We start from the raw sequence: 72,089 nt of genomic DNA, 5'->3' as shown, positions 1-72,089 counted from the left end.
CAATGGTTTATGCAGATCAATAGCTTTGGGCCCAGTAACTGAAACCACGCCATCATCTGCCAATTGCCTTAGTGTACATGGGGTTACTAGACAGCTGTCAATGTCATTCACGTAAAAATTATAGAGGAGCGGACTGAGGCATGAGCCTTGCGGGAGACCCATGTAGCTAATTCTGAATGTTGCCAAATCGCCATGTGAAAAATACATGCACTTCTCTGACAAAAGGTTGTGCAAATAATTATTTATAACCGCTGGAAGTCCATGTTGGTGGAGCTTGTCTGAAAGAACATCAATGGAAACTGAATCAAATGCTCCTTTAATGTCTAAAAATACAGATGCCATTTGTTGCTTTTGAGCGAAGGCAATTTGGATGTCAGACGAAAGTAATGCAAGGCAATCATTCGTCCCTTTATTTCTACGGAAGCCAAACTGAGTATCTGACAACAAACCGTTCGTCTCGACCCAAGTGTCGAGACGTCGTAGAATAATTTTTTCGAACAATTTTCTGATGCAGGACAACATCGCAATGGGTCTATATGAGTTGTGATTGGAAGCTGGTTTCCCCGGCTTTTGAATGGCGATAACTTTCACTTGTCTCCAGTCAGGCGGAACAATATTTTGCTCAAGAAACTTGTTGAACAATTCCAACAAACGTCTTTTTGCGAGGTCGGGCAGATTCTTCACCAAGTTGAATTTAATTCTGTCCAACCCAGGGGCGTTATTGTTACAAGACAAGAGTGCTATAGAAAATTCCATCATTGAAAATGGGTTATTAATAAAACCATTATTTGGAGGAGATTCCCGTATAATGCTTTGCGTAGGAACAGAATCTGGGCAAACTTTCCTAGCAAAGTCAAATATCCATCGGTTCGAGTATTCATCACTCTCATTGCCCACGTCTCGATTCCTCATTCGTCTGGCCGTATTCCAAAGAGTGCTCATTGAGGTTTCTCTTGACAAACCTTCGACAAAATTTCTCCAATAGCTACATTTTTTGGCTCGAAGTATGCTCTTGTACTTGGTTTCTAAAACCATAAGTTTTTCAAAATTCTGAGGAGTTCCTCCTCCCCGTTTTAGAAACGTCTTGCAAGCATTTTGTTTTGCGAGTTTAGCCTCTGAGCACTCTTCGTCCCACCAGGGGTTGGGAGGCCTTCTGTTAGTCGTTGGCCCAGGAAAGCGTTTAGTTTGGGATTGTTCTGCTGCCTCCAGAATCGAACAAATGAGGAAGTCATATTCTTCAAGTGGAGGGAGCTCTTCCATTGAATTCAAAATACTAGAGATTCTACTTTGGTATTTAATCCAGTCGATATTTTTTGTCAAATCATATGGAATACTAGCTGAATTAGCAATACATTTGTTACAGCTAATTGAGATGATGATTGGTAAATGATCGCTACCGTGTAAATCAGGCAATATTTTCCAGGTGCAATCTAGTCGAATTGATGTTGAGCAAAGAGATAGATCTAATGCACTTGGGCGTGCAGGAGGTCTTGGGAATCGTTTCTGTTTGATTTTTTATATTTTTGGTGGTTATTCGAAGTGATAACTACAATTTTTCATGAAAAAAAACCGCCATTTTGTTGCTGTTAAACCTCCCCAAAGTAACAAAAAACGAAAAGGAAAACGTTGGGGTCAGGTTTTTTTATATGTAGAAAGTGTGTGCCAAATTTGAAAAAAATGGTGCAGTAGTTTTTGAATGACGATGGACACGGACTTTCAAAACCTGTTTTCGAGGAAAACGCGTTTAAAGGTTTTTGTCTATAAAATCAGTGGAAACAATTTATTACTTCAGGGAGCCTGTAGGGTCTAACATTTTCAAAAAATCATATGTTTTCTTTTATAAATTATTATAACGAAACATTTCAAGAATGTTTTGTCAAGTTTTGAAGTCAATCGAAGTAGAAATCTTGTGCCTGTGCGCCGAGCTCTTGCTTCTTCGTAGAATGAGATAGCCATAGATAAAGGTTCATAACTTCCAGAGTTTCGTTTCAATAGGCTTGAAAATTTCACAGGAAATTCTTCAAATGTTTTACTATAAGAATATATAAAGAAAATAATAACTGATTTTTCAAAAGTGTTGTACCCTACCCACCTCTTAAGGTAAAAACCTCTTTATTAGAAACAAAACAAAATAGAATTGATATCGGTTGGAGACAGCTTCTTAAGTCTATATTAAATTTTTAAATATAATTTCCTAGCTGAAAAAATGACTAAATTTCGAGTTTCGTAAAACTCTAGACAGACGGCTGTCGAGAGTGATATCATTCACTTATACATTTATTAGTTTTTGCGTTCTGTATTTTTAGAAGACAACCATAACTGGCTAATCATAACCAGATCGATCTTTCAATCGCACAATTACGCTTTCCACGATTTCAAATAACAAAAAAAATCATAGAACAATATTTGGATATACTTCGCAATCACACGGAAAAGCCAGCGAGTGCAAAACAACTAGTTGTTTTTCTGAATTTGATTGGTTAAAATTTGGGACAACTAATCGATTGTTGTTTTAACTAAACTATCATTTTTCATTTATCGTGCTGGCAGTTTAGTAAAGACACGCACCACAAACGAGTAATGAAACGTTACAGTAGAGCAATGACATACACCCTAATACCGCTGACAGACATGTGATTTCCGTACAATGATTTCTGTACAACGTTGTACGCGTACAACGATGAGGTGACAGACATGTTTTGCGCACAGAATAAATGTACAGTGAAACGAAAAAACTCAAAATTTAGCTTAATTTCCCAGCTCCGAAAATAAAAATTTTTGTGGTTTGAAGATTATTACTAGCAACTAATTTATGACAGATATAATTTTGTCTCTCTGTCATAGCTATTAAACTATTTGTGTGTGAGTGTTCATTGGACGACAGTATAACTCATATCATTGTTTAAATGTAATTAGCATTAGAGAAATTTAGATGTTCATAATTTTGATGTTCTACCGTAACATTCACTGATAAAAAAAAAATGTAAATATAGAATGGAGGAAATATGAAAGGCTTTTAGAACTAATTTTCGGAACACGAGCACTATTTTTTTGCAACGACGCTGATTTCTACCAAAATGGTGATGAATCACTAAATTTTGTTTGTAAATCTTACCGACTTTTGCCAAATCCGCATAATTCCTTTTTCACCCGCATATTCACGATAAAAATAAGAGCGCATAAGCTATTAAGATTGAGTCTCAAAATAGTAAATAAATCTAAGATATTATTAGTATGTAACCATCAGAAACGGCATGGCACACAAATATTTCAGAAAAATTCTGTCAACGTAACAGTTTATTCATCACGAAATTTTCATAAAACTGAATTTAAAACCTTCTTGAATTTTTAATCATTCCGAAATAGATTGGACATAGGTTTGATGCTATTATATAATAGCAAAGTGCTTCAGAAATCTTATGAAAAACGGTCTACTACACTGGAACATAATCTGATAAGGGTTTTATTAGGATTTTGAGAAGTTTAAATTTTTTATGCTATATTTATGAAGTAACACTGAAAACTATTACAAGTATTTCTTAAATTGAATATGTAACTTGGTACGTGTTTTGCTTCAATTTATCACACTGAAAGACATGATTCGCTGTTCTCTCTATTCATACCCAAAATAAGACTCTTTCTAAACAATTTAAAAACAAGTTTTCTTTCCATCGAACGGCATTCAACCCGATGACACAAGACGAAGTAATAAGAAGATTTAGAGTTTCCAGAAGTGAATATAGGGGACCAACGTTATAAATGGAAGTTTTATAGGTCATCAATAAACAGGATGATTACACTATTGGTTTATTCATGTATTGGATATTTCTCGTTTATTATTACCACATGTGCATTCAAAATATGAATCATTATGTTTTTAAATCCATTTCAACAATAATCTTACTTGTTATTGAATAGAAAAAAATTACTCAATAATGCTGATTTTTTGTACAAAAATGAATAAATTGTTTTCCTTATTTGTATTTCAAAACTTCACCAAATTAATGAATATTTCTTGGTTTGACTGCTTTTTGAAAATATGCTACAAGGTATAAAAATTTTATGCTGCTTGTTAGCATTTTACCGAGATTTTTTTCAAAATATGCCGATGGTTGTTTATTATTTGATGCTCAGAAGAAGGAAATATTGTTTCATGAGTTCACCATCGCTCGCCAATGGCGCTGGTAGCAGTAAACAGTGATGTGATTTTGCACAGTACAACCATGAATGACCGTAGTACGGAAATCACCGTTGTATCATGATGCTCGCGTGATACCATCGTGATTTAGGGTGACAGACATGTGATTTCATGGTGTACAGTGATACCGATATCACATGTCTGTCATAAGCATAAGCGGAAAATGAAACGTTGCAAAGAGGTGTCACTCGTGCAACTGACCAAAGACACAATTCCAGCAAAGTTACCTGTATGCATGAAAGCATAAAGTTGTTTTATCCAATTATTCAGTTATTTGAACTAAGACGCCCGTTGCTTTTTTGGTTCCGTTTTCATGAATATGCTAATAAGCCTAATGCTTCAGATGCACTTTAAAGAAAACACAATTAATACCACTTCATTTTAGCAGCAAATTTTTAGGCGTTAAGCGTTTTAAATTACAACTGTCCGAAAACACATTACTCGCAGATGAAATTAAAACATTTATACTGTAGGAATATTCATTTAATACATAGAAAACTTGTTTTACACTTAACTCTTATGATCAATTCCAGAAATGCTTAGCAGATCATCAGACTCGACCTTCTATACATGTACACGTAATAATTGTAGATATAGCAAGCAAATAAACAATTCATGGAAATATAAAAATGATGTTATAATTAAATATCCGAGTATCTCAAGAACAGCTACTTTTAGAAGGAAGGATATCATGAACAAATTTATTGCCTTTAACCTGTAGAATAATATTCTATTGTTTAAAAGATTATCTTTCAACGAGAACTTGAAATTTCGAATATATCTGTAAATTGTTTTAGCTGTAACTTCTTCATTTTTCAAAAGGCACGGATGGGATAATTTTTTTTAAATTTATTTTTTTGGTTTATTTTGAAATTATCGAGAAAAAATAAATTTTTTTGTTCAGTGTATATTATTTTTTAGAGTGCCCTTTTGATTCCCTACAACTTCTTCCTGGATGCCATTAAGTACGATGAACGGTTTCCGAACCACTCATCAATCGAAACTGAAAAACACGTTTTCGAACGGTTTCGGCGACACTTCGTAAGTTTCCAGCTGATCAAAAGGCTGCTTATGTCAATTTTATCCAATCACGAGCCGGCTGGAAATTTCATTCGCAGTGATGAACAGAAAATGTTTGGCACTGTGTCCTATAGCTTTCCACAGAGGTTTTTTGTCGCTTCCGATCAAACATTTGCACACGAATTCTGAATACTACGCAATTGGAATATCGTCACATGCTTCCTTATTCTATTATCGGAAATATGTGGAACTACGTGCCGTCATTAGTCAATTAGTGTGAATTCAGTTGAAGTTGAATTTCCAGAAATTATATTTTCTGCTTCGGTGTGACGAAAGAAAACTTGGAGCAAATTCAGTTGCTGGAAGCCCCAGCAGTGTTTCACTCGTGCTTCAAATATCGAAAAAAATAGAATGGAGAATCTTCCAGCTGCTGAATTTGCTCTAAAGCGCTGCGGAGGCTGCTAGTTTCTTTTGTAATAATTTTAAATTGAAATTTTAAAACTGACATAAATTATGCACCTATGTTTTTCAGAATCTCAGCTAATTACAACGAGTCCCGTAAACTGTTTTTGCTGTAACTTATTCATTTTTTAAAAGGCACGGATTGGATAGCCATCAATCTGAAGGTTTTAATAACAGCTTTAAAATAAAAATTATCAAAAAAAAAATAAAACCATGCTTTTTTTTGTTTAACTTTTTCGGATTATTTTGTTATTATTGAGAAAAAATCAAAATTTTTTTCAGTGTATATATTTTTTAGAGTGTTCAATCGATTTCCTACCACTTCTTTCTGAACGCCATTTTTGCACAATTAACGGTTTCCGAGTTACAACGATTTGAAAAAGGCAATTTTTGTGAAATACAAAAATACATACGCCCTTTTTAAAAATCAGTCGTGAGTCAGATTGACCTCTCAATCGGTTCAAAACTTATGGTTTGCCATACTGAAGCCATGTGCAAAGTTTCATCCAAATCGGAGAAGGTCGATTCTGATTTTGTCACTTTTTCGTCTACTTATTCTTGGAATTGCTCTTATATTCTTCTGCATACTTTCACTTACTCGACGAAACAGCCACTACGTAACCGACATAAATTACGTTCATTTTCCCATTTTCAATTTGAATCTTTTCTGGTAAAATGAAAAGGATTTTTGTTCTGCGTTTTGCTGTCTTCGTTTATCGCCAGGTGACAGCAATTGAATACAGGAGGACAAGGGCAGGGCCGGTGAAACTTGTTAAGCCCAGGTGGGTAAATTTTCGTACCCGGGGGAACGACCCACTATTTTCAAGTATACCTTAATTCTAATGAAAATGTTATTTATCCCTTAAAAGAGCAAGATCGATTTTTTTAATATTTTGTTTCGGTATAACTTTGCATGATACGCGTAAATTCGATGTTTTAAACGTTTTCGATTTTTTGTTTCAAAACAAAATTGCGCATTTAAGCGTTAAATACGACATAAAACTTCTATGGGTTGTTCGAATGGTTGACGTAGGACCACTCAACTAGTGGCCAAATGAAGCAGTCATCCCGAAAAAATTAATCACGTTTTGGCAATCCTAGTTAGTTCCTAAACTTTTTGAACGTTGTGTTTTTGTACGGCAGTATCGAACCGCACAGAGTGCAAGTTGATTCGATACTGACTCTTGTTTTGTATGAGTGGTTTTCTTAAATGCGAACGCACTCATTCAAGAGCAGAAATTTTATAGAAACCGCGAGCTTATGTATATAAAACTGTCGTATCTGTTGGAGGAAATCATGATAATGGTTTGAGAAACTGGTAAAATTAGAAACACTTAGTTATTAATTGAAGATTAGATCATCATTTATCTGTGTTATCGAATATCAGTTAAATATGTAGATGTTCAAAACGGATCAGGGTCATATCGTTGAAAGCCGTTTCGCCGAAAGCCATTTCGCCGAAAGGGTTATTTCGCCGAATGACATTTCGCCAAAAGGGTCATTCCGCCGAATCCTGAAAACGTCTTGAAATCGTAATTAGAATTGATTTAACTTAAAGACAAACGAAAGATGATAGCGTTAACGCCCGTTTTGTTGAACTACCATTGTAGTTCTCAAGAAAACTTGGTGACTATTAGCTACTAAGCATCAAAGCAATTGCATAGGTGTATCTACCAGGCAAATGTAGGTGGTATTTTCCGTTTGTTAAGTGAAAATGAAAAAATATACCGGGCAAACGAGGCGGTTACAGGTTTGTATGCAAGAGGCCGCCGCTTCCGACGGCGGGTCGGCGGCCGACTCAGCTGGCGTCGGCTCGGCGGCTTAGTGCTGCCGAGCCATCTTGGCTTCGGTTATGTGGCTGCGCCACATCAGTTGTACAGAAAACATAACATGCATGAGATATGACACTTTCGGCGAAATGACCCTTTCGGCGAAACGACATTCGGCGAAATGGTATTCGGCGAAACGACTTTCGGCGAAATGGCTTTCGGCGATATGACCCGCTCCCGTTCAAAACATGACCGCTGTTTGTACGGTCTTATTTTCTGTATTTTGAATTTGCTCCCAGTATAGAAAACAAAAATGTAATCCTACGTTAAAATTTTTTTTATTTATGTAAAGATATAGAACGGAAAGGTGAGATGTGAAGGTTCATTTGAGCAAACAGAAATCACGTCTCACCTTTCTGTTGCATATCTTCACATTTTTCCTTTATTATTCTGAGTTACAAATATTCTAATTATGAATCATACTAATATTACCATTGTTTGTCCGTCGAAATTTCAGGTGGGTAATTACCCACTTTTGGAACTTTCGGATGGGTAGTACTACCTACCATATCCACCTCTTTCACCGGCCCTGGTCAAGGGAGTGGTCAAAAGGGGTGATTCAATGTGGGTGGGGATTCAAGGGAGGGAGGGGGTTCAAAAGGTGCAAAACTTTGAAAGAAAGTTAAGTTACGTGGACTTTTACATAAAAAGTACTCTATTGTTCATGGAACTTACTGTTGAAAAATCTTAACCCCCCTGGGCCTGATTACATGCAGAGATGGTATTTCACTAGAGTGATACACCAGGGCGTAGGTTTCAATTATACACTGCGGATACATTTGCTTCGCTCCACACAAAGAGGAAAGCGCACTTCTTCTCAGTGTCCAGACAGACAGACTTTGAGTGCGTGCTTGTGTTGAAAGAAGCTGGTGCGAGAGAATAACATTCTCTTCGCACGAATCACTCTCACGTGCTCTCGCCTAAATACACCGATGTGATCAATGGCGCGTGATGGTGAGCGAACACTTCTGTGAACTTTAATTAATAGAGAGTAGATCTGGCCTTGTTATGAAAAATTTGCAATGAAAACCGAAAATTTAACGATAAATTGTTTTATTTTGCTGATTTTGCGTGCCCACGCTTCTTCTACGCAAACCATACACCAGAGTGCTCAACGGCGTGTACACCTATGTCAAAGTATCTGCATCCACCTCAGAGAATTCATTAGCTAATGCTCTAGCACTTTGGTGCGATTCAGTGGAGGAGGTAAAAGGAAATAAACAAACGCACTCATGATGCGTGCACACTTTATACAACAGTGCTGTATATATGTGAAAGAGAAGAGCTCTCGTTGAAGTTGTCAGTGCGAGGAGAGAAATTTTGCTTGCCCTTCGTCACACAGAGGAGATGAACATCTCTGATTACATGTCAACCAAAGTTGAGCTAATGTTATCGGCTATGCCCATGTCGACTCAATCCTGCTGATACCTTGATATCAAGAAAAAACGTGGTTCAATTTATCTATGATCTTATTTGTGTAATGACACAACTAAGTTTACTGTTTAAATGAACCGTGTTAGTTTTATTTCATATAAACCAGAGCATTTTTGTCTCTCGCGGATAAAGTTTGTACGCGTTTCATAAGTCAAATTTAATTTCCTAGGAGTTTTCAACAATTCAAGTGTACGTGTTTATAATTAACAATATTTTAGAAATTTGCATAACATTACGTAACACATTTACTCTTTACAAAAAATATTTGATGCAGGATCTGATGGAGCACTGAATGCTATAAGAATTAAAAAAAAAACATTGCTGGACTGTGGTATGTAAATAATTCGGTCGTCTAGCAACGGCAATGACAAAACGGTTAAATGTCTAAAAAAACAAAATTAAAAATAATTGTTTGTAGGAATATAAATTGAAATAAAAGTAGTATATAACAAAAATAGAAAAGTATACCTTCTAAAATAGTTTGAAAGAAATCATTTTATTCTTAAAAACAAACAAGAGCGTTTAGTGAGCAAAAAACGCTGAACTCCATTATCGGAAAGAGGAGCAAAAAAAGGTCCCACGGATTGGTTTGCCACCCCCCTAAAAACGTTTTGCCCAGGGCGAGTGCCTCCTTCACCCATCTCCCTTCCCTCTAGATACGCCATTGGTTGGAATAGCTAACTTCTAGGTAATTTATTTCAACTAAAATGTGAATTTAACGCGCAACAATTCTTAACTTTTTTCATCTAAAGTTCGTTCATTTATAACAAATTGAATTGAATTCGCTGTGAAATTGTTTTGTCAAGGAATTGACAGGAACGCACAAATGAAATATTTGTTGTTTTTACCAAAATATCGTTTGAAACAAACTAACCCCCTGAATAAAATTGATTTTCATGTTTTTCAGTTTCAAGCAGAAATGTTTTCTATATTAAACCAGATTTTCTTTTGTCACTATTTCAACAAATAAAATGAAATGTTGCGTTGGTTATATTTACTAGTTTGTTCTCTGTGTGTATAGAAACAAACTTTTTTCTTACTGATTGGTTGATTAAGAAGATGTTAACATTTTTTTATCAGACATATGGAACATTGTGTATTGTTGTTAAACAAGCAGGGCATAATTGCAGCTATAGATTTATTTGAAAAATGTTTTGTGATTATCAGTGATTGTTAAATAACTAGTTGTAAAAATAATAATCGCTCGTTAACTGCATCACAGCTCGGTTCTGACTGGCTGAAAACAGACCGCGCTAAAGTGCGAATGTAAAAGGCAGTGCTTATTCGTACTTCCGACGGCGTACTTTAAATAACTGTGTACAAAAGAACTATAACGCAAGACCAAACAACAGCGTAAACATGAAAGGAACGAAACCTGACTCGCCGCCGCCGCCGCATCCGCAAGCCGCCGCCAGACTCCAGACAGCTGTCGGCAATTATGCTGGCTACCGGAATTCAAGCTCACGATCCAGACGACGCGTTCAGCGTGGCGCAGCCTTTCGGTGTAGGCAAAAAGCCAGCAGCAAACCAAACGGGGCAGTGATAACTTGACTGCAAAGAATCACTTGACTGCCGTCTCTGCTCGGCAGGAATCAATCGTTCGTAACATAAAAGGGCAAGTGAGCGCGAGCTGTTTTCCGTTTCCCATGTGCGATGAAAGCGCCGCGGTGCAGTGCGTCATTTGATTAAACCCCCTTGAGATAACAGATTGCTAATTTCGTTATTATTGCCAGTTTCATTTTTTTTCTGCTTGCAGAATAAATGTGCAGTGTCAGCTGCAGTCAATATGTTATGCCCTGCTCATTAGCACTTGTTGCACTGATTTTGTCGGCATTTTCTTCTGGCTGGAAGTTATTTTTTTCATTTGTTATGAAAAACCATTTAGTCCAAACAGGTCGTGTTGGTTTGTGAAATGTTGTCAGTCTTCGGCATAGTGGTCGCTAGTTTTATTTCATGTCCTCGCAATTTATTTTCACGAAAACGACGATCGAAATCCCACTGACATAAGTGTTTGGAAACATTTTGTTTGTATAATTCGTAGTTGATAACGTTTTTGACGTGTTTCGGCGTCGATACCAGTTTCGGGCACTTTTGTTTAGTTGCTTGCTGCGCTGACATAAACAGAACGAGGTTTGGGTGAAAGTTGTTCTTCTAATATTTGATAATTTAGAGTTCTGTATACGTCGGCAGTTGACGTTCTGTTTCGTACACAGAAACCGTTTGCTTAGAATAAGCAAGTCTAGCTTGGTTTGTGTTACTTTTCTGTTTTGCTTCTCTGATGGCTCAAAGACAAAATATTAAACTGTTTTTATTTCATAACCCAAGTCAACTTTTGATGATAGTTTCGGTTAACGACCAGGTTCATGAAGTACTCAACGTACATGCCTTCAAAATCTTTTGTGTTGCTTTTGGTAGTAACAATGGTGTTAACATGTTTCCTCTTGATTAGTCAAAAAGCCCACTTGTTATATATGTTTACCTTTTTATAAATATAAAAAATAGGTATAGAATTCGCTCAAACTTTAGAAAAATTTTCCGAGGTCCGGAGCTCGATTCAGTTCGACGAACTGAGCAAATGTCCGTGTGTGTATATGTGTTGTCAACAAAGAGGTCGAGATCTCAGAGATGGCTGGAGCAATTTTGATCAAACAAGTCGCAAATAAAAGGTAGTTGAAGTTTTACGCGTTTGATGAAAAATCGCTGTTTCGGAGCCAAATGATACATACAATTACATAAGTACAAAAAAGACTGTGTACAGCATCTCTTTTCACGGCATTTTGCCTCGGACCGATTTTAGCACGGTTCGTTTTTGGCAACATAATCGTTCGAGTATGACATGTAAACTAGATGATGGCAGCATTTTCAAGTTGAAATTAATTCCATAATTATTTTGATTTAAACTACTTACAGTAATAAATGCTGGAAGAACATAACTCCCACATACCATTCGACTCAGATCGTCGAGATCAGCAAATGCGTGTGTGACAAATAATTTTTACTTAATTTTTCGGAGATGGCTAAATCGTTTTCTACAAACTCAGATTCATATGAAAAGCCGTATACTCCCAAACAAGGTTCCTGCATTACGTTAGGATTTGGACTTTTGATTGTGTTGGCGCGTTTTTCGGGGCCAAGGAGGTGAGCTTTTCCAACGGTAAATGACGATAATAATTTTCTCGATCAACAACCCAGTGCCATCGTCATAGCAACGAAAACAGAAAAACTCTTGCTGAATCTTGCTATTTATTATGTTAACGCTTCGAGGTCTATTTTAATACTAAAGTTTTTACATGCTATGAAGGCTGTTTTTATAGGACGGATCGCTGTTTATGTTGATACTATGGTTACTGATTATAATTAATTTCCAGAGCGAACGATTTCTTCGCGAACAGATTGCGGAACCACAGGATGATATGTGAAACGAAATTAAAATAATGCCACTCATTTTTCTCGTAGATAGCTGAACCGATCTAAGATTCAAATGAAATCGAAGAACCATTATGAATCGAATGAGATCCTATAAAATTTCTTACTTTTTAGTTAGATCCGGTTTAAGAGATACAGGTTACCAAATAAATTTATTTCAGTTTTAGCGGTGTTCAGTTTTCGATTCTGAAAGTACCCAAAAATTTATTTCGCACTACAATTTTTCAAAGGTGTCTACACACTCCTCAGCTTTTAGCCTCGTGTCACAACATTTGAAAGAGAAACTAAACTTGCTTATTAGGTGGTTTTTATTTGCTCTAACCTCTCCGTTTCCTTTATAACAATGTTTTATATTTATTTAATGATATGTAGTAACGATTTTTGTGCCCCTCAAAATTTCATGGAACTTACCGAGCCTGAAGCAGACTCTTCCGTAGCTATTGACAGGATCCAAGCTAAGCGATTTGCTTTAGGCGAACTATGCGAAAAATTAATCTTGTTTGTTACCTGATATTATTCATATTTGTTTACATTTTCTCTATTTACGACCCGTTCTAGAGTTATAGCCTGTTCGCACTATACCGGGACTATCCGGGACGTTTTTTCCTCATCGGCGATGACTGAGCTGCAGCGTGATTATGTATTGCAAGCCCGGATCCGGGATAAAATCCATGGGGTTGGTCCCGTCCCGGTCGTCCCGGTATAGTGCGAACAGGCTATTATCCATCAAATTAGTTTTACGGATGTCGGTAAAGTTTTACTGACTTTCAAACAGCTGTACATACAGTAATCAGTTCAGGAGAAATTTCATTTGCTAAATAATCGATAGAGTTGCACTGAACTTCAATCTGTCATAATTCTACTGACTTGTTCAACACGCAATTCTGCTAAATTCACAAAAACGAACCTGATTAGTAGAAAGAAGTTTTTGCATACAATGAAAAAGTTTTCCAGCTCATTCATATTCCATGGAAACTACTACAATAACTGGTAACTTTGGAACGGGTTTAAAAAGTATATTCCGGAAAATGATGTTTGAGGTATTTTGAAAATCCAAGATGTCGACTTCCGACTTTAGTGATATTCATTTAAAACCCTTATAATACGAATATTTTCGGAACGAGTTCGATGAGTAGATGTCGGAATACGATGTTTGAAGTGGTTCTAAAATCCAAGATGGCGACTTCCGGTTCATTTATATTCCTTGAATACTATTGCAATATGATAATTATATACCGGAAAATTATGTTTAGGCGTGTTTCAAATCGGTGTATCGATATACCTTGAAGACCATTACGATATGATTATATGCCATTTGAAAAGTAGATGTGTTTCAGAAAACAGTTTTCACAACTGAATTTTTACGCTAGGTGGAGACCACCAATTCATCGATATTATTTGAATATTGTACTATAGGAATAATTTCGAGACAACCATAACAAGTAGACGTCTCAAAAGCTTGCTCGAGTGCCTTGCATTACAATTTTATTTCATAGTCGTATTGTATGTTTTCAATATTTTATTTAACAACTGAAAGTCTTAATCTAATATTTAAAGCAACCTCAAACATAAATCTTTTGCTTCAAGTCAATATGTGTCAAGTGTTCTTAAAATATTTTTATTTTCAGTGTTATACAAATCACAGTTTTTTAGTGTACGTGATAGAATCTAAAAAGTATTGTTACTCTCATCACGACATATTTGTTATCGCTTCAAGATTTTCTTTATCTATTCATCAAATCCGTTTCGAAAATACCCATTCTGTAAGGGTTTTTAAGGAATATCAATAAACCAGAAGTCGCCATCTCAGATTTTGAAATGACCCTAAACATCATTTTCTTGTACCCACTTAGGACATCCGTTCTGAAAATGGGCATATAATTGGGGGTTTCCACATTAATTACACAAAACTTTTTTTGCGAATCAAAGCCCAAGTAACGTAAACTTTTTTTTACGAGCTACCTCCATGTACGAACCCCCGTTTAGTTCGTAAATGGGGGTTTCGGTGTATTTGCTCCCAATCAATTAATTTATTTACGCGTTATGAATGATGGTTTACACTTACTCTCCAAAAATAATTCATACAAATCTAATGACCTTTCAGTTGTCATCTTTTGCGTACCAATTTCAGTAGAATGTAGGATATATGAATCATTTTATTAGAAATATATATTATCACTTATTGTGAATCACAAACTGTAATTTCCTTCTTATATAACCCCGGCGATAGACTTTAAGTTATTAAAACCGAGGCTAAATAAAAAGATGTAGCTTTTAATAAGCTATATTTGCATTAGAGTGCTGAAATTAAAAATCTGTAGAGGGCTTTTTGAAAATATTCATTCAAAGAAAACTTACCGTCAGGAATCAGTATTAGGGAAGACCGGAAATTATTTCGATCGATTGGCTTTGTAAACGCACTTTCATGTGACAAACAGACATCAGTTAGCTAGATGACGCTGAGTGAATTCAGTTTGGCGTTAATGGTGTTCGTGTTAAAAGCTGTATGTATTTTCACTTTTTTTTTTAAGTTTGTATTTTTTTTTTGGATATATATGATTTTATTATTAAATGCTTTCGATTATGTTGAAAAAAATGTTATTGTGTCTCGAAAATGAATTGCGCACAGACAACTTAATCCGGACAGAAAAAGTGGGGCTCAATCAAACTCATAATTTTTTACTTGAAATTCTTCACGGATTGTTGGAACATATCTGAATATTGATATCTATATTTCAATTCCACTTCTTATCACTTATTAAAACTAGATTTACCATAAATCAAGTGAAAACGTTCATTATAAGTAGCGAAACAATCAAATAGGCTTCAAGAAAGACTCCAAAGTCAGTTTCAACATCAATAATTTGGTACTTCAGGGCGTGAAGTTTGGAGACAATATCTATATTCTTAGCGAGCAGGATTATGTCTCACGAAAGGTTGAAACCAACATACAATCCATTCATTCAATCATTTCATTTCTTTTTGCGTTCATTAAGTTATCCTTAATTTTGGCGTCCTATCGTATTCGTTTTTAATTTTTGCGTGAAACTTTAAAGTCCGGTTTAGCCCCTAACTAATGCTTGTTTTTCCGAGGCACAAATTGGAAATTGTAGCTAAAAGTTGAAGTCACACAACTGTATAGATAAATGGGTAAAAATTTAAGTTTAAAAAGTGTTTTTTTTTAAATTTCCTATAAATGTTCAGTTTCGCCCCATAGAGTGGGTCTAACTCGGTAGCTTTTAAATTTTTTAACTTAAGGTAGGTCATCGCTACTTTGCGCGAAAACTAGTGCGAAATTGTCCATAGCACAAATTGGGAATTGTAACAGAAGTTTGATGCTAAACAACGATTGGGTGAAAACTTAGTTGTATTGTGTGATTTTTTCAAATTTCCAAAAAGCGTCCGGCTTAACCTTGGTCTGCCCTATTTATTTGTTACTCAGTAATCAATTTGCACAACAATATTTGATTTTTTTTATTGATCTGTATTTCTACTTAATGTATAGCGATGGTCACAAAAAAAATGAAAATAGCCACGGGTCCTGCGGTCCTGCTGGTCTTACAAACCAGTTGTCGTATGTTCAAGCCCCGATCTGGAAGGATTCTTAGTGTCAGTAGAGTCGTAGCACCAGCCATGCACTGGTTCAGTACACTCTGAATCGACTGCGAAGTCTGTTGAAACAGAAGGTCAAATTCCACTACAGGAATGTAATACCAAGGCTTTTGGTTACTGAAATTCCTAATTATTTCTGAATGAATAATAATTAAGTGAAAATTAGTAAAACTTTTACTAGCTTGACAAAAAATGACATTTTAGAGTTTACAGATTGTGTCAGTAAATGCTTCGTAACTATTCAATAGAACTTGGGGTAAATTCAGTAAAATAAGATTTTACAGATCGTAACCGCAAAAAAGCCTCTTTTTAATCCACCTAGTAGTGTGATAATGCCTTTCTCTTGCCATTTAAACAGTCTTATTAAAACATAGTTGTTTCGTTTGGAATTTCTTACACGAATTCGGGCTGATTTTTAACATAAATTCATTCATATTATTCCGGCTAGTTCAGCGTGACTCAACGCTTACACCGCATACTTGATAACATTCTTGAAACCAAAAGTATCAACATAAACACATTTGAACTTGATCAATGGTTACCTTCTGTTTTACCTACAAATATGTGTTTGGTCGGTTACATCACTTAACCGGAAATGACAACCAAACCATCTTCAAATTTATTTCGCAACTCAATAGTAGCTTTCAAACGCACCTAAGTTTGTTAAAATCGTTTAAGCCATATCCAAGATAAATGAGCCGAGAGAAAAAAGTGTGTTTTGTCGGTTGAGTCACTTATACCATTATATCTGCGAAACCGGAAGCGACAGTCAATTAATCTTCGCACTTAAATCACAACTCAAAACCAAAGCTGGTTAAAATCGGTTCAGTCATCTCCGTGAAAATTGTGCGGAGAGAAAAGTTTTTAAAAATGTGCACACACATACACTCACACAGACTTTATCCGATCTCATCTTGTTGAGTCGAAAGATAGATCAAAAGTCGGTTTCTCTAGCAATTCTATTACATTCTAATAAAGAAAAGCAAAATATGAAGTTTTAACGACTTCGAAAATTACCCCTGAAAGGGGTGGGACATGAAGCACTATTTAAGCGAATTCTTTGTAGAAATATCGTTCAAAAAAATAAATTCAAATGTGTTGCATAATAAAAGGCATCATTCGAACAACTTTTTGTAAATAAATAGTTACGAAACATTTACTGACACAATCGGTAAACTCTAAAATGCCATTTTTTGTCAAGCTAGTAAAAGTTTTACTAATTTTCACTTAATTATTATTCATTCAGAAATAATTAGGAATATTGAAAAATAAGTCAGTGTAGGAGTATTTTTGAGCACTTTTTTTTCGAAAACCATGATTTGCGGTGTTCATTGTTTCTCAGCGCAGACTTATTAGGAGTCAAAAAAACCAGCATAGTTATAGTAGATGTTTTTTCTAGTCCCTGTTGATTTTTTTTTTAATTTTTGGTGGTTGTTTGATGTCAGAACTACGATTTTTTACGAAAAAATTCACCTTTTTCGTAGCTATAAAACCTCCACAAAGTAACAATAAATGATAAGTAGTGTAGTGACTAAAGTAGTTCAAATAGAATTGTCTTTTTGCATAGCAGTTCTATTTAATCCGCTAACCAGACACGAAGTTGACAGTATTTATCTACTTTTGAATTGTTTTTTTGCACCTTTTACCTTTTTTATATATATATAAAAAATAGGTATAGAATTCGCTCAAACTTTCGAAAAATTTTCCGAGGCCCGGAGGGCCGAATGTCATATACCAATTGACTCAGCTCGACGAACTGAGCAAATGTCCGTGTGTGTGTGTGTGTGTGTGTGTGTGTGTGTGTGTGTGTGTGTGTGTGTGTGTGTGTGTGTGTGTGTGTGTGTGTGTGTGTGTGTGTGTGTGTGTGTGTGTGTGTGTGTGTGTGTGTGTGTGTGTGTGTGTGTGTGTGTGTGTGTGTGTGTGTGTGTGTGTGTGTGTGTGTGTGTGTGTGTGTGTGTGTGTGTGTGTGTGTGTGTATGTGTGTGTGTCTGTATGTGTGTTGTCAACTAAGAGGTCGAGATCTCAGAGATGGCTGGACCGATTTTGATCAAACTAGTCGCAAATGAAAGGTCTCCCCGTCACCCAGAACGCTATTGAATGGTTTTGAGATCGGATGTTTGCTTTTTGAGTTATACGAAGTTTTATGTCAAAATTTTTGACAGTATCTGTCACAATTGACCTTGAAAACAGAATATGTTTCCAGACTTAGATTCCGCACGGTAATACCTATCCAACAAGCCATAGATTGTTAAAATCCGTCCATTTTTAACGGAGATATCGACATTTTTGTGTAAGGAACTTTTTCCCCTATTCCAGCAGTAGAAGTTCTGAGCGCTGTATGGCAAAGAAAGGCTTGGGAGCAACGTAAAACACGATTTTTTGTACTGTTACATACAATTGTTTCTAAGTACCAAAAAGACTGTCTACAGCATTCTTTTTCATGACATTTTGCCTCGGACCGATTTTAGCACGGTTCGTTTTTGGCAACATAAACGTGCGAGTATAACATGTAAACTAGATGATGGCAGCATTTTCAAGTTGAAAGTAACTCTATAATTATTTTGATTTAAACTACTTACAGTAATAAATGCTGGAAGAACATAACTCCCGTATACCATTCGACTCAGTTCATCGAGATCAGCAAATGCGTGTATGACAAAAAATTTCACTCAATTTTTTACCTTTTTTCGAAGATGACTCAACCGTTTTCTACAAACTCAGATTCATATGAAAATTCGTATGCTCCTAAACAAGGTTCCTGAATTATGTTTGGATCCGACTTCTGGTTCCGGAACTACAGGATGATATGTGAAACGAAATTAAAATTGTGTAACTCATTTTCCTCGTAGATGGCTGAGCCGATCTAAGATTCAAATGAAATCTAAGAATCATCTAAGATTTGCTGATTAGAATAGTCGTCAACCAAATAAACGTATTTCAGTTTTAGTGGTATTCAGTTTTCGATTCGGAAGGCACCCAACAATTTAACTCGTACTACGATTTCTCAAAGATGTCTACACTAATTTTTAAACATTTTGAAGCAAATGTAAACTACTCAGGTGAATTTTTCTGACTTCGGCTACACCGCTTTTCGAATTCCGGCTCCAGTATCGAATCGTTTCTCAAAGCTCAATCGTTTTCTCAAATAAAGTAAAATCGAATTTCAAAAACGAAAATTCAAATTAAAATAAACTTATAGTCCCACACAAAATTAATTAATTTTATCCAATGCTGACTTCCGATTCTGGAATTACAGGAGGATGAATTTTTAAAATTCAAACCGATATAGAAGATGATAATCCCGAAAAGCTTGAAAATTGGACTCAAAACTATTGCAATTTATTCGTCATATGGCCATTCGAATCGGTTTGGGTTATGCTGGTTCCTGTACCTTAAATTACCGTAAACTCTAAAGTGAAACTTACTTCGATATATCATGGAATGTTTAATCGATTGCCCCACTTTTAGATAGAGTAATAAGTGATTAAAATGTCAAATTGCAGCTTAAAACGACGGTCATTAAAATAAAGTCATGAAAACTGAAATACCGAAGAATATTCATGCAAAAAACATATGCGAATTGATAAAAAAAGGTATCATCTCACTGCTAGGTGAATTAAGCACGTTTTTTTCTTAAAGCTTGCATCTGCGAATAATTCAAGTATCTAGAATAAATGTCTTTTCTCAAGCAGCATAAATGTTTCGTTCTTTTTTGTGTGTTTTTGGCATCTTGCCATTATGGAAAAAAAAAAGATTGTGGAGTAGTATGCTTCGAACATTGGTTCACTGAATATCGAATTTCTTTTTTTTTTTAGGTGAAATCGGTTATTGTCGAGCTTTGCTATAAGCCACCCAAAATTAAGTAGGAAAAAATGTAAGTGCTGCCCAAATTGTAGGTAAATAACCGTAGTAGTAACTGAATCATTATCTACTCAAACTTTGGCTTGATCGTGAAAAATAGGTAGTGAGCATTGCCAAAGTTGCCATGACAACAATTTGGGTAATCTTTCATTTACCTAAATATTGAGGTCATAGCTCGTTAGTCTGGTTTTTGGAATACGCCTAAATACCTAAAAATGCGAAGATGTACTTTAGTTGATTCTGGCCCAAGTAGCAAACATTGTTCTAACATTGTTTTTCTTCACTCTTCTCGCAACGATTGTGCGATTGAAAAAGCGCAGTTTGCTTGTATGATGTGCAACAAGTTTCTTGTTTGATATGTTTCATATCAGTCATATTTGTTAAGCAAAAACCGAAAATGAAACTGCTCAAATAAACTTGTTATAGAATCAGTTAAATAAACCGATGTGGAACTTAATCCGTTTAGATTTTTGACTTGGTTTCACAAGCAGTAATATGAATGATTTTCACATTTGTTACTAAAACATGTAAAATCATTTGTCAAACATATCTGACATGAATAACCGTTCTGTAGCAATTGTGAAACATGCCAATTTTAACAAGTTTTAATTGTTATTTGGGGGGTAGGGTTCTACCTAAAATAAGGTAGCGGCCATAGCTTTACTCTATGCAAAAATAATTAATTATCTTCAAGTTGTCAATAAGATGCAGTGCAAGGCTAACGATCGTTCTGCCGAGCGGAAAGTGATTATTCACTAAAGAAGCATGAGTATAAGTGAACAAGTTTTCTTCATTTTGGGTGATTTGAATTTTAAAAGGTATCATGATTTATTTTAAATGGAATGTATGGTCGATCTATACCCATTCGTGTTTGACTAATTTTTGATCGCTACTCCCTTTATTTTCGCCTGTTTCCGGCATAGAATATGCTTTTCAACAAGTTTGCGCTACCGTATCTCAGATCTAAATTTTTTTAATCCGGGTTTTGCAAGCTGAAATACTTGAAAGGATTTTCAAAATTAATTGTTCTCTTTCAATTAAGGTATTTCATAGTCCAATTGTTATTGTGCTTTTGCAGATTAAAATAGGATGAATTGTAACGAATCAAAATTTTGCGCTGAAATCTGTTTTATTTTCAGTTCAGATTCTCGTTATTTTCCCATCTTTGTATCACGCATTTGCTAGATTCACTTGAAAGTAGTGTAACAATTAATTTGAAATTACATGCACTTAGTTTTATAGTCAACTCAGTAAAATTTAAACTTTCAAATTTAAGTTTCAATTTCAAATAGACACAATATTTTGTATTACAAACTAAATCGTGTTATTCATTGAAAAAAAACACAATTTTATTTTTTCTATTTGTGTCAGGTCTATTTTCCCAACTGCAATGGAATCCCGCTCCACCGGCTACAGTTTCGAACATTTTCAAGATCATTTAAAATTACTGAAAAATAATCAGCTTCCCCGGCGAGTGGATGGATCCCAACTTTCGAGTTTGCTTTTCACGTACGTATGCTGAAAATAGGGAAATAATCGTCCCGGAAATAATCATACTCCATTTCGGTGCAATAATTATGCTTTGATTTCACGAACAGGAAAGGCAATACTCTTTTTTTTTTTTTTTTTTTTTTTTTTTTTTAAATAACTATTTATTGGAATATGAGTTAAAATTAAATTATTAAGATTTAAATTGGGTGTTCAGCCTCAAGTGGTGACTTTTCAGCCCTGTTATATATATATATGATTTGGTTATTACCATGAAGACATCATTTGCTTCCGCAATTCTGAGATTTTTGTGTAGGGAAAATTCTAAACCTACTTGTATTGTGTAATGGGGAAAAGGAACTTATATACTAACTTACTAACTAATACAGAGAGCGAATCGATTCAATTGAAGATTGCATCGATTTTTGTCGGAATTTGCTTATAATATTATGTGACATTACATCTAATGGTTCTATATTTGTGAGTCTGTGTAACTCATTTGTACTAAACCAGGGAGGACGCTTCAGAATCATTTTCAGAATTTTATTCTGAATCCTTTGAAGCGTTTTCTTCCTGGTGGAACAACAGCTTGACCAAATTGGTACCGCATAAAGCATGGCTGGTCTGAAAATTTGTTTATAAATTAACAATTTGTTTTTTAGACAGAGCTTAGAATTTCTGTTTATAAGAGGATATAAACATTTAATATATTTATTACACTTTGCCTGGATTCCTTCAATGTGATCCTTGAAAGTGAGTTTTTTGTCATACGTTAAACCTAAGTATTTAGCTTGATCAGACCATGTCAATTCCAAGCCATTCAATTTGAGAATGTGATTATTGTTTGGTTTAAGAAAAGAAGCTCTTGGCTTGTGAGGAAAGATAATTAATTGCGTTTTTGCTGCATTTGGTTTAATTTTCCATTTTGACAGATAATCACTGAAAATATTTAAACTTCTTTGTAGGCGACTGCAGATCACTCTTAGATTTCTACCTGTGGCTAACAGACTTGTGTCGTCACAGAATAGCGATTTCTGACAACCAACGGGTAGATTTGGAAGATCAGAAATGAAAATATTATACAAGATTGGAGCTACACTCGAACCCTGCGGAACACCGGCTCGTACGGGTAGCAATTCAGATTTACAATTCTGATAGCTAACCTGAAGAGTACGATCAGTTAAATAATTTTGAATCATTTTGATCAAATAAATAGGAAACTGGAAATCAGACATTTTTGCTATTAAACCTTTGTGCCAAACACTGTCGAATGCTTTTTCTATGTCTAGAAGAGCAACTCCAGTGGATAACCCAGAAGATTTATTTGCTTTTATCATGTTCGTTACTCTGACAAGTTGATGAGTAGTTGAATGTTCATGACGAAATCCAAACTGCTCTGGTAAAAAAATTGAATTCTCATTTATATGAGTCATCATTCTTAACAAGATAATTTTTTCAAAAAGTTTACTGATAGAAGAAAGTAAGCTAATTGGGCGATAACTTGATGTTTCTGCTGGGTTTTTATCAGGTTTTAGGATAGGAATTACTTTAGCGTTTTTCCATCTTTTTGGGAAGTAAGCTAATGAAAAACACTTGTTGAAAATTTTAACCAGGAGTCTCAAGGCAACATCGGGAAGATTTTTAATAAGAATATTAAAAATTCCATCATTACCAGGAGCCTTCATGTTTTTAAGTTTTCTAATAATTGATTTAATTTCATCAAAATTCGTCTCAATAATGTCATCGTGTGATAACACTTGAGTTGAAATATGATCATATTTCAGTGAGACTTCATTTTCAATAGGACTCACAACGTTCAAATTAAAATTGTGGACACTCTCGAACTGCTGAGCAAGTTTTTGAGCTTTTTCGCCATTTGTAAGAAGTATTTGATTTCCTTCCTTGAGAGCAGGAATAGGTTTCTGAGGTTTCTTAAGAACCTTAGAAAGTTTCCAGAAAGGTTTAGAATATGGTTTAATTTGTTCAACTTCTTTAGCGAAATTTTCATTTCGCAAAAGAGTAAATCTATGTTTAATTTCTTTTTGTAAATCCTTAACTATGTTTTTCATAGCAGGATCACGAGAACGTTGATATTGTCGTCGACGAACATTCTTCAACCGAATGAGCAGTTGAAGATTGTCATCGATGATAGGAGAATTTAATTTAGTTTGAGCTTTGGGAACTGAAAGATTTCTAGCTTCGATAATATAATGATTCAAATTATCAATTGCTGTGTCGATGTCCGCAGAATTTTCTAAAATAGTTTCATGATCCACATGATTTTCAATGTGAGATCTGTAATTCAACCAATTAGCTCTATGATAGTTGAAAATAGAACTAATTGGATTAATTATAGCTTCGTTGGAAAGTCTGAATGTTACTGGAAGATGATCTGAGTCAAAATCAGCATGAGTAATCGGTTCACTACAAATGTGACTTTGATCTGTTAGAACCAGATCAATTGTAGACGGGTTTTTCACGGAAGAGAAACAAGTAGGATTACTGGGATGAATAACTGTAAAGTAACCAGCTGAGAGTTGATTATGAAGTATTTTACCATTACTGTTATTTTGCCTACAATTCCACTGGACATGCTTAGCATTTAAGTCCCCTATTACGAAAAATTTCGATCGATATCTTGTAAGTTTTTGCAAATCGCCTTTAAAGAAATTTAATTGTTCGCCGGTGCATTGGAATGGCAAATATGCTCCAGCGATGAAATAAATTCCATGAATGGTTTCAACTTCGATTCCCAAGCTTTCAATAACTTTAGTATTGAAAGAAGGTAAAATTCGATGTTTAATTTGCCGTTGGACAAAAATGGCAACTCCACCACCAATTCCAGTAAACCTGTCAAATCGATGAACCACATAATGTGGATTACTTTTCAATTTTACATTTGGTTTAAGAAAAGTTTCTGTCACAATGGCAATATGAATTTTGTGAACTTTGAGAAAATTATAAAATTCATCTTCACTCGATTTCAAAGATCGAGCATTCCAATTTAAAATATTCAAATAATTATTTAACATCACTGTTAAATTTTAAATTCATTATAATATTATTTGCAAATTTCCATCCGATTTGAAATGCTTCAAAAAGTGATGAAGTCGAATTCATTTGGATGATCATTTGAAAAAGTTGATCTTGTAGGTAGATCATTTTATTTTCAGTTATATCGCCTAAATCGACTTCATTTAAAGAAGCGAATGGCATTGAAGGAATATTTGTAGGTAGACTGCCATTAGAAGAAGATGATTTGGCCGGTCTACCTATTAATAAATTGTTTTCGTTAGAAGAAGAACTGCAAGGCGGTCCTGTGTTTTGATTATTTACATTAGAAGAAATAGGAGATAGATTTCTACCTAATATACCAGCATAAGTGAAATTAGAAGAAGATGATGACGAGGTCGATCTACCTGTCAATAAATTGTTTTCGTTAGAAGACGAATTGGCAGGTGCCTTAGAAGAATTTTCAGGTATGTTCTGTAAATTTAAGGTCGTTGATTTGACTTGTTGTCTAAGCGAACGAGCGTTTAAAATTTTTTCCCTGACAGGACATTTCAAATAATTGGATTTATGATTTCCATTGCAATTTGAACATGAAAATTTATCAGTGGTTTCATTCATTGGACAAGCGTCTTTCGAATGCGATTTACCACAATTCAAACACCGTATATCCATATGACAATTTTTGGTTCCATGACCGAAGCCTTGGCAACGACGACATTGCGTTAAGTTTGCAATACGATTATGCCGTTTATAATGTTCCCAATGAATTTTAATGTGGGAAATGAAACGTACTTTTTCTAAAGTTTTCAAATTGTTTACATCACTTCGATTGAAGTGTATTAGGTAAAGTTCATGGGAAATTCCAGAGCGTGGTTTAGAAGTACCATTCGCTCTTTTTTTCATAAGTATTACTTGGGAAGGGGCAAAACCAAGCAATTCTTTTAGTTCATTTTTAATTTCATCAATACTTTGATCATTTGATAATCCTTTCAAGACAGCCTTGAAGGGTCTGTCTGATTTTATATCATATGAATAAAATTTATGAAGTTTTTCGGACAAATATCGAATAAGACGTTCGTAATCTTCCAATCCATCCACCAAGACTCGACATTCTCCTCTTCGTCCGATTTGAAATGAGACTTTTACTTCCGGGAGAAAAGTAGAAAGCTCAGTACGGAATGCTTTGAAGTCGGAAATCATCACCGTCACTGGTGGCATAGATTGATGTTTCTTCCCAGAACGACAAGCGTCCATTTTGGGAATTTTTGAAGAATTTTCTTCTATGTCGCTACAATCGGATTCAGGAAGAATCTCGTAAATATTGTTAGACGGCATAGGATCAACGGTAGGGAAATCCGTCCGTTGTCTTTTATTTTTACATTCAGATTCTATAAGATCGTGAATGTTATTAGAAAAATGTTGAATAACGGATTGTGATTTATTCCGTATTGAATTATTTTTAGCCTTAGGCTTGTTGCCTTTCCGGTTGGACGCAGGCATTTTTGAAATTAATGAAATTTTAAATTAAATTAACTAGGCTAAATTAGTCTTCGATTAGACTCCTAGCTAGCCTTAAAAAAGGCTGATTAATTTCTTAGTCACTCTAATATCACTCTTTGTATCACTTAGTCACTCTAATATCACTCTTTGTATCACTTAGTCACTTAGTTAGTGATTCAGGTAGCCTTGAAAAAGACTGAAGCCTTGAATCAATGAAACTCTAGGTAGCCAGAAAAAAAAATTCCAGGAGCCAAGAGCTATACGCGTGCGGTGCGAACGACTGTTCAACACCGACTGGAAAAGGCAATACTCGTTTCACTCAACTGTAAGGGAATGGGTTAAAGCAACGATTCTGCTTTTGTATAAATTTTAAATGCTTAGAATTGTCTGTTCTTGTTCTCCGCGCCGTGGTTTCTCATGGAGAAAATCGATTATCGGCCGTATCGACTGCTTAATTCTGCTGCTATCGAACAAAATTGTTGCTATCCTCGAAATTCAAATGCTGCACGTTGTAATGCTGATGTAGACAAACTTTGAAGACCTCCGACATACAAAACAGTGGCAGTTAGTGTGTCGCATCCTCAGTCCGGATTCCGTTGAATGAATAACGACCCGGTGGAAACTAATCAAAAATGCAAAACGCGCACGGTATCGACTTTCGAAAGCTTTCGGTATGGCGGGACCAAGCTGCATCATACTGTCCAACGGTAGAAAAACGCACCCGTTGGCGTTGTAGCGACGACATTGTTCCCCGGAGCGCGGTTTGGACATTAGTATTCTGATTACAATGCACTCACGAATGGTGAAGTTTCGAATTTCATTTTCAACTGTTGACGACTGAGCTACGGCCGTATGTTTGACAAAAATGTGTGCTGTTGAGTCCGAACATCGATTGTTGTGGCCACAATTCAATGGCTCGTTAGGAATAGAAATTATTAACTGGCTCAGGTGGAATGACTAATGAATTACACGGGCGTTGCGTTGGTTGGAATGTGTTTGAGTTTTCAGTTGGAGGAGCTTTATTTTCTGGAAAACATAAATCCAGTCATGTTTGACGAACGATTGGTGCGGAATACTTTTTACGGGTTTTTTGCGATTCAGAAATGATGTTCAGGTAATAAAAAGAAACCACCAATAGTGGCTTCAGAACTTATCATCAAAACAATATCACTTCTTTCTCATCCTGATATTGTATTATGCATTGTGTTCACATGTTTTAACCACAAACCGTCAATCGATTTGAACACATTTTACTGATAAAGTAAAGCTAGTAGTTTGATTCTCCAAGATAGACGACAGTTCGAGCTTGTCACTCAAGCAGCAATCCGCAACTAGTTCTGATACGACTAAGTCCATACTATGTTGCAACAATTGCACAAGCCAGTTTTGTTTCTTATTTAGCCAGTGTAACAAACAAAACTAGCTCGTGCTATTGCAATCTGGTGGCAATGTTTCTTCATATCATAATTAGTTAAGTTATTTAGGTTTCCAAACACAAAATCTTTTTATCATATTGAACTAATTATCATTCATAAGTTAAGTTACCGTAACTTATTTCAAACATATGATTAATTACAGTAATAGTAATAGTAATAGTAAAAGTAAAAGTAATAGTAACAGTAATAGTAATAGTAATAGTAATAGTAATAGTAATAGTAATAGTAATAGTAATAGTAATAGTAATAGTAATAGTAATAGTAATAGTAATAGTAATAGTAATAGTAATAGTAATAGTAATAGTAATAGTAATAGTAATAGTAATAGTAATAGTAATAGTAATAGTAATAGTAATAGTAATAGTAATAGTAATAGTAATAGTAATAGTAATAGTAATAGTAATAGTAATAGTAATAGTAATAGTAATAGTAATAGTAATAGTAATAGTAATAGTAATAGTAATAGTAATAGTAATAGTAATAGTAATAGTAATAGTAATAGTAATAGTAATAGTAATAGTAATAGTAATAGTAATAGTAATAGTAATAGTAATAGTAATAGTAATAGTAATAGTAATAGTAATAGTAATAGTAATAGTAATAGTAATAGTAATAGTAATAGTAATAGTAATAGTAATAGTAATAGTAATAGTAATAGTAATAGTAATAGTAATAGTAATAGTAATAGTAATAGTAATAGTAATAGTAATAGTAATAGTAATAGTAATAGTAATAGTAATAGTAATAGTAATAGTAATAGTAATAGTAATAGTAATAGTAATAGTAATAGTAATAGTAATAGTAATAGTAATAGTAATAGTAATAGTAATAGTAATAGTAATAGTAATAGTAATAGTAATAGTAATAGTAATAGTAATAGTAATAGTAATAGTAATAGTAATAGTAATAGTAATAGTAATAGTAATAGTAATAGTAATAGTAATAGTAATAGTAATAGTAATAGTAATAGTAATAGTAATAGTAATAGTAATAGTAATAGTAATAGTAATAGTAATAGTAATAGTAATAGTAATAGTAATAGAAATAGTAATAGTAATAGTAATAGTAATAGTAATAGTAATAGTAATAGTAATAGTAATAGTAATAGTAATAGTAATAGTAATAGTAATAGTAATAGTAATAGTAATAGTAATAGTAATAGTAATAGTAATAGTAATAGTAATAGTAATAGTAATAGTAATAGTAATAGTAATAGTAATAGTAATAGTAATAGTAATAGTAATAGTAATAGTAATAGTAATAGTAATAGTAATAGTAATAGTAATAGTAATAGTAATAGTAATAGTAATAGTAATAGTAATAGTAATAGTAATAGTAATAGTAATAGTAATAGTAATAGTAATAGTAATAGTAATAGTAATAGTAATAGTAATAGTAATAGTAATAGTAATAGTAATAGTAATAGTAATAGTAATAGTAATAGTAATAGTAATAGTAATAGTAATAGTAACAGTAATAGTAATAGTAATAGTAATAGTAATAGTAACAAAGCCCACTGCGTTAAGTATAACACATGGATCAATAAGTCCCGAGACTAAAGCAGAGATAGCGCTCGTAGTAAACCAGTAACCACGTCTTTCTAGAGTACTAACCTTTGCTTGAAACGGGTCAAAATTTTAAGTCGATCCGACCAGAAACAGCTGAGTTATCGAGGTTGGAGTAAAGTCGTTTTGTAGTTTGTTTAAAAAATGGAAAAAACCGAGTTTCGTGTTTTGATAAAACATTGTTTTTTAATGGGTAAAAACACAGTGCAAGCGAAACAATGGATTGAAAAATGTTATCCGGACTCTTGTCCATCAAAAGCAACGATTTTCGGTGGTTCGCCGAGTTTAAACGTGGTCGTACCGACACAAATGACGCGGAACGCTCGGGCAGACCTGTGGAAGCCGTTACACCGGAAAATGTGAGTGAAGTGACAAAAATTATAATGAAAGATCGTAAAGCGAAGCTCCGTGAGATTGCTGAGATGACACAGATATCATATGGAAGTGTATTTACTATCCTTCATGAAAAATTGAGCATGAACAAGGTTTTTTCCAAGTGGGTGCCGCGATTGCTTTCGATGGAACAAAAACAGCAAAGAGTCGATGATTCAGAAAGCAGTTTAAATTGAACGAATTGGGCTTTGATCTGCTTCCCCACCCCTTATACTCCCCAGATTTAGCCCCCAGTGACTACTGGCTCTTTGCTGATCTTAAAAAAATCCTCCAGGGAAAAAGATTTGGCTCAAATGAGGAGGTCATCGCTGAAACTGAAGCTTATTTTGAAGCGAAATATAAATTTTTTTATAAACATGGTATTCAAAAATTGGAAAAACGTTGGAACCATTGTATCACCCTAAAAGGTGATTATGTTGATGAATAAAAAAAAATTTGCAAAAAAAATGTTGTTTCCATTGTTAGTCTCGGGACTTATTTATCCATGTATTAGTTATGACTTTCCCCCGAGATTCTACGATAGCTCTATTCAAAAACATGTGGAGCAGTACGCTTTCTTCTTGAAGAGCCTCTTTTACAGCTCAACGATCAACATTTATTGTGTCAATGTTGACGGAAAAACGAAGCAGCATGTAAAACGTATTCATGACAGCTCTGCTTCTCGGTGCACCGGATTCTTGTATTACATTATATTAAACAACAAATTTGAGAGCGCATCATCCTGCTTCAATCCATCCGGCATCCAACTTTCTGCGTCATTTTGCCTTTCTCATGTAGAATTGCCATGCCTGAGAGTCGAATGTCATATACCATTCGACTCAGCTCGACGAGCTGAGAGAATGTCTGTGTGTCTGTATGTGTGTATGTAACAAAAATGTGCGCTCGAATTTCTCGGAGGTGGTCTGACTGATTTTCACAAACTTAGGTTCAAATGAAAAGTCTCTTGGTCCCATAGGTTACTATTGAATTTTACCAGGATCGGACTTCCGGTTCGGGAGTAACGGGACAAAATGTGCAATAAAATGAAGAAAAGGTGCACTCGATTTTCTCAGAGATCGCTCAACCGATTTTCTTCAACTTAGATTCAAATTAGAGGCCTTGTAGCCTTGTAAAAGTTTCTTTTAAATTTCATCTGGATCCAACTTCCGGTTCGAGAGTTGCGGAGTACAATGAACTAAAAACGTGCATTCGATTTTCTCAGAGATTGTTCATCAAATTTTCACAAGCTTACACACATAAAATTTCTTGCTGAATCTCGGCAAAAAATGCCGAGATTTGCACAGTCGAGTGCTCGGTAATCGTCTCGGCAAAATGTATAATTACTGAGAATCTCGGCAATCCAAAATTTGTCAACTGTCAATTATTTTCGAACTTTTCAGCAGACATTTTGCTGTCAGCTCGGCAAAAGTTATCACGATGGAATCATGAATTGCTGAGTCATCAGTAATCGAAAAAAGGAGATATTTTTTTTTATTTTTGTATGAAATTAATATCACAAAAGCTAATGTTGGTGAAAGGAGTATTTTATTGATGTTCATTTCAATTCAGTAAACCAAAAAAAGCGCAAACACCAAAAGAAAACTTCACGGCAAAATACAATTGTTTCTAACAGTTCGGCTGAAAAGTTCGTATCGTTTAATAGAAACACACATTTTTTTGCCAAAATTCGTTTTTATTATTCATAATTGCCATCAGAGGCGATACAGCGATTATAGCGATCTTCCAACTTTTCGATACCATTTTTGTAGTACGATTTGTCCTTTGCCTCAAAATAGGCCTCAGTTTCAGCGATTACCTCTTCATTGCTTCTAAATCGTTTTACCAGCGAGCGTTCTCTTGAGGTCTGAGAACAGGAAAAAGTCACTGGGGGCCAAATCTGGAGAATACGGTGGATGAGGGAGCAATTCAAAGCCCAATTCGTTCAATTTCAGCATGGTTTTTCGTTGTTGTTTTTGATCGATTGTGAGCTCACGCGGCACCCATTTTGCACAAAGCTTTCTCATATCCAAATATTCGTGAATAATATGTCCAACACGTTCCTTTGATATCTTTAGGGTGTCAGCTATCTCGATCAACTTCACTTTACGGTCATTGAAAATCATTTTGTGGATTTTTTTCACGTTTTCATCGGTAACAGCCTCTTTTGGACGTCCACTGCGTTCATCGTCTACGGTGCTCATATTACCAGTACGAAATTTTGCAAACCACTTACGAATTGTTGCTTCGCCCGATGCAGAGTCTGGATAACACTCATCAAGCCATTTTTTGGTATCGGCGGCACTTTTTTTCATTAAAAAGTAGTGTTTCATCAACACACGAAATTCCTTTTTGCCTTTCTCATATAGAAAGGTTATGCAATCACTGTGAAAACCGACTTTTGAACCGAGGCCCGGAGGGCCGAGTGTCATATACCATTCGACTCAGTTCGTCGAGTACGCAAAATGTCTGTGTGTGTATGTGCGTATGTGTGTATGTAACGTTTTTTGCACTAACTTTATGGGGTAAAATGTGCAAAAAAATGAAAATATGTGTTTTAACTTTTCTCATAGATGGCGCGACCGATTTTCACAAACTTAGGTTCAAATGAAAGGTCCTGTGGTCCCATACGTAATTCCTGAATTTCATCCGGATCCGACTTCCGGATCCGGAAATATAGGGTAAAAAGCGTTAAAAATTTTATACCATCACTGAAAAGAGCGAAAAACCGTAAAAAGTTTTCTAAATCGACCTCAAATCTTTTCCAATTGATAGTTTTTATCAGTAGATGGTCAAACAAATGTATTTCGATTACTCTTTTAAGAATCGAAGAAAAATAATTTTGAAGAATACCGCAGTATTATATATGATAGTTTGATTGATATGAGAAAGGCATCATTACACCACTAGGTGGATTAAAACAGGTTTTTCCATTTTTTTCACAATAACAAAAGTAGCTTTTCTCAAAATGCAATATCTCACAAACTAATAATCAGACAGCTTTCAAATTTATACACGTATCTTTTGAAGGTTGGTACTAACTGAAAATGGTATGGATTTAATTCTAGTGGCGCCCTCTCATAGCAACGATACGAACTTTTCAGCCGATCTGTTAGTGTTCCTCACGCCTTTACCTGTAAATAAGCGGATATAAATATATATGCAAATTAGATAGTTTTCGATTTTACTTATCTTTAAACAAAATATAAAAATCTTCTTCCTTCATCCAATTTAGATGTTTTCCAGTTCCACGAGCAATGGCGACGTGATGCTTGGAAAATCGAAAGGAAACATTAGATGACAACTGTCTCACCGAGTTTCAGTAAAAGCTAAGTCGCTGTTCGAAATCTCGGCAAACGGTTTTGCTGATCTCGGCATATTTGTTGTTTACTGACACGTTCAGTATAACATTTTGCCAAACTTCAGCAAAAGAACTCGCTTTACCGAGATATCAGCATAGAACTTTAACGATTTTCGGAAATTAGCATATTAATTACTGAATAGTCAATAAAATTAAGTGTTGCCGATATAATTCGGCGTTTCATTATACCGAGCTCGAGAATCGGTTTTAAGTGTGTAGGTCTAATAATGCAAGGTCTTACAATCCCACATAACAGCACCATATTTTATCCGGATTCGACTTCCGGTTCCGGAATTACAGGCTGATAAGTATAGAAATTCCATTTTCAGGAGCGTGTTTTTATACATGATACGAGAAAAACAAGCCAAATACATTCAAATAGCCGTATAATTCTTCAATTAGATAGGTATGATTGGTTTACGACCAAATACGTTGACTTCGAGTATACCGGATCATCGTTCCTGTTTCCGGAGTTACCGGAAAAATGCTCGTGTGCTCCAAACCGGAAATCACTCCAATTTCTCAGACGCGGCTAAACTGATCTTCGCAAATTCAGATTCAAATGAGAAGTATTATGATTCCATAAGCTAATGTAGAACTTGATCTATATCCGGCTTCCGGTTCCGGAAATACAGGGTTTAGTGTGTATGATATTGCAACCGGTCATATAGAGCAATAAGACAAAACACGTAAAAACCCTTCTAATTGTGATTCAAAACTATTTCAATTTATAGGTTATGCTTAACGCTCGTATCCGTACTGTATTTTATAGTATTGTACTGCATTTTCGACCCAAATATTGCGTACTGTTTTTCACCCTCAGATATACTGTATTTTAATTTGTACTGTATTTTTACACTGAAATGTACTGTAAAATACACACTAAAAATTAATAAAAAATTTGAAATCTTCAATGCATCGAATTTCGATTTGTGGCAGTACAAAACGTCAGAAAGAAAGGTGACAACACGTAGCGAATGTGAATGTGAATGTGAATACATGCAAACCAAAATTTCTCATGAATCATTCTTGTTTAAATCGCGTCACAACAATTTAGCGAAACTTTGATGAATAAAAAATAAAAAATATGTCTCAACCAAAAAGAAAATATACATTAACTCAAAATCATCATAAAAAAATTTCCGCTTCTCAAAAAAATGATGAATAATTCGTGCATTTTTTTAGTTTTTGTCGAACTTGAAAATGCCTCAAAAAGAATATTATGAATGAATAAATATAAATAAATAAATATTATGAAAATAAATCATTTGATAATTATTTGCTTTTAACGATTTGTTTAGTCTTGTCAAGACGTAGATCCGTATTGAGTAAGTTTTACATTTAATAGTTATCTAACGAGGAATACAGATTTGAAAAATCATATGCGAATACAACTGTGTGATGAAAACCGCGAAAAAGCTACCACAGAGACGGGACTTGAACCCGTAGCTAGCTCCTATCCGAGGAAATCATTTTCCCAATCAAGCTACCCTGCATATGAAACACACGAAAAAACAGACTAACCGAGGGCTGAAACAACTGGCGGAGGGCTATGGAGAAATGACCACAAATGAATGCCGGGCGCCCCAGTACAGCTGAACATGCTTGGTTCTTTTGTTCAACTAGGCAGTTTCTTCGAGTGTTTCACATGCAGGATAATTCAAATGATAAAACGATTTGTCCGGATAGGAGCTAGCTACGGGTTCGAGTCTCGTCTTTGCGGTGGCTTCTTCGCGGTTTTCATTACATAGTTGTATTCGCATGTCAGTTTTTCAATCTGTTTTTCTCGTGAGATGCTGGTCCAAGTTACTTGCTTTTGTGTTTTATTCGCTTTTTTAAAAAAATGCGTCCTGTAAAATGTACTGATTTTTCATAGCCGATGTACTTTATTTTCTTGATTTTTACGCCAAATGTACTGTTTTTCGTCAAAAAATATATACGAGCGTTAGTTATGCTAGTTGCTGGCCGAACGTACCGATCTCAGGTGTGCCGGTTTCCAGCTCCCGGTTTCGGAAGTACCGGAAATAGTAGTCGAAAACTCAAAAAACACAGCTCTCTTCCCTAATTTCAGGAACAGCTAAGTTGATTTTGACAAACTTTGACTCAAATAACAGGTTTAACGTTTTTAAAATGAGATTGCTTTTGACCTTTATTCGGATCTCACTTCCCGTGCCGGAACAACAAGGTGAGATGTGTTTAAAATTTTAAACCGTCATTTAGAGTGAAGATGCAAAAAATGATGAATTTCTATTAACTTGAGTTAAAACTGTTTAAAATTGAAAAGGTTGTGCTAATGTATGCCCAAACAAACTATTTTTCCTATTCAATATTCAAAGAAAATTTTTTTGAAGAATCCCTTAGTGATTATGAAAACATAAGTTATATGAGAAAGGCACCACATAGTACCACAAGGTGGATTAAAAAAAAAAGATTTTTTTGTATCTTTATCTATTGCAATTTTGGCCCGTCAGGAATGAGAGCCAGAGCCATCAATAAGATTTTTATACACCACTGAACAACTCGGGAGTGTATCGAAATGAAATGAAGCCATCCTTGGTAATCCACGTCGTGTACTGGAAAACATATCACCATACTAGTTTCCACCGAAGCGGAAATGAGTTAGACTGAATTTACCGAGATCCGATCGAAGAAAACTATTGAAATTGGTACAATCTTGTTGGGGATGTTGCATTAGATCAGCATGTTTCTTTTTATCCATCGGAAACTAGTAGCTGTTTACCGTAAGGTGCCACGTGTTTTAGAACCCTCCTTTGCACGAAGGATTTTCGAGACCAGTACTTCTCCCATCGACGGGGAAGTATATACATAACAAGAAATGGATTATTTTTTTCCAAAAGTTTCCAAGTTCAAGAAAAGTCAGACTGGGAAAAGCGCACGAAACATATTACGTCAGCAACAATGTCAGTAGCTATCCGTTTTTTTAGGATTGCAGATATAATGTAGCAAATAATAAAAAAATAAATGCGGTGGATATCTGTCGGTTCAAGAACGAAGCAAGAAGTGAAGAATAACGAAATAAAATGAACTGAATTTAATATGCTTCCCACCGTGCACGATTCCTGGGCTCGATTCGTATGTGATACTACATGGAATTGAGACTGCTGAATTGTGCTGGCGGCTCGGCGGCGGCGGCGGCGGCTGTTCTGCCCAACATTCGTATTCCGTTGTGGAGGAAATTTTCCGTATCGCTGAGTATGCGGGATGTAACGTTCTTCTATGTGAGATCTAGTCAACCGTCAAATAGGAGCACTGAAGCCTGCTCACAACGATCCGGAGTGTATTGCAACTTCATTGCTTCGGAAAGGAAATTAGAACCGAAGAAACCGAAGAACTCCTACATGGTATGAAGTGGAGCTTTTCTGGTACTTTAATTAGTTTACCAGAATCACATCGTAGCGTTTAAAATGACGAAACACCAAGGATTTGATTGTGAAACTGAAGTTCCAGGCGAACGTTTCACGAATGGGACCATCATTCGGTTTACTGTTAAGGCTTAAGACATCAGTTATGTGATTTTTGTTTTGCCGTAAAAAGTAGTACTAGTTTATGGTTTTAATTCCAATCATGTACTATAGAAGCTTCCCATATGTGATTTGATAAAACATCCATGATAATACCAGCTGTTAGTGGTTATAATGATGATTGTTGAACCCATACTAAGTGCATGGATTACGTTGGCACAAGAGAATCGGTATTTTCACTCACTCTACCTTCCTACCTTGTCAAATTGATGAACATGAACATACATAAGTTGGATTACTGTTAAATTTGCCATTAGATTTTGGAAATGTTTTGGTCAGATTTTTCGTCAATATGTGACAATGGATAAAACATGGAGTGATAACTTCACTTGGGAATCAAAACAATAATTATTTGAATGGACTGTAGTCGATAAACAAAGCGTTCAAAGGCGCAAAAGGCAGCTGGAAGGGCTTTGGTTTCAGTATTGTTGGGATGCACATGGTTTAATCTTCATAGACTACATAGCGTTGTTAGATCGTTTAAAAACAAACATCAAGGGAAAAAACTGGTTAACCAAGACAATGTATTAACGAGACGATTGCAACGATGATTGAAATGAATGAATTACACTTCGATTTGCCTCCTCATCCACCGTATAGTCCAAATCTGGCTCCCAGTGACTACAGGCTATAAGCTATTTTCAAAAAAATACTCACCAGTTAAAAATTCAACTCAAATGATGAAGCAAGGCATCGAGTAGTTGGAGAAGCGTTAGAACGATTGTACTGCTCTTGAAGGAGATTATGTTGGTGAGAACAAAATCGATTTGTGGTAGAAAAAGTGTTTTTCGTAATTAGTCACACGACTTGTTGAGGGATGTGTTAATTAGTATGTCTTCATCTCATGAAAATCTTAGAGTGTACTGCCAACTTTAAATACAATTTGGCGTAAGATTAGATTAATCGAATTCTACTCTGAAAGAATCGGTTTAAAAAACTTATAGCCGATTTAAAAATAAAAACATTTTCGATTTGAATGAAATTTATCCCACGATAGGTAATTATGTTTTCTACCAAACGTAAATATATTGCAAGATAGGAATACTTAAGGACGATATCTTTTCGAACCAAACATTTTTCTTGTCCAGTACTTTTTGTAAGTGTCGGACAATTAGTGGTAGAGCATTCAGAACAGAACAAATTGGCTCAAATGGCACGTTCACCTTGATAATTGGAGATTATGACTTTCAGTTTAGTTTAGTTTTCGATGAAAAGACACTCGAAAAAAATTCAGTACAGCACAAGAGAGAAGGTTTTGTTAGAAAAACTGTTTTTCCATTGGGTTGAGGACATGATCAGTGGAGTATGATTATCAGAAAAAAATGGTAAAACCACATTCTTTATCCACTTAGTGGTGTGATAATGCCTTTTTCTTTCATTGACCAAACGCATCAGCAATAATACATTTGAAACTTGAAGTGATCTTCAAAATCGACTCGCAGCCAATTTAGGTCTGGATTCTTCAATTATTGATATCGGCTAATCCATATACGAGAAAATTGAGCGGTAATGAGTTTTAACGTTCACGTCACTAATTCCATTATATCACCGGAACAGTAAGTGACGATCATTTGAATTTCAAAGCTGCTTAATGAGCCAATAGTGGATTCCAAACGAGTCTAACTATTTAACTTTTTCATCTAGAAAGGATATACAATCCCTTCAACCGAGGCCGAGTGACATATATCATTCTATTCAGCTCGACGAGCTGAGCACAGGTGTGTATGTGTGTCTGTCTGTGTGCATGTATGTAACAAACATATGTTTTCACTTTTCTCGGAGATGGCTGAACTGATTTCCTCATTTGAATTTCATTTGAACCCAGCTTTCGCTTCCGTAGTTATAGGGTAATATGTGAAAATGAAGTATAAAATGTGCACTCAATTTTCTCGCACAAGGCTCAACCGATTTCTATACACTAAGATTTAAACGAAAGATCTTTAAAATATTTTAAATTTTCCAGAGCATTTTATACGGATTTGATTTCCGGAACTGGTGTGCGATAAATAAAAAAATTTCATTTTCGTGAGTAGTTTTTCACAAACGATGGGAAAAACAAGTACAAATCTCATAAAACTGACTTATAAGTTCTTGTAGTTTGCATGTAAACTTTATTCGGTACTAATAGTACCCCATTTCCTGTTCCGGAAGCTCCACAGATAGTGAAGAAAGACTTCAAAAGTAGAACTCACTTCGATTTCCCAGTAATGCTTGAACCGATATTCACAAATCTTGGTTAAAATTGAAACACATATTGTCTCAAAAGCTACTGTGAAATTTCTTCCGAATCTGATTTCCGGTTCCGCAATTATAGGGCGATGAGTGTCAAAGTTATCAAACCGTCATATAAAACGACGATATAAAACCAGTACGCCCCTGTACGAGCCGGCACGGAAGAAGAAAACACAACTCGCCTTTACAAACACTGCACACAGCGGGCTTTGTTCAATTTTGTACACGCTATAGGTATAGGAAATGAAAACCAACACCTAAGCTGATTACTTACTTATTTTCCTCAGATATAGCGTGATTGTTTTTAGCAATCTTATGTTCAAGTTAAAGGTCTTATGATCCCATACAAAGCTTTGGAATTTCATCCGAATATAATTTTCGGAACTACAGTGTGAAGAGTGTTAAAAATGGTATAGCATCACTTCAAGCGGCGAAGCCAAATACGTGAAAAAAAATTCTAAACTGGACTCGAAACTATTCAAACCGATAGTCATTGTTAGTAGACGGCCTATCAAACTAATACCGGCTATCCTGGTTGACGATTTCCGATTCCGGAAGCATCGAAAGTAGTGTTTAAGTACTCCAAAATGAAACTGAAACTCTTTTTTTCAGGGATGGTTTGGCCGAATTTCATGAACTTAGGTTTAAGTAGAAGGTCTTCTAATCCCAATTTAAATTCCTGAATTTCATCTGGATCCGACTTTCGGTTCCGGAACTACTGGGTTGAGCGTTGAAAATTTTATAGCGCCACCTAAAGCGTCGAAGTAAAAGAGGGAAAAGCTTTGAACTAGGTTCGAAACTGGTCCAATTTATAGGTCATATTTGTTGATGACCAAACGAACCAACTTTGGCTATTCCGGTCTTCGAAATTAGGTTTCAAAGTATTGGAAACCCGATCAGATGGTAATAACAGAATTATTACAACTGGAGTAACTTTTTTCAGAAATATTTTGTAACAAATTTAGAAATACTTTTGGCTGGTAAGCTGTTAAAATAACAAAAATCATACCAAAAAAGACTCTAGCTGGATTCAAATCGTAACAGATTTTGGAACGTTTGTATCACAATTATTTTTGAATTTGATATAACTACAGAAGTCCGAAAGCAGACAATAGTTGTAAAAAAATAGATAGCAAATTTAACACAATTTAAACTATATCCCAACTAACTTTTAGCATCGTTTCAATCCAAAATTGTTGAATAATTTTTTCATTAAATGAATAATTTATGTAGTGATTTGATTTTTTCTTTTAGTTTTTTGATATAAAGATTTTTTCTTTTAGTTTTTCGATATAAAGCTACGGAAGAACTCATTTTTTTCAATTAATGAACTTCATCATGAGTCTTGCAAATGAAAATAAAACATCATAACTGATTTTGTTATTATATTGCTATCATAAGTTTTAACTTTCAACTTTTTTCATTCGTTTAAATATCTTAAAATAACACAAATTGTTATACATATCAACTATTGATATACTTGTGTTATGTGCATCTGATCGGGAATAGTGGACAAAAGCTGCAAAAAGGATCTACCTCACTTTTCTTCAAGATGGCCAAATCGATTTTCACAAACTTATAGATTGAAAGGAAAAGTCTTAAGGTTTCATACAGAAAATCTGAGTTCGTTGTAGGTAATACTTCCAGCTCCGGAACTATAGAGTGTTTTGATTCATAGATTTTGCTAGATCACGTTCGAACAAAAATTCCTGTTTCTATTCAATGAACTGTTGTTTCTAGAACTCCACAATAATATTTATGATAGTACGAGTAAAAGCGAAATGCATCATTTCACCACTAGGTGTAATAAAACAGGTTTGACAACCAGTTCAACCATCTCTGAGGTAATTTGGCGGTAGAGTTCACAGCCAGTTGTTCTTCAAACTTGATCAAAGGTTCAAAAGTAGCTTCAAAATTCAAAATGAGCTTAAGTTAGTTAAAATCGGTGCAGTCATGTTTGAGAAAATTGGGCACTAAAAAGAACGCGTGTTGTCGCTTACGTCACGTATAAAATTATGCTTCCGATATCAGCAGTAACAACCATTTAATCCTTAAACTTAATCAATGACCCAATAGTACCTTTCAAACGAGCCTTAGTTTGTTAAAATCGGTTCAGCTACCTCTGGGAAAATTGAGTGGTAAAAAAAACAACAAATTTTGACGGTAACGTTACTTATACCATTATATCTCCGGAACCAGAAGTCAGAGTCTTTTGATCTTTTGTTGGAGTTGGTTCAGCCCTGTTCTGCGAAAATTGGACTTTAAAAAATAAAGTGCATTTTGTCGGTTACGTCACTTATACCATTATATCTCCGGGACCAAAAATGACAACCATTTGATCTTACAACTTGATCAATGGCTAAATAGTAGCCTACAAACGAATTGAACGGGAAAAAACAATGTGCTTTGTCGGTTACGTCACTTATACCATTACACTTTAACGTTTTTGATGTCGTCGAGGCGACGACACGACCAGCCATTTCGAAGAAAAATCGGCATGAAAAGTGTTCTTGAACGATTCACCATCAGTTACCACAAATTGAGCAACCCCTTGCTAATGATAAAATTAATATTCTCGAGCAACACTGCTTCATATGTTATGAGCTATTTGCCAAGGAGCCCTAACGTAAATAAATAAACAGTTGAAGAAAGCTACGAAAATTCAATTATTATTTTAGTCAGTGGACTTTATGTAAATTCTGTGAGGAAGAGTGACTATTTGCAGTGAACGACAGAACCAAACACCACAGTCATCATCAGTACTATCAAAAGAGCAGGAGAGTACTCAAGTTGATTTTTTGATTAGGAAATTAACGGTTTCCTTCTTGTATCTATTTTCATTTAGCTAATACGGGCACCATCAATCATTATCAAAATCCATGATACAAAAGGAACTGTGTTTAGTTGCAGTTATTGATGCCTATTACGAAAACCGGAAATTTTTCAAAATACTAAAGAATATGAAATTTCTGGAAAGAATAATATGGCGCAGAAAAATTGTATAACAAAGTTTATAGTGTCATACAATATATATTTTCTTCTTTTATGTCATCAATAACAGACTTTACATTTAAACAGAATAAAATGTAAAAAAATTACCTTAATAAATTCATTTTTATAGCGTGCATTCCGAACCAAAATTTTGTAATTTTAGGGTTAGAGATACAGGAAAACTGATTACGTTTATCAACCTCGGTAGAACCAACCAACATTGAAACAAAATATTACATGCGATTTGGGTTTATTCTACATTTTTTGCTGCGATGGACATGAAATGATTACAATTGTAAGCGTGGATAAAAATATTTTATTTCCGAAAGCACTACGTTTGATTGTAAGGCGCAATTGTAATAATAAATTAATCTACTAAAATATAGGACCAATAGTCCTCGATCCTTGGTACGCGTAATTGATAAAGCTCCCCCAACGAATCCTATAGCTCGTCACTGGTGCAAGAACTTTTACTCATAGGATCACCGTTTCTCTTCAAAGTGATATAAATGTAACGAAGTTTATTGGAGAAAAGTTTCGTTGAATCCGGAATAAACACTATATTTGCAATTGAAACAAGTCAATTCGAACCAGAATTGACGGCAGATATTTTTTTGTTTTAAATTTCGTAATAAAAAAGCACAGTTTGTAAGTTGATTTGTTTACATACCTTATTTTCAATAACAAGTATCCAAGGTTATGTTATTCAAATACAACAGTTTTTCGAACTGTGTTACCAGATTCACAAAAAATTGTGCAAACCCGTTTTGACATTACGTGTTACTGAGGGGTAGTTAAATATCCTAGCAATTCTATTACCTTTCTCTATAGAAAGGTAATAGAATTGCTAGGAAATACGACTTTCGGACAGAGCCTCGGAAACCCATAGAGTTATGTACCATTCGATTCAACTCAACGAGATCGAAAAATGTCTCTGTGTGTATGTGTGTGCACTATTCAAAGATTGTTTTACTGCTCAATTTTCTCGGAGAAGTTCAAAAGATACTATTTCAGCATTGATCAAGTTCATAGATCAGATGGCTGTCACTGTTCTGGAAATATAATGGCATAAGTGACGTAACCGACAAAACGCGTTGTTTTTTTACTGCTCAAATTTCCCAGAGATTGCTGAGCCGATTTTATAACAAGTTTTGGTTTTTAAGCTACTATTGAATTGTGAATTAATTTCGAAGACAAAATGGCTGAAACTTCTGAAGATATAGTAGTATAAGTCACGTAACCGACTAACAATGTCAATTAAACTTTGAAGGGTTATGGCGAACAATATTGGATCAAGATATGTAATGTTATACGTGCCGTAACCGACAAATAACAGTGTTTTCCAATGCAACAAAATATCTCTGAGATAAGAGAATCGATTTCGAAAGACTTAGACTCGTTTAGAAGCTACTATTAGGTTATTTGATAAGCTTACATTACTAATGGCCGAGGATAGAATCTTATAAATGTTTTAATTAAGACTATTTAAACGACAATAAAATGTGGTGTGATCACTAGGTGGATTAAAACCGGTTTTGTTTCCTTGTCAAGGCTTGAATTTCGCTTACCGAATGCCGAATATTGTTCTTTCTGAAGTCATCAACAACAATTTTATTTATTTAAAAAAATGGTAGTTATTCATTGTTAACGTTTAGTGATTTTCCGTTTCATTAATTTCAAGATTCTACCCTATCTTCTCAACACGGTCTGCATGGCTCATACAGAATAAGTAATATAAGAAACATTTCTAATTTTACTTACTCTAAAATAAGCAACCGAACGAAAAATATTCCGATATCGGTGATTTAAATAAACACAAGAACAAAAGTCAAGCTTAGGAGCTTTCTCCTCCAGTATAGATCCATTCCCAGTAATTATGTGTTCCGGTGTATTACTTAGCACTCTAAAAAGTAAACATTGGATAAATTAAAGTTCTAGCATAATTCTAGCCTATTACACGCGAAGAGTATAATTTGCTGCTATCAGCAGCACAAACCCTTTCCCGATTCCATCAGCCCACCTACTTCCACGTTGAAATGCTGGGAAAGCTGCCGGGCCATAGCGTCCATTAAAATAAAAAGAGTCGAAACATCCTATGCTGAATGGGGAGAGAGAGAGAGAGAGTGAGATAGAGACAGATGAGCACCGGCCTACTCAAGTCTTCACCGGGCTCTAGGTAGCATCTTCAACCTACCCCCATCATCATCATCAGCATCTTCTTTCTGACCGTGGTTGAACAAACCAATCGACGAGATGCTGGTGATGAGGTCAAAAGAGCGTGCTACAGAATAATGAAAAGATGAACGTTTGGGGCCTAGTAATTTGAACTTCACAACTCCGGATACCAGTAATTCACGATTTCATTCTTCAATTTCTACTCGCGGAGACTCGGCCCGCTCGATACGTTTTCGTACAGCGCGAAACCGGGCGGCTGATGATGTCTGCCGGGCATTAATGTAAATTTGCTTGCCTCATCACCGTTCGTCGTAGTTTTTCTTGTTTCGTCAATCGGTAACTCGCCTCATTTCATGCTTGCTTCAAAACGTGAAACACACAATTTAAGCTAAATATTCGGCCTGGTGTTCCTTTGACTTCATTTCTTCCTTCAACGGTGATCTACAGCATTCGTAAACTAAATTTTGGAACGCCCTGAAGTTGGACCAGTTTCCAATTATCGTCGTTGGCGTTACAAACGGAAATGTTTATTAAACGTCCATATTCGCATTCGCCGGAGTGTTTGGCGGTGACGTGAGTCAACTAATGTTGGGGTAACACATTTTTAAATATAGGTAGCTATTTTTTGCTTCGTTTTTCTATTGAACCGTCAGTTTCGGAAAATGAACTGAATTTCAAGCACTGCCTAGAGTTCAAAATTATTGTCGTAAAATTGGGTACTAATTATTGGAGTTAACTTAGTATAGAACATTTCTATTTTCCTTATATAGTTTTGTTGGAACGTATTATTGGATATTATATACTTTTCGGAATAAGAAAAAAGCCCAAATCTTGCGGTTTTTCTACAAATTTAAACATCTCAGCAGAATGTATAATTACTGAGCATCGGCGTACCTAAATTTGGTACGCAAAATCACTAAATACAAATAATAATACTTCTAGATCTCACACATACGGCTCGAAAAAAAATTGAATTGTGAAAATGCGTTTTGGAACTAAATTCTAGAACTACATTTTGTAACTAAATTCCTTTCTGAACCTGAATTTCCGTTCCAAAATTCAGATCCAAGTCCAGAATTCTTCATCGAAATTTAGTTTCTAAGGCTAGGTTAGGATCTGAATCTCAATTTCAGATTTCGATTTCGAAATTCAGGCCAACAATCAAGTTCTGAAACTTGGTTTCAATTCCAGAATTCTGGAACTTGATTCTGGTCTTGAATTCTGGACGAAGAACTGAATTTTAAAATCTGTGAATAAAAATGGTGGGTGGTTAATGTCAGAGACATAACTAGGGAACTTGAATACGACCAAAACAAACATGCTTCTTTTATACCTCCGAATATCAATATTCGTTCATATGATTTGATTGATAGGGTAATGAACTCAGAAACTGCAATCAGGAATTAAATTCAGTTTCGAAATGCTTTTAGATTAGAAATTTTGTTCCAAAATCCAGATTTAGAACTCATATCATTGATTTTGTTTCGGAATTCTGAATTTTTGTTCCAGATTGAGAATTCTGGATATGCATTCTGAACTCAAATTGAGGCACTAAATTTAGCTCCAAATTTAGTCAACGAACCAGTTCCAAAAATCGAGCCTCACAATCTAGAGTTAGGATTCAGTTTCGGAGCTCAAGTTTTATCTTTTGAACCCGTATATTATGGAACTAAATTCTGAAACTGAATTCCAAAACTACATTCTGAAACAAAAATCAAGGTAAAAAGTCAGGATCCAAAACTCAGTTCCAAAATACAATTTGAATGAGGCCTTAGAAGAAAATGATATCGCAACATGAGCGTTTGAGGCTTTATACCACACATAAGTTTGGACTGCTGTTGAATAAGGGTGACTATTCGCTTCGCCGGAGACAACCTCAAACCGTCGTCTCTGTGCGAAAAAGGGAAGCAAACGTAATGAGTTTTCCTCAATGTTTCTAAAAGTTTTAGAAAACTTTGATTTTTAATTATTTATGGTTATCTCACACTGTTGAAAATTTAATCACAAATTTCTGGTCATATTTCTGATAGCTCGAAGAGAAAGTTATGTTGTTGGGTTAAATACAACAAGAGATTTGCACGGTTAAGATCTACGCATTCTTGTACGGGGTAAATTTTGAAAAGGCGCACCATAGTAAAGTAAGTTACGACAAACAAATCTTGTCTGCGATTCTGAAACCGTATTTCAAAACTGGACGTTAACTAATACATAAGATATTGATGATCAAAAACTTATCATTCATCAATATGATAAATTTTGAAAAGGTAAAGTAAGACGTATTCACATTAAAACAATGCGGTAGTCACTACATGTAATTTTCAGGGGCGTGTTGAGCAACTGAATATTTTCAGTGCGGGCAAATGTGCCCGCTGTGTGGGGTAGAACCGTTAGCCTAAAAATTATATAACTTTCTTTTGTAGTTTAATAATAATCCATGCTGTACTGTTTTTCTTAACACAGTCCTTGAGATTTATGTTTATTATTAGCACTAAATATAGTATTAAAAACCCATATCATATTCTCATATATAATACTGTCATATTCAATTCAAATTGTTTCTCGTCGACTGTTGAAAGAAACCAAGGGATTGTTCGTGCATTAACTAGTATAACCTTAAGAATGAACCACGAGAAAGAGAAGTGAGTTCTATTATTGTAGGTACTTCTGGAACCGGAACCCAAGTATAATCGAAGTCGGTTCGTATGGCTATCAACTAACATGACGTACAATTTAAGTTTTTATTCAAATTTTGAAGATTTTTTACGATTTGTAATCTAAACGGAAGTCGAATCCGGAAGAAATTCAGGAATTCCGTGTAACACCACGAGACATTTATTTTTGAATACCTGACCACTATTTCCGGTGCTTCCGCAACTGTTTGTTTCGCCACATATTTATCACACTTTACTCTATAACTCCAGAACCGGAAGTCGAATCCGGATGAAATTAAGAAATTCCGTATGGGACTACGAAACCTTTCATTTCAACCTAAGTTTTTGGTCAAACCATCTCTGAGAAAAGTGAGTGAGATCCATTTTGCCCATTATTTCCATATATGCCCACTATTTCCAGTGCTTCCGGAACCGGAAACCGGGCTCCTGGATCTTCGGAATCGATTTGTTTAGCTGTCTACTGATAATGGCTATCGATTTGTCTAGTTTTGAGTCCAGTTTAGAAAAGAAAAACCGTAATTTGTTTCAAAATTTTAAGTGACTGACTCCGGAACCGGAAGTCAGGTCCGAATGAAATTCAAGAATTCCGTATAGGATCACGAAACCATTCATCTGAATCCTAGTTTGTCAAAATCGGTTCAACCATGTCTGAGAAAACCTAGTGAAATTATTAAAACACAGACATTGCTCAGCTCGACGAACTGAGTCGAATGGTCCCTCTGGGCCAATTTTTACTAGTCGATTTTCAAGTGATTGCATAACCTTTATATAAGAGAAAGGCAAAAAGACGGTCAAAAGTCTGTACTGACTTTCAATGATTTTTAGAGCTTGCGTGTCTTCGAAGAAGTTTCACAACATTATGGAACACTTCTTTTGAAAGTGACACAGTGAAATTTTTAAAGGGAGTAGTACCAATTTTGAAAACAAAAAAAAAATTTCAACAAATTTTATGCGAAAAATGAGCGTTTTTAATATTATTTTTTTTTCGAAATTGTGAAACTTAGTGAACGCATATTAAGTGCTATTTGAATCACTGTACACTCTAGTGACAGCAGTGACAAGTTTTAGAATGGGGATTCCTTGGGCTTGTGATTTGAAACAATTTTATAGTAGTGATTATTCACAATTATTCTGCCTATAGACAATACTCCAGTTCAACAAATATTGTGTTCACACATATTTCAATATCCATTAAAATATTTTACAGTTATTCCAAGCGATAAATAAGTTTCTGTATCCGAAAAAAAACGAGTGACGTTGGCATTGATACTCTCTTATGTTGAAGTGAAAAAACGAAAATGCTTCGTCTTTCTTCGTTTTTTTTCGAATGTGATCATTTTCAAATGAGACAGTATACAAACGAAGATGAGGCTTTTGGAAGGGATTCTTTCATCAGAAATACGTGACAATTTTTGGCTCTACCATTTATTCGTAAAATATGTATATGATAAACCTTACCAAATTAATAAGTAAACTTAACTTTGCTCACTTTACGCCTTCGGCTCATCAGTGCTAGAAGCAGTTTAAGTTGAATTACTTCGCAGTTTAAATTGAATTCAATTTAAACTGCTAAGCCGACGCAAAGTTTACACAATTCATATAACACTTTTTGGACTTGCATCGAGGTAAATTAAGAAAATGAAGCGCTCTTGGTCCCATAAGCTGCTTTAGAATTTTAACTGGATTGAACCACCGGTTCTAGAGTAATGGGGTAAAATGTAAAAAAAAGCACTTGATTTTCTCGAAAGCCGCTGGACCTATTTCTACAATATTGAGTTCAAATTGAAGTCACAAACGCAATTTCATCGAAATACTACTTCAAATTCCGGACGTTCATGTTGATAAGAGGGTATTTTCATTCATGACGCTGAAAAGTAGTAGTTGTATTAGTAGTATGATCGTTGGACTTTGAAGGTGATGGCCAGAAATTTGATAGCGATTCCGATATACCGGATCTCAGTTCTCAGTATTAGAAATTATTGTCAAAATCTATACGAAAGAAACCCACCTCATTTTATTTTTTGTTGAATTTTGTCCGGGCTCGAATTTTGTGTCCGGAACTACAGAGTGAAGTGTGTTTAAAATTTCAAACCATCATTTAGAGCAGTGAGGCAGTGATACGATTTTTTCCCAATTTGACTGAAAACTGTTTCAATTTGTAGGTTATGTTAGTTCCGAAAATAATAATAAAAACTTTTTACTCCACTTTTTCAGAGATGGTTGGAATGATTTTCACCTCACAAGGCTGAAATGATAGGTTCTATGGTTCCCAAAAACTGTAATTGAATGTTATTCGAAACTAATCTCCGGTTATGGAATTACAAGGTGAAGTGTATTAAAAGTACCTCCTGTCATTTATCTGGCTCAAAATTGCAGGCCAAACACACTACACAGCTAGATGGATTTAAACTGGTTTACATTTAACGTTGATTTTTTTGCGATTATTTTATTGTTAGTTTGATATTTTAAATTATTTTCGATCTACAAACCATATCATACGATGTGTCGAAACCTTTTTTCTTCTCCAACAGAACCTTACTTTACTTACTTTTAAACTTTTTCGACTTTTGAATGTATTTTGCTGCAGCCGCATGAGCCATTTTGTGATCTTCAGGGTGCGAACAAAAAAAATGCTCCGAAGCATGAGGACAATACTGGCTTCTGTGTAGGGAAACGAAGCACTCCATTTCACTTACACTCTTATTTTTGTGTCGTATTCGACTCAGTAGTGCATTAGCAGTTCATTTGATACAGTTAGTACGACTGAGCAGTTCAACATAAAATGCTAGGCAGACGTGAAGTTCAACTCTACTTATGTTGCAGTTTTCCGAATTGCACTGAAGTTCAATGTCTAATCGTATGTCTCCAATGAAAACGCTCTTACGTAACTCTTATGTAATTGGCTGTACTCAATTCATTTCTAATAGAATTTACTCTATTTTTAAAGAATTTCGTATGGTAGCTTTAACTTCATCTCGAATCTTCCCGCATCTTGGTGCGGTTTGGTAATATCAGTACTTCGACTGTCCGACATTTAGGTTCAGTTGATCGATGCCCATGCTGACGGGGCTATCATCATCAGTAGTGAGCCTCTAACGAATTTATAATTGATCCCCTCCCCGAAATGCCTACTAATGTTTGGGAAAAATCTAACTTCTCTAATAGCAGTCATTCGATGAACGAGACGTTTGAAGTCATGTTTCAATTTGGATTCGTAAAGCTCTGGTATCGCTGCTGCTATGCACAAACCGATGGAAACAGAATCGAGAGGAAAAAAAAAATCCGTCCGCCCCTAAGTCTTCACATTTTTGTCCGGTCGAAGTATTTTTGCTGGGTGATGTTTGCAGTACATATTCGAACTGGTAAGGCAGAGTCTGTTTAGTTTGCTTCGGCTTGTTTGGTCTATTTGGAAAATCTCTCGACAAATTTAATTTTCAAGATGAAACAGAATTTCGATTCGGAAACCAAATTCATTTTAGTGAGAAATGGTGAACGAAGCCAGAGAAAAGGAAAAAAAGGTGAATGATATCTATTCCTTAATACCTACAAATTATAATTCATAAATCATAGTTTGTCTGATTATTGGTTTAGGCCAGGTTTCATTATTCAGTCTTTTTCCCATTTTTCGGTAGGCTGTCGACTTACCAATGGAAGAGCTAAACAAGTTGTAGGAACAAACGCCGGCTAGCTGAAGCCCTGCTATCATATGATGGATAATTTACGATCGGGTTGACCACGCCACCAACAATGTGGAACTAATTATATCGGCACGGAACGTGCCCGGGAATTAATTTGTCCGTTCGCAGTATTCATCCGTTTTCGAAAATCGGATTGTGATTTGCGAGATCAAAAATTTAGACTTTTGTGAATTCTGATGGGCGTTAATTATTGTCAATATTTCGTTATTTCGACTAGAAAACTTGAAAAGATCTCGTCTTTTAGATTCGATTATAGTACTTCAGTACAATAGATCAGTAAAAAGTTTTGAGCCTGTTGAACATTTATTGTGAAATGTTTCATATTTTTTATTTTGAAATGTTTGTTTATTTAGGTAGCCTTTTTCCTAGATATTCAAGTTTCAAAGTTGTTTTGTAAGGGATTGCTGATTGTGCTAGAGAGTAGTTATTCGACTTTTACAGTCTGAAAATTTGTCTTTTTTATTGGTTTCAATAATATTTTGGAATTTTGGAACAGTTATATTTCTACATTATCTAACGACAGTTTCCGACTCCATCTCAGGTCGGATCGGTTCAGTGAGCAAAAGATTGCGTCCCCCAAAAACGGTGCGCCTGGGACGACTGCAGTGCTGAAAGCGTTCTTAGCGTAACGATTTAAAAAGATTATTTTATCTTATACAAGTATATAGTAACACTGAGGTCTTTTTTGTTTTCTTTATGCGGAATAATTTTACGTGAATTTCCTAAGCTACGCGGTTCTTTTTATGCAAATTTCCGAAGTTACGTGGTGTTTTTCACACGAATTTCTGAAGTTATGCAATTTTTGCAACGCTTTTCCGAAGTTATGTTTTTTACGCGGATTCCTGAAGTTATGCGTTTTATTGTGCAGTTTCTTTCTACGCCGATTTCCGAAGTTACACAATTTCTGTGCGGTTTGTTTTTAAGCGGATTTATTTTTAAGTTGCGTGGATTTTTACGCCGTTTTTGCACAATTTATTTTTAATTCGGATTTTCGAAGTCACGCAGTTTTCTTTACGCGTTTTTTTACGTCGTTTTCTGTGTGATTTACTTTAAAGCTTATTTTAAAAGTAACGTGGATTTTAACACCGTTTTTCGTGCGATTTCGTTTGACACGAATCTTTGAAGTTACGTCTGAGGTTACGCGGTTTTTGCCTTTCTCATATAGAAAGGCTATGCAATAACTGCGAAAACCGACTGTTGAATTTTATCTCGATCCGACTTCCGGTTCCGAAATTACATAATGATATGCACCAAACAAATTTAAAAAAATTGTCGCTCACTTTTCTCAGAGATGGCGCGACCAACTTAGATTCAAACAGAAGGTCTTATGGTCCCATAGCTCTTTATTGAATTTTATTCCGATCCGACTTCTGGTTCTGGAATTACAAGGCAATATGTGGAAATCTCTGAGAAAATGCGCACTCAATTTTCTATTGAAATACAAAATTTCAATTTCATGAGTATTTTTTCAAAAGTGATGGTGAAACGAGCTGCAAACTTTTATAAAACTTGCTGGTAAATTCATCTATTTGACAGATTTTTTAGTTAGTGGATATATAAATCTACTTTGGGACTACTAGTCTTCGGTTTCCGCTTTCGAACGCACCAGAAATAGTGAATAAAAGCTTCAAAAACGGAACTCACTTCAATTTCCCAGCAACGGTTAAATCGATGTTCACAAATCATGTTTTAAATTGAAGTTTCCAGTGTCATATAAAAAACTGTGCAATTTCATCGAGATCCGTCTTCCGGTTCCGAAATTATAGGGCGATGAGTATCAAAACATTCAAACTGTCATACAAAATTATGCATAATCGGTACGTGCTAGTACGGAAGAAGGAAACACCACCGCCACCACAGCGTGCTTTGTTCAATTTTGATAGCGTGCAAGCTTGCTACATTTAAATCTATATTAATTTGACATAACAATTGTTTACAAAATGAAAAGGTTATGGTAGAAAGTTTTTGATTTTATTCAAGTTTGAAAGACAAAATCATCTAGTGATGCTTTTGACAAGTTCGAGTAATATGAGAAACGCATCATAACCCCATTACGGATTTCAGAAGCTACGCGGTTTTTTACGTGGATTTCTGATGTTTCGTAGTCTTTTTACGCGAATATCCAAAGTTACGCGTTCTATTTTGCATACTGTTTTACAAAGTTACGTGCATTTTGACGTCGTTTTTCGTGCGGTTTCGTTTGACGCGAATCTTAGAAGTCACGCGGATTCCCGAAGATACGCGGGTTTTTCACTCGGGGTTCGGAAGTAACGCGTTTTTTTTACACGGATTTCCGAAGCCATGCGATTTTTTTTACTTGGTTTTCGTAAGTTACACGGTTGATTTTTATGCGGAAAGCCTAAGTTAAGCGTTTTTATGTGGTTTTTCGAAGCTATGCTTTTTTACGTGAATTTCCGAAGCTACGCATTTTCTACGCGGATTTACGAAATTATGCGTTTTTCTGTGCTGTTTCCGAAGATACGCGTTTTTTTCACACGGAATTTCGAAGTTATGCGTTTTTGTTATGCTGAATTCCGAAATTATGAAATTTATTTCAAGCGGTTTCACGTATTTTCGAAATAACGCGTTTATGCTACGCAGATTTTCGAAGACACGCGGTTTTTTGTTAAGCTGTATTCCGAGGATATACCGTTTTTTTTGCTTTTCCCATATGGAATCACTCTGAAAACCGACTTTTGAACGGAGGCCCGGAGAGCCGAGTGTCATATACCATTCGACTCAGTACGTCAAGATCACAAAATGTCCGTGTGTCTGTGTGTATGTGACAAATAATGTCACTCGATTTTCTCAGAGATGGCTAAACCGATTTTCACAAAGTCAGATTCAAATGAAAGGGGTTATGGTTCCATATATCGCTGTTGAATTTTATCCCGATCTTGGTTCCGGATCAAGACAATCTCTCGGAAGTTTCATAATCGAATTTTCTAAATTAAGATTCAAATACAAAGTCTTGGGAATTCTATAGGAAGTCCCCAAAAAGTTGATCAAGATCGCACTTTCGGTTACGGTATTACAGCACGATAAGTGAAAAGTTTTCAATTATATGAGTATTTTTTCAAGAGTGATGACGAAACGAGGTGCAAATTTTTATAAAACTTGCTGATAATTTCTTCTAGTTGGCAGACTTTATAAGTTTTAAGATATATAAATCTACTTTGGGACTACTAGTTCCCGGTTTCCGCTTCCGAACGCGCCGGTAATAGTGAAAGCTCCAAAAACGGAACTCACTTAGATTTCTCAGCAACGGTTAAACCGATTTTCACAAATCATAACTTAAATTGAAGCTTCCAGTCTTCAAAGATACTGTTCAATGTCATCCAGATCCGACTTCTAATTCCGAAATTGTATGGCGATGAGAATCGAAATCGGCACGTGCTTGTACGGAAGACAAAAGCACCACGACCTAGCACACAGCGTGCTTAGTTCAATTTTGTATAGCGTGCAGGGTTGCCACATTTAAATCTATATTAACTTAACATAACTGTTTAAAAATTGAAAAGGTTATGGAAGTTTACACCCAAAGAAAGTTTTTGATTTTATTCAAGTTTGAAAGAAAAATTTTTGACGGAATTTCTAGTATCGGGTAAGGCGTTGTTGTTCGATTGATAGTGATCGAGTGATATTTTGCCAGTATTATGGATGTCTAAGAAGACAGAACACAATGAATGAAATGTATATATTAATGGCGAACCTCTTGACAGCCGCCTGTCCAGAGTTTTACGAGTCTCGGAAGAAATTTTTTATTTCAGCAGGAAGGGCATATTAAAACAAAACGCGATAAAATTGCATTATATTCTAGGTTGACGACAACCCAAATCAATAAACACACGATAGTATTATTCGTAAATTTACTAACAAACAACCCCTTCCTGTAATGCATGTAGAAATGCAAAGGATTCCTCGGTTTCTAGTAGTAACATGCATTGAACTAACAATCCTTCCTTCCCAAGTAAATCTGCATTCGGATGGGGCTGGTGTCGGTATTGATCAGCATGCAGAGATCGATGGAGCTTACACAATGTGCAATTACGTGCTATTCCCAAGCAAGTTGTTTCAGAAAAAAAACATTTTGCAAGCTTAATTGTTAGAATATAAATTTTTTACACCATTGAATTCTACTATAGCTTTATCACGTCACTATGTATCTCAGTATGTTCAGTATGTTTCTCACAACACTTTTAAAACATGTGTAGTAGACGTCACATCACAGATACTTATTTCGAATACTACTTGTATTCATCATCAGTGTATCAGGTTTCTAAGTAAATAAAAACCTGATACATTGGTGATGAATACAAGTAGTATTCGTAATACGTACCGCAGCCAGGGTTGGCGGTTCAATGTATAGGACAGTGGTCTTACAATCCAGTTGTCGTATGTTCGAGCCCCGACCTGGAAGGATTCTTAGTGTCAGTAGGATCCATAGTACTAGCCATGCAATGATTTTGTACACTAAGAATCGGCTGCGAAGTCTGTTGAAACAGAAAGGCCAAATTCCACAAAAATGAATGTAATGCCAGGACTTTGCTTTTTTACCTTTAATATTTATATTTTAAAGTGTTGTGCGATATATACTGAATGTGTACAGGGTCCGCCATGTAACTTTTTTTTAAAACATGCAATAAAACACAAACGGTTCATCCGATTTCAATTTTTTTTTCATATTAAAGTACCATCCTTCCGGTTAATTTTGGAATATAATTTCATTCAAATGGCTACCTCGGCTGGCCTTGCAGTACGCCATACGTCCGGTCCAGTTTTTTAGCACATTTTCGATTGTATGCAGCTTTATTTCATCTATGGCTGCACGAATGTTGTCCTTCAAGGCTTGAATTGTCTCTGGCTTGTCCACATAACACTTATCTTTGACAGTGCACCAAAGATAATAGTCTAACGGCGTCAAATCACAGTTCCGAGGCGGCCAAACGATATCCGAATTTCGACTGATAATTCGATCTTCGAAGACTGTGCGCAGAAGATCGATCGTAGCGTCGGCTGTGTGGCACGGAGCGTCGTCTTGTTGGAACCAAATGGTGTCCATGTCTTCCCCTTAAAGTAACGGGAAGAACCAATCGCTAATCATGACACGGTAGCGCTCGCCATTGACCGTGGCGGCGGCTCCTGCCTCATTTTCGAACAATGATGCCGCCAGACCAAAATCCGCACCAAACCGTCACTCTCTGAGGATGCATCACCTTTTTATGATATCGTGCGGGTTTTCCGTCCCCCAGATGCGACAATTTTGCTTATTAACATACCCGCCGAGATGAAAATATGCCTCATCCGAGAAGAAGATTTTTTGGCAAAAATCGGCGTCTTCTTCAAGCTGATCGCAAGCTCATTTGGCACTATTTTCACGCGTTCCTCAAGCGTATACACAACCATTTTCGTTCAGCGGAAGGATAAAACTAAGTTTCTGTCAAATCAGAAGTGACATTAGGGTTACCAATGTCGAAATAACCGCTAGTTAAAAAAAAAGTTAGATGGCGGACCCTGTATAGTGACGTGAAATACCTTATGATAAAAAAAGAACCGGAATTTTCATTTTAAAATTCCCGTGCTTGTCCAATCGGTAAACTTTTATTCTCTCAACGTTGGCAACACTTTTATACACATTCTGTCAAATTTTGACGCATATCGTACGATTAGTTTTTGTTTGGCATCTATACAAAGAAGTTGAAAAATTTTCGTGTGGCGATTTTTATAATGGATGAAAATTTAGAACAACGTGCGTGCATCAAATTTTGTGTTGCAAATGGATTTAAGTGTTCCGAAACGTTGAAAATGTTAGAAAAGGCCTTTGGTGAATCGTGTCTAGGAAAAACACAGGCATACGAGTGGTATAAACGCTTCAAATGTGGTCGTACAAGCTTGGATCATGATGAGATCCCTGGCCGCCCAACAACATCTGTTACTGAAGAAAACATTGAATCGGCGAAGCAAATCGTGTTGCAAAATCGTTCTGTACCGATTAGAGAGATTGCTGTGTTGTTGGGCATCTCTTATGTGATCCTCCTTATCCGAACACATTTTAACTGATGTTTTGGGTTTGAAACGCTTCGCTTCTCGGCTGGTGCCAAAAAAGCTGAATTTAATTCAAAAACAACGTCGTGTTGATGTGGCCATAGAGATGATTTCCAACGCAGATAGTGACCCCACATTCATCGAATGCATCATAACTGGTGATGAGGTGTGGATCTATGAATATGACGTCGAAACCGCACAACAATCGCCCGAATGGCGCTTCGAAGGCGAGCCGTTGTTCTAAATTTTCATCCATTATAAAAATCGCCACACGAAAATTTTTCAACTTCTTTGTATAGACGCCAAACAAAAACTAATCGTACGATATGCGTCAAAATTTGACAGAATGTGTATAAAAGTGTTGCCAACGCTGAGAGAATAAAAGTTTACCGATTGGACAAGCGCGGGAATTTTGAAATGAAAATTCCGGTTCTTTTTAGATCATAAGGTACATATAGTAGAATTCAATGGTGTAAAATATTTTAATTCTATCATAAATATTCAACTAAACACTCAGACCCTGTTAATTAGAAGCTTGATTGGTTCTGGTCAATAACAGAGTACCAACACACGGGCGATCTCTAATACTAATGCTAATGCTTATGCACAAAACGCCCCACCTGATTCTCCGCCTAAATATCTGTTTGAGAACTGGCGTGGTTCCTCACGAAGATCACGCCAATATTCGGTAAATCCATCTGGTCCGTCCAGGTTGAACTGTTCTTCCGTTCAAGAATATCACCTGCGAGTGCTTCACAAATTTGGTCGAAAATTGTTTAAATGCATGTTATTTTTCAGTATAGAAGAACGTTGTCCTACTTTTTCCAATCTTGCGGTATATTCCGACGGGCAAATTCCTGTCGTGTTTCTTTGTGAAGAAATAGTAAACGAGGAGCACTATTCGATGTTGTGATCTGATGTGATGTGAAGTGAAGCCACCATCAGTTCAAGGACTTGCCAGTGGATGCGGGTAGACTTACAGTAGCCCCGATATGACTCATCCATTCACCTTCTTACTATAGCTGTTACCAAAAAGCGAACAAAAAGGGTTGGGCAGACATTACAATATAACAGTTAATGTCGCAGTGTAAGTTTCGCTCTTCTAATAATAATAATAATAATAATAATAATACATGATGTAATAAACAACAGAATTATATGTTGTAATATACTATGATAAACATTGCACTTTAGGATTGCTTCAACCTACAAGCCATTTCGCACCCTCTCATTCTGCTACTAAACGCAGAAGGCGATAGCACCCAGTCGACGCCGTTCTATTGACCAAATGTCATCATAGACGCTCAGGGAGGCATGAGATAAGGACTTGTGAGGACTTAGTTATCTCACCAATTGACGACCACGAGGAGCACTATTCGAAGTTGCTCGTAAAATGTTTGGCAAATGTTTCAACACCCTCCAAACCGTCGAAATTGAAGCATCCAACTTTAGTTGATTACGAATATATGAACAACTTAATGTAGAATTTGATGCTATATTAACAATTTGACGAGTATTCCATTTCGATAGTTTCTTTTCAGGTACTGTATTAGTCTTTTTGGCCATTCATTGCTGGGTTTATTTGGAAAATTGAGGACCGCACCGCACATTCATTGATCGATATATGATCGATTTCTCTAGCAATTTTCCTGATACCCCATCCAGCCTACTTGAAGGCCAAAATTTGTCCATGTTCTTGTCGATCTATTCTTTTTTGTTTACTCATAGTGATAAAATGCTATTAAATAAATAAAAATTGCAATAATACTCAATATATTCAACACAAACTGAACAAACATACAAGGTGGTCTTATATTTTTGAAAAGGTATAAAGCTTGCTTCAAATAGAATTGGAACAAAGACAATTGCCTGTATTTCAGTTATTTATTATTGTATTCAAGATCTTTTTTTATACAAATGTAGCGTTTTCTTCATACTTTTAAGAAAAAATACGAATAAAATTATTCGTCACGGTTTTGAAGGAATTCTCGAATTTTTCCTGTAACACGGCTTAGTAGGCGGCGCACACCTTCTTCGTCCATCGTTTTAGCTCTCTTATTCCACCAGGTCGTCATCTGATTGATGTCTTTGACAACGTTTCCCTTTGCCTTGAATCTCCTCTTCATGATTGCCCAGTATTTCTCAATAGGGCGGAACTGGGGGCAGTTGAGTGGGTTAAGGTTTTTCGGAACAAACTGGACCACTTTCTCTGCATACCATTCTTAAACGGCTTTGCTGTAATGACAGCTTGCCAAATCTGGCCAAAACATTACAGGATGGTCGTGGGATCGAATGAACGGCAAAATTCGTTTTTGGAGACACTCTTTTTGGTATAGTTCCGATGTCATTTGTCTTATTTGTAACGAAAACTTTCGTTTTTTTGCCGCAGCTGCAAATGCCCGGCCAAATCATAAATTTTCTTGCAAATTTGTCGGCAAAAACAAATTTAAATTTGGCTGGAACATCCCCCCGAGCCGTTGCCAAGTAAAATTTTTGACCTGGGATTTGACCGAAGTCAGCCTTGACACAGGTTTCATCGTCCATCAGAAGACACCCGTTGAACTTGGTCAGCACCTGGTCATATAGTTTCCGAGCACGAATTTTGACCACACTATTCTGTTTCATGGTCCGATTTGGCTGTTTGCTAGCTCGATACGACTTGATTCCTTCCCGGAGTCGAGTTCTCCTCACGGTACTATGGGCAGCACCGAATTTTCTGACCAAATCACGGTCCGACAGATTAGGATTCCTCTTAATCGTCTTCAAAATCTTACCACGCAATTTCCGGTCGTCAGTTCGACTCCGACGATCGGCTTGAGGCTTCCGAATCGTCGTCAATGTTTTCTTATACCGTTTGATAACGCGCCATACGGTATTTCTGGGCAATTTCAGCTGTTTAGCTAGCCTAGATGCAGACCACAATGGATTTTCCAAATAACTGTGCACAATTTTTTTTCCTTCTTTCGGCTTCCATGTTGATTGTTTACAAAGTACAGTCGATTTTCGGAATGTCAAAAATCATACGTGAAGCTGACAAAATTCCCGACACGTGGGCGCCAAGAGCTTCCAAATCCGTCCACCAGGAGCGCCACAATATGAGCAAAAGTTTGTTCCAATTCTAAATGAAGCAAGCTTTATTTACTTGGGATGATGAGGGTGAGTGAAGTACGTACGCTAGAAAGGGGGGTCTGCTAGAGATCTTTTATCCTCTATACCAAAATATCGGCATCTCTTCACCAATATATCCGTTACACTTTTCTCGATTACTATGTTTAGAAGTTTTGCTCAAAAAACACTTATAATCAAATTTCCGTATTTTTCGCTCCCAACAAACACTACCGTAAACGTGCTAGTGGGGACCAGCTTAAAACTGTCATAGCTCAGTCGGTTAAGTGAAATAAAAATAATGCACCAGTGGAAACGAAAGGTTAAACATTAGATTGAATTATCGTAAAGGTTGTTTACGGTTTTAGTAAACCATAACCAAATAACGGAGGTTTGAAGTAGTGCTGCTATGATATCTGAAATAGAAATAAATTTTGATGTATATAGAATCCGAGTGCGTTATCGGGGGATTATTTCGTGAGATAATGATGATCGATTAAGTCCATGCAATGGCATTGGATGTATCGCACAGAGATTCAATGATGTGTTATGTGATATAGTAGAAATATACAACCGCATTTCAAGGTAATCTCCAGCAGAAACTCCGTCACATCCTGAGCGCTTTAAATTTATGATGAATTCTCTCCGATTATTCGCCGATATGAATTTATATCTAATGTATTAAAACTAATCCTCTAAATGTGTTCATTTAATTAATGTACAAGCAAGCAACACAAACACACAAAGCAAACACAGACACTTGATACTCTAGCGAGCGATGTGTGCGATCGAAGGATTAACCCTCGGCGAACGGTGAAAGTGTTTGCAAACGTCCATAAAAGCAAATTTGTTTGGTTGACACAAGGTGTTGCCACATTACTTTATTATCACGGAATTTCCGCAAACAGTTTTCTGTTTGCGATCCATAAGTCCGAAGATAAAACTTTCCCTTGTGATGCCGCCAAAGTGCCCGCAAATATGTTCCAATTTGCTCTCCAATCATTCATCCAAACAGATCTGCAAATGGAAGCAATTTTTCCAAAGCTTCCGAAAGTGCTGCCGATTCTTTTGCCGCATCGGCGAAAAGAGAAAAAAAAACATGAATTTATCGTAAATACTAACGATAACTATAGCTCATCCATCTGTCGTGGTTGATTCCGCTCGGGATAAAACGTTCCGTTCCATCTCCGAATGTGTATGCCGGGTTGGGGCCCATTCGTTTATCATAAATCACCTTTCGAAGCGGGTCACGGTTTATTGATGGATCAATCTCGATAAAACCGAATCTCGACGGATGACCGAATTGCATCGTGGACTGGCCGAATAGGTAGGTGAAAACACAGTCTCACTCAGATTGGTAACGTAAAAATGGTTTTGGTTTTTGTTTTTGTTTCTATTTTATTTTCGTCTCTGTCTCCGGAGTAAGCGGAAATTTGGATCGGTATCCTACCGCAACCGAATGCTGTCACAGAAACATTAATCGATTTGGGTGTCAATTACAGTCGATTACCGGCCAATGATTTGATGTTTCATGGTGCTGAACGTCGGTCGAGAATTGCGTGTACCGATTCGGCCTGCTCGGGATGCAAATTAGCTGTGAAACGATTATTGCCTGTCGCGAAGAGGAGGAGACACCAATCCGGTGCGCTACCGTGACGAATTCGGTTTACCGTTCTGTTGGGTAGGCGGCGGATTGCTGACTGTCTCTGGATCTCAGTTATGGACAACACTGCCAACTACGGTTACTGGCCCAGGCAAGGGCTGTGGTTTATGATTACATCGAGTAATGTGGAAAATTAGCGTACGGATTACCAGTCGGTTTCGTGACGCGAACTCGAAGAACCGTAGATTAACGGTCACGTGCATGTGCGCGAAAATCGATTTGAGCACTAATTTTGCTCGGAATACAGCAACTGCACTCGATTTGGGACTCAGAACAAATGATGAAATGTAGGTCTTCGAATAAATCCAGAACTAGGATTTCGTCATGGAGTATGAATTTTTAATGAGTTTCGCCTCGGCGAAGGACTTTATTGTTGAAACCGAGGAGACATAAACATGTATACAACACAATTTGATGATTTTCTTCGAAAATTTCATTAATAAGCTTATTTTGAGCGATACGAGGTCTGTTCACAAAGTTCCCGGAATTTTTTAATTGCGCGCGTCTGGAGAGTCCGGTGGTCAAATTTTTTTTTTATTGTGTTGGTACATATGTCCCTAATGTATGGTGAAATTTTCAGCTGTATTCATTGTTTACATTCTGTCTTGTAGCTGCTGGTGTAGACGTGTTTTTTTGAGCTCGGCGATTTTTGTTAGTTTAAACAATGGAAGAATTGAAGAGTCAAAGAATTTGTATAAAATTTTGCGTGAAAAATGAAATAAAGTGTAACCAAGTGTGCGAAATGTTACAGAGAGCCTACGGTGAGTCTGCTATGAAAAAACAAGTGTTTACGAGTGGTATAAGCGTTTCCAAGATGGCCGCTAAGACAAAAATGATTATGGATGATCGCCGAATCACTATTGGAGAAGTTGCTGATGAAGTTGGCATATCGGTTGGCTCATGCCATCATATTTTTTCAAATGTTTTGGGCATGAAACGAGTGGCAGCAAAATTCGTTCCAAAACTGCTGAATTTTGATCTAAAAACCAAACGCAAAACAGACTTTAATCATGCCCCAACCTCCTTATTCACCAGATATCGCTTCGTGTGATTTTTTCCTGTTCCCAAAGTTGAAGAGACCCATGAAAGGACAGCGTTTTTCATCGATTGAAGAGATAAAGGCAGAATCGCTGAGAGTGCTACAGAGCATTACAAAAAGTGACTATCAGGGGTGTTTCGAAGACTGGAAAAAACGCTGGCATAAGTGTATTATATCTAGGGGGGATTACTTTGAAGGGGATCATATAGATGTAGACGAATAAATAAATATTTTTTTAGAAAAATGAGAATCCCGGGTACTTTTTGAACAGACCTCGTATATGCAATTTTCATCCCTATTAGGAAAACTCATGATGAAGAGTATACCGTTAAAAATCCGCACACACAAAATTCCTTTACGACATTTGAGTTTTTATTCGATTGCCACCGAATTTTCAGGAAGTGATAAAAACAGTTCTGTGCATCATTCATTTAATTTATATCGACTTAATATTGGAATGCACGAGCCTTGGTCTTACTTCCCACCATAAGGTTCTGCACGACGTCAGAATCGACAGATTTTTGCATATTTACCTATGTTTTCTTCATTCTACATTCTATTGGGCGCAACTCCTTCGGCACAAAATCGACATCATTCGCCTCTACCACTTTAGCATGTCCTTCGTGTAGTGGCATGATGCCAAATCGTACCAGATGATCGTTAGACCGACGTAAGTCTCCAGGAGAGGGAAAAGCCACGTTAGAAGACTTTTTTCATATACAGATTTTAACCGGTACACATAGAAAAGCTCGGAAAATTAGAATTTGTTTGTCATAAATTGAATTTTTAACTACTAACTATCTGAGTGATATAAATCTACTAGTTTTATCTACTTGAATCGGTGCGTAAAGATGCTTCCAAGCATTAGGCGAAATGATATCGAAATTGGTCAAGCTATTTATTTTCCGTATTTTGAACTCGCACAACTATATAAAAAACAGACCCTGTGGTTCTACGCCAAAAAACAAATCGCTTTTTATGCGACTCTTGAATTCAGTCGATCATTTATAACTGCATTTACCTTTTTTCCGGATGTCAATTCTTTGTGATAGAATACATCTTTTCTCTGTTTTCAAATCTGCCACATCAGTAATTATGCTTTTCTCATATCATTCATTCTCTTAAAAATAGTACCGTGGGGCTCTACAAAATACTTTTGGTTCACTCTCGAACGAAAACAAGAAAGTTTTGTTGGCCTCAAAAAAAAAAGCTTGGCAAAAGCGACCAGGATTGAATCATCTCGAGAAATTAAACATAGAGAGGATGCTCTCTTCTTTTATTATATGAAATAAATATCACAAAAGCTAATGTTGGGGAAAGAAGGAGTTTTATTGTTGTTCGTCTTAATTCAGCATTCAAAACAGAAAAGCAAATCCCAAATGAAAACATAACGGGCAAAAGACAATTGTTTCTAATGCTCCTCAATGCTTCTCTACTTGTAAATCTTCCTCCTCTACTAGGAAATGAGCAGATATTCATGTATAATATATAAGAAAAGTATAAAAACAGCAAAAACTATGAAATTTACAGAACCACACAGTTAAAAAAAATCCCTGTGATTGTACATCTTATTAGATGCACATAAATGGAGCGTCGCAGTTCACACAAATTCACGTGCAAGAACATTTATTATTGTGTCTAAAACTCCATGACACAAAATTCGTTGAAATAAAAAAAGAATAATGATAGCAACCGCCGCGACTTGAACCAAGAATCATTGGATCGCATGTACGTCTGTTAATCGACTGAGCCACAGAAGCATACACTCTTAGAAAAAATGAAATTTAAGCTTAACGTAAATTCAAGCATGCCATAACTTCTTCGTTGATGATGCAATATTACATCTATTGTAATGTAAAAACAAATTTTGCGTCTGTATCGATGTAAGCTTCAGCTAAATGGACTGTGAAGTTAATGGTATGACTTATCTTTACATGCTTTGAATTGTGAATGTAAGTGAATCACGACGCATCTAAAAAGATGTAAATTTTTCTAAGTGTGTGCATCTGCTTGGTTGGTAAAAGGTGCATTTAAATTCATACAGTCGCACCTCCTAGCATAATGCAAGTTACAGTCGAAACCATTAAAATTCAAGCTAATCTAACATTAATGGCGTTTTTCATTGAAAAACACTGGTGGCGTGAATTGCTCTGGTTTTGCACTTTCGAGCAGAAATCGCAATGAAACACCGTCAGAATGTTGCATTTCTGCTCGAAACTGCAAAACCAGAGCAATCCACGCCACCAGTGTTTTTCAATGAAAAACGGCATAGGTAATTTAAAATGAAATTTTCCGTCTTTTGACGAATTAGGTCTTTATGAATTACATCGTATGAGGAACTAAGTCACCTGTATTATTCAAATTTTTTTTGTGTGCACATATGACACAATACATAAGAACGTAATCCGTGAACGGCAGAATTATAAAAAAATGATACAAATATTCGTCAAACATACCCCACTTTTCAAGCAAACGTATAAATTTACATATTGTAGCACATAAAATATGTCAGAATATATTAAATATAAGTTAGATTTACTGTAAAATTGAGTCATTTTTGACGCTCATATATGTCGGTCTCAGAAGACGTAAATTTACACGTTTTTTTTCTAGGTGTGTAGTTTTCGATTTCACTTATCTTTTTCACAAAATATAAACATCTTCATTAAATTTACATGTGTTCGGGTTTGAAAACTACCTCAACGTAATTTAAAATTCTTTAGTTTTCAAGAAAATTTTGGCATGGAGAAATGAAACTAATCGCGATGAACATCCCAAGTATAAAGGGCAGATTCTCATTGCTTACTTTCTCTTTCGATTATCACTCTTAGCCATCAGTTTCTTTAACTATTTTCAGAGAATAAAAACTAAAATTATCAATGCGCACTGAAGAAATTTCCGAAAAGTACAGTAATATTCCATAAAACTTGAAGTAGGTTATGTTACAGACATAGCCGCGAGATTGATGTAGGACTACATTCGAGATGTGTATAGATATTAACAGATTTGATACTGTTTGACCGTTTAAGCTTTTGTAGTACTGAAAAGGTCCATTCGGTTTCGGAAGATTGTGTTTGTATCAGGGCCGCTTTTACATGGGGACAGTGGGGGCAAGTGCCCCCGGGCCCACGGTCTTAGGGGGGCTCGGACAGGACCAAACGAGCAAAAAAAAAAAGACATTCAGTTGGCTAGGGGGACACAAAAAAAAATTCCCCCGGGCCCATCAATACGTAAAAGCGACGCTGGTTTGTATTCCAGGAATTAGAGCGAAATAAGACAGTTTTCTAAATAAGTTCTTTACGTTACTTTCAGGGTTCTGAAAAGGACCGTTATTGGCTTTGGAATCCTGGAAAGGTCTATTTTGTTACTGATGATTATGTTTGGAAGAAGGGTGCCATTCCAAGTCATTTGTAAGTTTGAGCCTTGACCTGGAAGAATGTGTTACATCGTTTATATATTTTAATATTTCATACATTGATTTAATATCTTTGTGGCTTTTTCACGTATAGGCGGTCTTAATGGCTACAAATATAGCAACATACAGAATTTTGATGTCGATTATTTCATTTAGGATTTGCATACTTCATTGGAAGAAACTATCACAATTCCGTACGAATTTTATTTCTGGCATTCAGAAGGGTCAAACTGTGGAATTCTGTACGAAACACTGTTTGGAACATTTTTTCGAACGCGATGCAGTCAAATGCTGCTTTATTTGCGCTCGATTAGGTGCGAATTTCGAACAGCGAAAAGTGCACAAAGCTAATCAAATTATTCGAGATCTGCATTGAACTGATGATTTTTACCTTCGATTTGCAAAGAAATAGTCTTAATAGTTAATGTTCCCCATCGTTATATTTTTCTCTAATGCGAACGATCAGCAGCTGGATGACACAATCGCTATTGTTTGAAGCGAAACTTACACTGCGAACGTCCAACAGCAGATATGCTCACGGAAGATCTAGTTGTTTTTCTGCGTTTAGGAACCTCATATCCACCATTGACTTGACGTAGATGGAGACCTGCGCACTTCCGTTCATGGGTTATCATATACTGCAACAGGGTTCCAGGTCTCGTGTTTGAACCTATTTAAACAATGTTTATGTAATAATCGTGGTATTAATAGCAAGCTTGCACCTTCTTTTGTTCGTTTCGTGAATATATCAGAGAAAATACCCAAACAGGGAAAAAGTTATGGAGAAATCAAATCTGGAGTAATTTCGTTACACTTTTGTGTTATGAAATTTTGAAAATGCACCTAGGTGATCATGGTAAAGAAAGACGTAGTCCTACGTCAATAATTGAAAGAGAAAATAATCAAAGAACTGCCATTTGCAGAAATGATCTAATCTAATGTTTTCATCGAGTAATATCGCTTTCGCTTGATGTCAGTTTCCAGTATTTGCGGCATGGCAGAATTTTCGTAAGATCGACAGCGCGGCATCTTTTTCTAGACAAGGATGCTAGATCTGCCGATTTGTCTGTAAATTTACAGGTTTCTGAAATAAACCTCAGATATGTAACATTCTTAAAAGTTTTTACAGTCTTGTGAAAATTTCGGTTTTCATATATATTTGATTAAATTTACAGACTTTTGAAATTGCCGCGGTCGTTTCTCTTTATAAAGAACTTGAAGTCCGTAGACTTTTTTGGAGTTTACAGATGTTCACTGTTGCACTGTGTAATCTATTTTAGTTTATCAGTTCATGTTAAGTTCATCTTAAGCATTATTATAATCACATGTAAAATTGTCATTAATTTCAAATGCGCCCAACTCAAACAATGATACAGACATATCGGCTCAGCTGGATCTCCTGATTACTCTATCCTATCCGCCAGCCAGCCAATGTTGACAAAGGTCAGGGAATCGAACAACATATTCGTCATCTGGGGGTGTCAGGTATAGGTTCGCAAATACCTGTAGTCAGACCTCCCAGCGAGATATCCGCTCCGGACTAATGTCTCTTTGCCGACCCTGCCGGAGAGGTATTATTGTTCTTTCTATTTTGAACTATCCATTTTAACCTGCTATCACAGGGACGAGCGCCAGGATATTTACCACCCCGGGAGAAACTGCACGGAACGAACTTACGGGTAGCCTTTGTTTGTTTTTTGTTTGGCCAACAAAAATACTTCAACTCGAGCGCCTTGTTTCCAATGCAAACAACCAATCGGAATCAGCATTTAAATTACTCATCTGATGCTGATGTCCGTTGCTTTGTCCGGAGGCCTGGGAGGTATCTGGTTTTCGGGAAGGCATTCAATTTGGTTTCGGGCATCATACAGGTAAATTGGTGCCATGTTTTATTTTTTTTTGTTTTGGAAAACGAAACAATACACACCGTTCCTCGACCCAACAGGACGATTCGACAATCGATTTCTGTCTGCCGCCGTTTATATTCTGTTGAGCAAAAAAAAAACACAGGAGGCGAAAACGGACATCTCTCTACCGTGATAATGAAATACTTCCCTCCAGGGCGGGCAAATGTTGTCAACAAGAGTCACACGAACAGAACAACTATCAGGCGGGTTTCGCTTTCATGTGTCCTTTCATCACACCGATTGCAAACTGTTAAGGCCCGCATACACAGCCCGCAGTTTTTCGCCAATCGGAGTCGAAACGGAACAGTGCCTAATTAAATCCTCCGAAATTTTATAAGATATTAATTACGATTTATAATTGGATTCTGGTTCAATTGCAACAACGTTGTCTGGCTTGAATCAGAATCCAGCTAGAAATCAAAATGAACCTTTAGTCTCAAATTTCGAGCGAATTAAAGGGGTACAATTGCGTTAGGACTCAGTTTGACGAAAATCGGAATATATATGGTTCTGTTCTGCAGTTATGTAAGATGTTATGTAAGTTATGTCATGATCATGAGAAGAGTTACTATGTAACGCATCTACTTATATTTCATCGACCTTCAATATTCTCTTGTTTGGGAGCCACTTCGGGCTCAACTTTTCGTCGTGACATTTAAAAAAACATTTACCAATTCAAAACAATTTTCCCATCCAACCAGCAGCAATTCGAACAGACAACCTTCGATATCTATCTCAACGGCATTCCGTTTTCGGTCTCTATGACTGACATTCTAACCAAATTTCGTCCAATCCCGTCGGCGGTATTCACAAACGTCAGCTGCAGTATGGCACACTACCTTGGACAACCTTCGAGCACCTACCGCTTTATCTCTTCTCCGCCAGCATCAGTCAGCAATCTCACGACGAATGCCAGGCCAGCATTCAATTTAGAATTTGACGAAGAGCCGCACTTGTCCGCGGTTCCGCAGCGAAGATCACAGTGCCCAACATCATGCACACACAATGGTTTTCAGTGACACAACTCAACAGCGGTAGGCTTGTCAGGTGGGCGCGGGTTTCGACGATTCGAGGTTCAACCGGGGTCAATTGAGTGAAACCTTATGCTAACAAACCTCAACCCCAATTGGTTTTTTTGTTGTTAGTTATGAAGGTGCTGGATTTTTTCCTGACTCTCTGACCCAGTCAATTTATTGAGCAGACGACGATAGGAACGCAAGATTCATACGAAACTGACAGCATCCGAAGATGTTACGAAAGAAACATGGAAAGTAGCTACAAAGTTTACCTCTTTTATTCGTTTTGTTACGAGGCAAGGTGTTTTGGCTGCCTGCATCTTCTCCATATAATGGAACATGTTATTCCTTCACTTGATCATGGCATGCGCAGGTCCAACAGGTGGTAAAATTTGGATGATTTCGGTGCCATTAGTGCTGTTCTTTCTGGGGCTCCTTCTATAGGTGTGCTAAGAGCCCAGAAGATACATATGTATGCGAATTATAGCCTGTCCGCACTACACCGGGACGACCGGGACGGGACCGTCCGGGACTATCCGGGACGTTTTTTTTCCTCATCGGCGATGACTGAGCTGCCGGCGTGTGCATGTATTGGAATCCCGGACCCGGCATAAAATCCATTTGCTTGCCGCCGATATTCCTCACCGAGTTTTTCGCACCATGCCGACAGCCCACACAGAAAGAGAGTGAATTGAGAGAGCAAGAGCGAAAGGAAGACCGAAATGAATCCAAATCGTTTCATTGATACTTGATACAGCTTAATTGATTGATTGATTTAGTTAATCATCAAGAGTCCTTACAATCGAGTAATGTCATTATAATTAGCCATTACATTACATTTTAGGATGGTGATTTTTTAATTGTTGCTACTCATTACATATTGAATAACACTACAGATCCTCGTCTATGGTCCCCTATTGATTATGTTATCATTGAATTAAATAGAAATGTTCATGGTTCATTGTACATCTATTCGAAAAACTATTTTAAACTAGCTGACCCGTCGAACTTCGTCTCGCCCGTTTTTTTTATTTATGTTTTCGGACAGTAGAATTGTGAAACGTTATGCTGTTAATGTATCTTTCCATTATTTTACTGATTACTTGGCTGCGATGAATTCATAAAAATATTGTGAATATGTTAAAAGCTTTTGTTACGCAAAAATAAAGCGAATGCACCGCGAATCATCTTTTGAGTCAGTGCATCGAATAGCGATTGTTGATCTCTCTCAGACTATGGTTTCGACATATGGAATAAAAAGTGAAGCAAAAATAACTGAGATGACTACTTTAAATTGATTAGAACAAATTTACAAAAGCTTCCCTCGCGACTTGTAGTTCGTCACTTTTCGCTAGTCTGGTGATATTATTTAGTCGTGTTTGATGAATGTTCGTAGCGTGACAATCACAGGAAGAAACAATTTAGCGATAAAACTTTATTTTTACTTTTAATGTATGACTTCTGGTCAGTCAGTAACTATTTAGTAAATTTTTTGGTGTGGGGGAGTGGTGGGCAAAAAAAAATTTAACATATCAGAGACTCGGATGTTTCGCATCGCTAAGTTCGACTCCTCTGGTAGACGGTAAAAGTTTAGATGCGAGAAATCTTCTTCCTACTTAAATGAACGTTGTTACGTCGAATTTTCCGCACTTCAAATCCTTACACCTCCTTGAGTACTATGGTTAGTTTGATATTGTTAAAAAATCGAATGATAAAATGAGTAATTCTTGGACATTCGAAAGTTCAAGTTATCATTCTTTTAAATATTGTATCCATTAACTTTTACATGAACACTGCATTCGTTTAATAGCTTTATCAATAGTCATCTCATTAGTCAACACCACATAATTTTGTTTAGTACCCCACCTACAATTAATGAATGGTGGAGTTCGGCACTGAGAATCTATATCAGAAAGTTTTATATGAAAATAATGTGCAGTTCTTCTGTTATAGAGGAGTGAAGATGAGGAGTGATTGTACCAGTATGCAGCTTATCGTTCGAGTCAATGCATAAAATCTCACAACTAATGGTTTTCAATCCACCAGAATTTACCCGACGCGAACGAACTTCAGCATGCTAAATTCAAAGCAAACCTCTATGATTGATCTCATTATTTAAACAGCAGCATCTTATCATTGATTCGTACAAAAATCGTTCTATTTATGAGGTGATTTGTTCAACTCACGCCTACGATGGCCAACAATAAACAACTAACTGATTACATTGCACACAATGCATCTTCTGGTAAACAGTATCAGAACTTTTGATCATGTTTACGGTATAGCTAGAACACCCATATGCGTTCCATCATTGAATCATTTGGCAATCAATACAAGGTGAGATGAAAAAACTGCAACAAAGTAAAACGCCATAATTTTTTCATTTTTTTTTAAATTTTATTGAATGAAAGCAAAAAATGTCGGAAATAACATCAAATTTGAGAATCGGTTTAGATTTGTTCGAATTGGCCACCTTTGGCACGAACTATGGCCTTCAAACGGCCAATGAAACCATCACACGCTGCCCGAAAGTGGCTCTGCGGTATTTTGTCCCATTCTCGGCGAAGCGCTTGCTTGAGATGATCGACACTTTGGTATTTTTTAGTGCCAACCTTGCTTTCCAAAATACCCCAGGCACAATAGTCCAACGGATTGGCATCCGGAGATTTTGGTGGCCATTGTGCGGTGGAAATGAAGCGAGGAACCTCATTTCTTAACCATTCTTGGGTGGCGCGTGCTGAGTGCGATGGTGCTGAGTCCTGTTGGAATGTCCAAGGTCTGCGGCCGAAATGTTTGCGTGCCCAGGGCTTCAGAACTCCCTCCAAAATATTTTCGCGATAGATTTGCGCATTTATTTTGACCCCACGGTCGATGAATACGAGCGGCGAGCGACCATCGGCTGTTATGGCGGCCCACACCATCACCATGGCCGGCTTTTGAGTTCTGGTGGCCAACCGAAGTTGCAAATTTTCAGCTGACCTCTCTGGCAAGTAAACACGATCATTTTGTTTGTTTACAAACTGCTGGATAACGAATGGTTTCTCATCGGAGAAAACCAAATTCGGCAGTTCACCACTTTCGGCCAAGCGAAGCAACTCTTTAGCTTTTTCGAGTCTAACTTTTTTTTGCGCATCAGTAAGATCTTGCACTTTTTGGAACTTCAATGGCTTTAGTCCAAGCTCATTTTTCAATATTTGCCGAATGGCATATTGCGATATGTTCAGCTCACGAGCCATTTTTCGGCCACTGCGACGCGGATTTCGTTCAATTCGCTTCTTCACTTTTCGAACCATTTCTGCCGATGTTGCTGTTTTTTTTCGTCCACTTCCTTGACGTCGGGCTACGCTACCAGTATCACGGTAACGAGCGATGGTACGAGACACAAAAGATTTATTCACTTTTAAATGCTGGAGGGCTCTAACGATAGCCACTTGTGGTTTTCCAGCCAAATGCAAAGCAATCACACTATCACACTTGAATTCCATCACAAATAACTTTTTTTCTGAAAAATTCCCACCAAAATGCTTTTGTGCGCTTGTAAATAATATAATGAGCTGTCACTAGAATAAATCTGACAGCTGTGGGACGAGCGGTTTAGAAATGACAGCAGTCTGAAGTTGGTTGCAGTTTTTTCATCTCACCTTGTAATGTTGATACCCAATTAAGCACGTGGCTCGAAATGACGAACCACATGAATTCACACAAAACAACTCGTTGCGCGCCAAATGATTCTTTCAACGATCTAGTATTCCTTTCTTCGACGGCCAAACACTTATGCAACTCGTTATGCGCCAAACACCTATCGATGATCTAGCAATCATTGGCGACTTTTTCAGTGGAAAATTCCATTGTCCATACAAAATAACTTTATTGGTTTTTCCCACTTTTCCGGTAAGTTTTTCTAATTTTTTTGATGTACGAACCCGGTGGGGGTAAAAACTGATCAAACAAAAAAAAAGCATCTCAATCCGTCCAGCCGTTCTCACGTGATGCGATTACAAAGAATGATCTCTGCA

Source organism: Malaya genurostris, chromosome 1 (assembly GCF_030247185.1).
Source record: "Malaya genurostris strain Urasoe2022 chromosome 1, Malgen_1.1, whole genome shotgun sequence".
Taxonomy (NCBI): domain Eukaryota; kingdom Metazoa; phylum Arthropoda; class Insecta; order Diptera; family Culicidae; genus Malaya; species Malaya genurostris.
This window is presented reverse-complemented; position numbering follows the sequence as displayed.